The 60,948-nt window shown below is 38.6% G+C and overlaps 1 protein-coding gene across 1 annotated transcript; it reads left to right on the top strand.

Moving 5' to 3' along the window:
• The first annotated feature begins 634 nt into the window (after positions 1 to 634).
• HTR7 (5-hydroxytryptamine receptor 7) lies at positions 635 to 26,758 on the top strand. Its single transcript, XM_059821319.1, has 2 exons — positions 635 to 1,161; positions 25,924 to 26,758. The coding sequence occupies exons 1-2, from the start codon at positions 635 to 637 to the stop codon at positions 26,672 to 26,674; spliced, it is 1,278 nt and encodes a 425-aa protein (XP_059677302.1). The 3' UTR covers positions 26,675 to 26,758.
• Positions 26,759 to 60,948: the final 34,190 nt, after the last annotated feature.

Raw genomic sequence — 60,948 nt, 5'->3', positions numbered from 1 at the left:
CACCGGAGCAAGCACGCCGAGCGGCTGTCACCGACCGGAGCGGCTCAGCCGGCGGTCACTTCTGCTCCAGGCGCGTCCGCCCGCCCGCAGCTTCTCGGGTGCGACCTATATATATATACACATATATGTATATATAGGGGGGTTCCCGAAGCGCCCCCGGCTTGGGGCGGCCGCGGAGGAGAAGCCGGAGGAGAAACCGGCGCCCGAGAGCGCGGCGCGGACGGGCCGTGGTGAAGGGGCGCTCCCCGCCCCGCCGCTCAGAGGGGGAGGAGGGAGCGGGGGGGCGGAGCGGCTGCCACCCCGTCCCCCGCCGCCGCCGGAGCAAAGCAGCCGCGGGTGGGAGCGGGCGGTGGGCGCGGGTGGGCGGGGAGCGGCCGCCACTCCCGCCCCTCTCCCTGCGGGCTGGGGGCGATGGCGCCGTGCCCGCCCGCCCGCCGCCCGGGGAGCGCCGTGGGCGAGCCCGGCTGCTCCGGGGGAATTTGAAGGCTGGGCCCCCCGGCGGGCCGCTCCGCCGGCTGCGAGGGGGCGGGCGGCGCCGGGTGCCCGAGGAGGAGCCCGCGCAGCAGCCGAGCACTCCGGGCAGCGGGAGAGCCGGCGAGCGGGCGGAGGGGCTTCATGGGCAGCTCACGCCAACATGGTCCTCGCCCTCAACGGCACTCACCTCTACGGTAACCTCCGGCCCTTGATCCTGGAGGACCCGCGGGCGCTGAGCGGCGGTGGGATGATCGCCGGCTCCTGGCCCCCGCGCAGCCTGGCGAAGCTGGGCCCGTCGCCCCCTCCGTCGGCGCTGCCCACGGCGAGCCCCCTGCCCGCCAACGACTCCCAGTGCGGGGAGCAGATCCTCAGCTACGGCAACGTGGAGAAAGTTGTCATCGGGGCCGTCCTCTCCCTCATCACCCTGCTGACCATCGCCGGCAACTGCCTGGTGGTCATCTCCGTCTGCTTCGTGAAGAAGCTGCGGCAGCCCTCTAACTATCTCATCGTCTCGCTGGCGCTGGCCGACCTCTCGGTGGCCCTGGCCGTCATGCCCTTCGTCAGCGTGACCGACCTCATCGGCGGTGAGTGGATCTTCGGGCGCCTCTTCTGCAACGTCTTCATCGCCATGGATGTCATGTGCTGCACGGCCTCCATCATGACTCTCTGCGTGATAAGTATCGACAGGTGAGACACCCGGCGAGCCGCGGCCCGCCCTGCCCTCCCGCCGCTCCCCGCGCACCGGGGGGGACCGGCACCGGCACCGCGCCGCTGCCCGCCGCCCCCGGGAGCGAGGATGTCCGGCCGCCGGCGCGGGGGACCCGCCGTGAGCGGTTCCACCGGGCGTCTCTTCTGCCTCCTCCGTGTCCCTTGGAAAGGAGCTGTAGACAAGCTAAGCGCACGGAGGGAGGCGAGAGCAAGCCTCGCAGCCTCTCCTCTTCGAAGGAGCCCGCCGGAGCAGTGCGTGCTGCCTCCCGCGATCCCCGCTCAGGTGCCTGGTTATCCCGCTGGTTAACTTCCCTGCTATCGTTACGGAGTCAAAGTGTCAGAACAAAACTGGCGCTAAACTGTCTACGTTTACTGTGGCTCTTTACAAGTAACGGGGCATTTACAGCTGCTTTAAAATTTGCAATGTGTATCTTTAAACTGCTTTTACCACGGCTGGATTCGACCTGATTCTTCCGAAGCGGGTGACAGTGTAACCTCACTGAGTTCAGTCCAGTTCTACCAGATCAGAAAAGGCTCAGGAATTACAGCTGATGAGGGTTGGATCATTATTCTAGTGCAGTTCCAGAGTAGTTCCATTTCAACTGACAGAACCATTTTTGACAAATCACCTTTTGTTTGAAGGAAAAATTGCTTTCAAATATTTGCCTTTTTTTTTAAATTTCCTCTGCCCTCTTAAAAACCAAGCTATGCTCATTGACATACAGCTTCTTCCAAAAGATACAGGCGCTGGGGCAATAAGAAGGTGTGTAAAGACTGCAGAAGTGGATCTTAGACATTCATTTCTGATGTTAAGGTCTCACATTTGGCCATGTCTAAGCTCTCTTCTGCAGAGGGAGACTAAGAGATTCCTTTATTCCATGCAGTTCCCATTCTAAATTAAGTTGCAGCCTATAACTTCCCTCTTCCACAGCCTAAATCATATGCTGAGAATTTTAGCATCTAGAGGGAGACTGTTTTCATTACAACCCATCACAATTAGCAGAAATTGAAGAACTTCTTAACTAGACCGTAGAATTAGTTTTTCAAGTCCAACATCCAACAGCCTTGAGTGTCTATTTCAGAAAGTTTTGGGAAAGAAATCTGCATTAGGTTTATGTGAAGAAACAGTCTTTCAAAAGAGTTTCCCACGATAACTGGAGGTTGTTTCATGCCAAGGAGTGTCACAGTTTATATTAATTTCAAAACTATAATTTCTGTATAAGCATCCCCTGCTCTAATGCTCTTTATTTCATGAGTTCTGTAGTGGCTAGCAGTTATCTGAATGCTGCAAAGCATCTCGTAGCAATGAAATCCACATACAGACTTTGACTGAGTATCAAAGGGTGGGGTTTTTTTTGCTGTTGTTGCCTTGAAATTTACTGTCTTTTAACTTAATTCCAGTATTGTAAGAAAATACGAATAGGCCTGTCTACCTCCCCAGCATTATTCTGGTTTTCTATCCTATCTATTTTGAAGATAGGTGATTTAATTTTTTCACTCTCTCCACATAAAGTACTTCCATTCTTTGATCATTCTTGATGTCCATGTCTGAGCTCTCCACCTTTATTTCAAATAACCTTTTAAAGACAGGTTAATGTAATTAAGCTTTCTTACCCAAGCAAGTATGTGTGACTGATTCACATAGTAGCACTGGAGTAATCTAGTTTTACTCTTTTTAATTATTTAGGTTAACGTTTGAGGTCACTGCTGTATGCTGAACAGGGGTTTTGACTGAACTGATCACAGTGATGATCGGGTCTCTTGCTGTCTTCTTTCCATTCTTCCTCCACTCCTCTCTTCCCCCAAAATACCAACAAGAGATATAGCTATGTATTTAGAACAGAATATAACCTATTACGAATGACTGATTTTCATTAATAAGTGCTGGTTTAAGCCAGAATTATTCTCCTCTCATCTTTGCATTCCTACTTCTATCACTGAATGTTTATTGAACATGATCTCTTCATAATTCATCATACTGTTGTCTGCTCCTCGTTTGAAATCAAAATTCTGTGAATCGTGATTCTTTAACCTCTGCCACCCAAATCCATTATATGGTTAAGATAGGTGATATCATAAATAAAAGGAGACAAGCCAGCAATTCATTACCAGAATGTCTCTACCACTTAGCAATAAAGAATTAAAAGATCTCCATGATTTATAATCCTATTTAAAAACAAATAATCTTAAATTGTAACACTGCTCAGTCAGGCCAAAGGTTAGCCTGGGATGTTAACTAATCTTTGAATAGTGAATATGTACAAAATATGTAAACCAGGGAGAAATGATGAAAATTAAATGTGAATGATAGAATGTTGCCAATGTAGCATTGATTTTAATGGTGCTATCTTGCCTGCAGTTGTTCTTACACTTACATAGTTAGGAGAGCCTTGAATGATCAGTGAGGGAGACGTATGTCTGAAAAAATGAGTACCTCCAGATAAAGTGTTGTATGTAGTACAGGAGTTTGCAAACCACAATGTGTATAGTGGATTAGAGGGTCAGACCATTTTCACAAGGACATTTTTTCCACGGGTTTGATGGAAACACTTGCATGTTTTACATTATCCAGGAGGAGAAGATCTCAGGTGATACAGCCCTTATTATCTCAGTGCAAAGAATACAAATACAAGATGAACCAGGAAATCCAGAAGCAGGGGAGGAGAGAATGAAATCCACCGTCCTTTAACTTGGCTGCTATCCTTGGTGCCATTTAAATACACTTGAACCTTGTAGCACAATTAAGTGACCTGGGGTCACACAGGAGACATTTTTTTAGGGAGAAGGGTTAAGATAGGGCAAAAAGGAACATTTTTTAAGAATAATTATGAATTGCACTGCCACCTGGCTCTTTAGGACAGTTTAGGAAGTCTCTGTTGTCATCCAGTAAAGTCCCTCCTGAAGGAAAGATGAGGCTGTCGCAGGCAGTGCAGAGACAGCAAATAAGATGGATATTTTAAAATTTTTATTGTTAAACCTCTAGGTTCTTCCTGAAGCAGATATGAGAATCAGCTGAAAAAAGCTACTATCGAATTAATCTTAAAAAACCGAAACAAAACAGTTTGTTACAAACCATTAGGTAAGGTTTATAGGGAGAAGTAATATCTTTTATTAGACAAACAAATATAACTGGTAAAAAAGAGGCTTTGAGGCCTTTCCAAACAGGATAAAATGAGTAAATTGAAGAGGCTTTTTGATTTGTTTCCCTTGGACAAATATGTGCTACTCAGCTCATGCCACTGAGAGCCCTGAAATGCCAGCAGCTGGCAGGTCTATTGCACACAGAGATATTTGCTGCACAGCCCTCAGTGGCAGATGTGTTTTTCAGCTGAATTTATCGGTTGGAAAGCTCTGAAAGATGCAGTTTAGCATGGAGTCTACAAATGGACTGGTTTCATTGTGTTGGAAAAAAAAACCTCTTTTTTTCCCAGTCAGACACATCAAATACTGCTTGGACTTTTTAAGTTGCTTCTACTCTAAATTCTATAAACATTAAGACTGCAAAGTACATATTAGTATGCTATTATAGGGATCTCTGACTTTGTACAGGGTGCACAAGAAAGAAGCTGGTCTGAAAAGGTCATTTCATTATCCACAAAGAACTAAATTTGTGGAGATTGTGAGATAATGTCCATAACGATACCAAGTTTTGCACTATTATGCTTTTTTTCAGATCGTATCTTTCCTTTTATTTCACAATGTGAAAACTTCCACAGCACTTTATCAGGGTGACCTGAGATGAGCATGTTATTTTTGAGGTATCTCTGTCTTATTTAAGCCTCTACTTTGGAAGAAGGCTATCTGCTTACAGGCAGGTTGTCAGAAGTAAACCCAGATGTGACGAAGAGGCAAGCGTGTTTCTTCCTTTCCAAATTTCATAAGGATTAAACAGGCAAGACAGCTTGATACCTGGACAATCAATATTACCTTCACTATACTCTCCATCCATGATATGCAGGATAGCTCTGGAGAAAGGTAGGAGTTACAGAGAGTTTCGCAGAATAATTATGCCTCTTAGTGGGTTTTTTTGTTTGGTTGTTGTTTTTTTCTCTTAAAGCTCCACTTGTCTATCTCTGAATTAAATAAATTATACCACATTTAGATTCCTTCACATTTAAGACTGAGCGAACATCGGTAGTGAATTACAAGGGAAGGTTGCAAACCACATCTTAGTGGGTGAGTGAACATATAAAGGGAATTAATTGAATTTAAACTGGTGGTGTTTGCATGCTGATTCATCATGTTCTTCTGACCCAAGATAGCTACAGAAATCCTGTTTTGGAGAGTATCCACTGGATAACTGAATAGGTAGCAATTTTTAATTCAATTTAAAAATAGCTCTTTGGCTTAGAAAGTGATAAAGTAACATAACTACTCGGAGACAGTTGACAAATTATAACCCTTTCTCCACACCCTCACAAGTAATGAAACACTTTTTGGGGAACTTTTGCAGTCTGTATCTTAGCCAACAATTTGTGTGTATTCCAGACTTCCATTAAATTGATGAGGATTTAGAATCGGTATGCAAATGGTACCAAAGTGGGCCTTTTTGTTGTGTCAGATTTTTATACACAAGGATTGGTTCTCCCTCCCTGTTTGATATCTTTTGCCATACTCCAGGTAACTTATCCTTCACCTTAGAATCTCAATCCCTAAAAGCTCACCCATAGCAAGTGTCCTTGGTGCATATCTGGGAACTGAGGAGCTCAGCGCCTCAAAGGAAGAAATTGGGACTAAATTTAAATAAAGACTTAAGCGCTTTAAATAGAATCCAGGTGTCTAAATTCTGCCTACCTCTAAAACTGATAATGTGACCTGAAAACCCTGTCAGTGATTTCCTAAGCCTAATGGCACCTAAGAGCCCTGTGTGGCTTCCTGCTTGGTATGAAACTCTTCTTTTGCCTTCAAGGCATGAGTGGAAAAAGCTGCAGCCTGTTCAGCCAGCACTGCTCAGTTCATTGAGAAAATACATTGAGATAGGTATCAAAAAATCCTGTATGTAATATATTTTAGATCTAGAATAAATATAGGCACCCACATGCAGTGCCCCCATGAGATTTTGTTCAGTATATAGTATCACAGCCTTGAGAAAAGCAGAAACCTTCTATTTACACAGAAATAACTGAGGGATCAAGAAAAACCTAAAAGGAACTATAGGGAAAGTATGTGATGGAATTGCTACAGTTGAAGTCTATATTGCAGAAAAAAGTTTTGGGATCAATATGGCAGCTAATTCCTAACCACCACCACCATCACAAGAGCCATTCTTTCTGTTGTTCTACATGATAAACAACTGTATTCTTTCTAAGTCTGTAAATGACTTGTCTAGCTTACAAAAGATACAGACAGCATTGATACACTGAAGTGGAAAAAAGCAGGGTTTTTTATTCCTCTCCATGTAGATTTTCTAATTTAGTCAACTTAAAGAATGTTCCTCATTGTTGTTTCTTTTGCCAAACACCACTTCTTCAATCTCAGTTTTATTATTTACATTGAAAAGAGACACAAAATTAATTTTTGCTCCCAAATCCGGAGATGAAGAAGTTGAATTGGAAGTTGGATGCATCAAGTAGTGTAAGGCAGTGCAATGTGTATCTCTCACAGAGAGCCAGCTCCAAAGTAGGAAATGAAGCTGGGCTGTTTTGCTGTATTAACAAGATCGCACTTCTTTAGGTACCTTTCTATGGCATATTCAGGTATCTTTTCTCATGTCATGCAGGCAGCCTACAAGATATGCAGTTACTCAGACTGTAACCTGTTCTTGGCCGTAGCAATTGCTTTGTTATGTCTTTGCAGAGACATTATGTTTTATGACTAGAGTGCCAGATGCACAATAAGTAAGATGGGAGGTAGCAAAATAAAAGATATTTTATCAAGCAGATGGACTATTTTGTGAAGACTTAACAACTCAGGAGTAAAGGGGGTTCTTTTACCACCAAAATGAGTGAAAGTTTTGTCCTTCTGCAGTGGGAACAGGCGTAAGAGCTGAAGTTTGGTAGGTACGTCTCATGGCTGCACAGTAGAGGCTGACAAAGTTTGGGAAGCTAGAAGACGTTACAGAAAAAAATACGTAGATTGATTATTCTATTGCTGTTATATACTGGATGCGTTTAAGTAGTGTTACTGAAAGGGAGTCATGAAGATGCAAGATAATCTAGAGGTGGCAGTGAAAAGGTGACTGCAATTGGTAATGTTCCAAGGTATGTATGAATGAGGAATTATAGTCCAGTCAATATCAGGAAATTTGCAATTACACCACATTTACATGAATTCCTTTTCTTGAAATTGGATGTTGCATTTTCCCCAACAATTGAAACTATCTTGTGTTTGCTCCTACCAGAGTTTAACACTGGATGAGTTTTCAGAAGTGTTTTTGGGGTCTCTAATTCTTGGGGGTTCATCCAGACATTTCAAAGGAGGCTGATAGTCAGAGGTAAGGGAGCATTAATTCACATTTTTGCCAAGCAGGGCATTCTGGAGACATTTAAAAAGTGATTTTTTTCCTGTCAAGGTCACAAAACCAGTTTCCGTAAGTGAAGTTGGATTTGCTTCAAGATTCACAGGAAAAATACAATTCTAGAAACACTCCTCTTAGTTTTTGAAGGGAGCTTTCAGAAATATCTCCTCATACAAATGACAAGAATGCAAATACATACCGTAGTGGCATGATAGTGTAGAGTAACCTGTGTACACTGATATCAAACTACATTTTCCTAGAGTGTTTTTCTTGAACTGAATGAGTACCATAGAATGAAACATCAAAGCATTTGTAGTCATTATACTGTGTCTATAGCAAGATTACTATATCCCTGGTAGCATGTCCCCACAACCTTGTAGAAAAACAGAAATTAATCAAGGAATGTTCTTTGACTTTTCTGGAATAATTTTCTCTAAGACTTATTTATAAAAAATCCCTGTAAATTATATAAGGAGAATATCTTATTTCTTTAAAAGAAATCCAGTATTATTTTTAATATTGATGTTGAGTTTGAAACATTCTATTGGAAACATTTATGGCAACTTTTGAAACAGAACATCGCATTTCATCTGCAGTTGATATTGTACGTATGGCACTGTCTTTCAGCTACAAACACCTCTTTTTTTCCTCTCTCAGTATATCACACAAAGATCTGGTCCTTCCTCTGTGCACCAAGAAATCTGAAGAAAGAGCTGGCCATTGTAGGTATTGCATGAACATAAAAGAGCTTGAGAAACAGTTGAGTCTGCCAAGGTGCAGTTGTCATACAAGAAAGACTGGGGAGCAAAATTTACAATTACATTGTAAAGCAATGCTCACTGCAGTTTTGTCCTAATGGTCACTAATATTTGTAAGGTGAGGATAATTTATTTCAGCTGGAAAGCTTACAAGTTTTAGTTTTTCATCTTGTACTGGATAGCCAACTATTTCTAAAGGATTGATTCGTAATACATCTATCCCTATGTATACTGAAGATAGAAAGATGAAATTTTTTGAGCAAACTCTTACTACAAAGGTTACATTTTCCTTTCCAAAAGACTCCAGTAATTAAATATGTCATATGGAAAATTTGTTTCTATTCTGCTTGAGCTAACATAACAAAATTAAAGAGTGCAGCAGCTTTGATTTTCTTGTACCTTGCTGTTTACTCAGGAGGTTTTATATAGAACATCTAGATTATCTGATACATATGGGTGTTCCGTACATTTTAGCATGTATGCAAATCAGGTAGTGATTCACCTCTAACAGTAAACAAGTTTTTTGGGTAGTGTACAGACAAGAATGAAATTTCTAATAGTGCCAGCTGTTCTAATAACATGCATAGCTGAGATGTGCAGGGTAATCAAGTCAGTACTGAATATATTCCTTCTGTCTTTATCCTGGCCTTCGCTATCAAATTGTGAGCTAGCACAACAGACCTCTGAGGGGGGTTAATATCATCATGGGCAGTTGTTTCACTGCAAAATGCTCATGATTGTTTAAAAAAACCAACCCAAAACACAAAAACAAGGAGGAACATTACAAAAATACCTTTTTTTAAAGTAAGGAGAAACCAGGGTGAAGTCTATTCTTAGAGGTACGTTGTGTCTTGATGAAAAAGCTGGCAGCAAAGTTTTTTTCCTGAGATATATCAAGGAAATGGGTGGGGGTTTGGTACTGTCAAAAACTTGAAACCAAGTTTTTTAGCTTGTGGAAGTGTAAGTTAAAAATATAACCACAAGGAAAGTTGGTTATCCATTTTTGTTTACAGTTTTTTTATGTTCCTTTAAGGAGACTGTAGGAAGTAGAGGTAAAGCCATATGAAAGGTAACACTTTTCTCATGTTGGGAGCTATTTGTCCTTCAGGGTGTAGCAGGTTGAGGAGCAAGCAGCAGCTTTCCACGTATTAACAATGGTGAAAAAACTGCTCAGGGACCAAGGGGGTCTGGGCAGAGTTTGTTGTATCTCAGACACTCACTGAGTTGGGTAAAACCAGAACTGGAAGCAAAGGCTTGCCTGCAAGGGCACCGTTTTTGTCAGAGAATTGTGTCCAAACTTCTAACTCACCATGTGATGAGTTTTCTGTATTTAAACAGATCAATTTTCTAGTTTTCGTTTAAAAAATAATTGACTTTTTTGAGTTCAAAACTCTCCAGTCTTTTGGGGAGAGCTTGTTATTGGACATCTAGGCAGACACATCATGAGGTCTTCTCCCAATAATCTGGCATGCAGCTGTGCCACCTTCAGTCCCGCTGAAGAATACTGATCAGTAACCTTGCTGGCATTGGAATCATCATTTCTCATCAGCTATACAAGTACCTGTAATCAAAAATGTGGCCTATTACTGCTGCAAGTTAAATTGATACAGAGTTTTCTTTAAGTACATTATTTATAAATGGTTCGCTTTTCATGAGAGATGTGTTGGAGACTAGGGAAAATGTATTTTAACATACGGTTTGCAGATCTCCAGAGAGGAACACAAAAGGAAACTGCAAGAAAACCAAGTCTATTGTCTGTAGTGTATGTTTACTAGCTAGAGGACTGTACCCATACTAGAAAACGTAAGGATTTTTGAATCAAAGTGAATAATAGTGGCCTAGAAGATTTACTCTGGTAACAGGTATTTAGAAATTGGCAATAGGCATAGAAATGAGAAGGTGGAAATGGAAGGCATGAGCACAGATAACAGAAGTATATGCTATTATCTAAACTTACTGTGGAATTTGCAACGTAACTGTCATCATGAATACAAACCATGAAAACATGTTATGACTGTCATGAAATATTTCAGATACACAGTACCATTTGCCAGAATAATTTTCTGTAAACAGTTCTCCATGTGGGTTGTTAAATTTTGTTTATTTGCTGTAGAAGTCGACATTTAACAAGTAGTTGAAATACTAAAGCCCTGAACAAAGTCAGAGCGTGCTGTTTGGCCACAAATTACTTGGAAATATTTATACCATGACCCAAAACAGCTGCTGACAAGATGCAAAGCTTTTCTTTAGTAGTCTAATACGATGTTTTGATGCTAAAAATAATACAGCTTTGGCTCTAAAGACTTAATTTTTGCATTGTTATGTAGTAGTTTCCCTTTTACCTTAAGAGTCTGCATCCAGAGACCCAATTCTTGGCACAAGCAGTTTTAGCAACAATACCGATTGTAGTCTCTCAAGAGTCTATTGTCCCATATTAAAAAGCTATTTTTGCTAAATGAGTTTGGTCATTAGCAGAATGCAAGCTTAATTTTTTCAAAAAGAACTGAAATTAAAATAGCACAGTGGACTGTTTTCCTGTGAATTAAACAACACAAGAAGGCGCGTAACATTTCCAAAGCCTGTTACTTAACATGAAGCTTCTGCAGTGCTGCCTAAGTGTTGAAATGAAGGGAGCATCTTATCAAATATCCCAAACACCTGCAGTCTGCAGTGAGCTCCCCGAGATGTCCATAGACTAGCTGTGGTGATTCATCCCACACTGATGCCAAAGTTCTGCTCCTAAATTCAAATGCATGTTTGAAGTTGTTAGCCTGGCGACGAGAACTGATATTATTGGAAGCTGTAGGCACAACAATAAACCTTAGGTATTTCAGTCTTTATCCACACAAAGTTGATGCCACCACATCTCAGAAGAACCTTAGAGTTGCCAACTTGCTGCTGAGAAAAGCGAAGGAAAGACATACTCACTGAGAGATGAGAAGGGCTTCCTTCTGCTGATCCCACTTATTTCACTACTTTCATATGCGGTGTAGCATCTGTAAAATGAACAGAGAAAAGAGGTCTGGGATCCTTGATAATCTCCAAATCCCACTATCATGAAAGACTTTGGAGGAGGAGATGGTCTATCATTAGCTGTACCTATTTCTGTTTTAGCATAAAGGTATAACTCTAAATTCTGGGGATCATGAAAAGACATTGTAAAAGAATTGTGACACCACCCCCCCCACCCCCACCCCCCCCCCGAGCTGGACAAATGATCATTTGTGGATAATCTAGCTGAATCTGGCGTCAAATTTTGTCATTCTGTACAGAAAGCCCAGGAGAAGAGGGTCAGAAACTCCTTTCTTGACAGGAGAAAAGCAAAAGGTTTATTCCGTAGATTGAATGTACTATGATTTCATGCCTGTGAAGTTGATGGTAGAAGTTTGTGTTGTGTTGAAATTTGTTCTATATTTTACATATATTTAGTGTAGCGGATTTTGCATGATTTTAAAAAGGGAAAAAAAAAAAAAAGAAAGATGTTGCTGAAGGAAAAGGATATACTGTAGTGGAAGCCTGTTGTGGGTAGGCCCTTGTTCAACAAGACAAAGAGGACACGTTATCCTGGCTAATCTCCTTTTTTCAGGTTTCCTCTCTAGAGATCTCTAAGCTTACTTGGAACCGCCTTTACAAAAGTAGACCTGGTGATGTCTGAAATGGGGAGTATGAACTTCTGGATTTGGATTAATTTTTACTGAAGCAGCCAGTTGGAAAAAGCCAGCAACGTGGAACCGCAGCCTGGCAGGTCCGAGCAAGACCCAGGAGGTTCAAAGTTCATTAGAGTTCATTAGCTAGAAAGAAGTAGTGTCCGTATGGCCATTAGTTTTTTCATTCCCAAACCTGCTGGTAAAAATGAATAAATATTATGATAAATGAACTATTAAATACTGTGGTTGTGAAGGGCTGAACATACAGTTTTACCCACCACAATTTGGGCTTTGCTGCAGTTTTTTTTCATCACTAGATGTTTCTCCCCTTCAACCTTCTCTTTCAGTTAAAGGGCACCTGGGGCTGTGTGTTTAAGGATTCTGAGTGGTTGCAAGGGGAAGAAATATTTGTAAAGTAATATTGAATTCCTAAAGATTTTCTATTTCCAGTTTATAGAGGAGAGCTTGATCTGACCAATTTATTTATTGAAACTAAATTCCAAAATATCACTGAATGAGACATTTTCTGAGGAAAATGACAGCAGGCAGGAGGATTACATGTGAAGGGCGAACTTGGGATCTGGTGTATAAGCATGCTGTAAATAAATATGTTAGTTAAAATGAGTGCTAAGGAAATAAATGACATATGGTTGGGAGATGTGGTAGCTACAGCAGACCTCACATTCACTGACATGAAAGATGATGAGACATGATAACTTCATTCTGTACCACATACTGAGCAGACAATATACTGCTAAAATATCAAGAAATGGCAAATAAATAGCTGTTGTATAAGTTACAGGGAAGGAATCACCTTATTATCTTCTCATAAGTCCCCGTTCCAGAAGTTTCTGCTGGAAAGGACTGTGAATAGCAGTTTTCTAAAAGGTTCTTGAATTGCAGATACACAATTTGATGTAACCTCCTGCCTGCCTTCCTTGATACCTTCCCCTCATGCTGTGCTCTCTCCAACCCACTGCCACCCATTCCAAAACAGGTTGATTTCTTCCTATGATAGGACCTATTCATTTTAGGAAGTGAGACAGGCTTTTACTACTGTAAATGACAAGCAACCCCAGAGTCTGCATCTTTAAAAAACTACTGGTATTGTAGCGGATCAGCATGGGATGTTCTGTTATCAAAGTATTTTACGAAGTTGAGATGATATTGCTAGAATTTATTTTTTTAAACTAATGCAATTAGAGTTATTTTCTGGTGATGTCCTCTTTTGATATTTCAGAACAAGCTGGTTCAGTTCATTTGCTTGTATGTGAAAAGCAGGGTTCAGTGCACCATTGTGTTTCTAACCAGTCAGTTCAGGATAAAAAAACCTCTGGATTTTTCCTTCATAAAATTCAGAATGAAGGCCAATTTTAAAGCTTTCCTGAAACACAGCACGGATCTTTTCATTCTTCACACAGCACTGCTAGATACCTGTCAGTATGTTGCTTTGAGCAGAGGTAGCTTGTTCTTCTAGTGCTTTGACTAGAGTTGCACTTAGTTGCTTGTACTCTGGAAATTTATTACAAACTCCCTACCTCATGTTTTGGGTAGTTTGGTTGTTTTTGATTTTTTTTTTAATTGACTCAGCCTTACAAAAAGTCTTTGCTTTGTTTGCTTCTATTCTCAGTAAAGCATCACTGATCTAAGTTAGTCAGCCAGAATATATTGGTGTTTGAGGAGATACGGTGTCCTTTTTCATCTCGGACTTTTTTATGAAGCACAATTACTTAGATGCTTTGACTGCTTCAGTACCTCTGTTACAATCCCAAAGTTACCATTTCTCACTTTTGTTCTGTTAGTGGGTTTTCTTCTTGCTTTCAGACCTATTTGCATTGACAGTTCCTTTGTGAGAGGATTACATTACTGAAAAGTGTATTTTATGGTGAACTACAATGACAATTCAAAAAAATATTTTCCAGGAAAGGAGTGAAATTAAAACCCATAGTTCCCACTTTCTAGGAACAGTAGGTACCTCTGGCTGACATTTCCACAGGTAACATCATAGAGAAATCCAGACCCTCTACAGACTCTATGTAAGATGCTTTGCACATTCCAAAGTTTTAGAAGTAAGACTTCTAATTAAATCTGATTTAGACATTCGATTTTCCTGTGTGTCTAACACAGTTTATTGATATACTGCTGAGCTTGGGCAAAAAAGTTGAACTTGAGGTGAACGTTTACAATTTTTACTTACCTGACCCAACGGAACATAGCAAAATGTTTGTGTGATTTTTGACAAATTCAGATCTGCCTTCAGGCCAATTCAGCTATGGACAAAGCCAAAAATGTCCAAGTAGGTTAGTTCTGTATTGAGATTCACCCATAATCACTACATAGGTGTTCGTTAGGGCTCTTGCAAAATTACTGTCATGGAGAAGCAAAGAGGAGAATTTGGACCAGGTCCTCCCAGTATTTTTCCTGTCTCTTCAGGGAGAGGAAGAGAAAGAAGGGGGAGGAGGGAAGAAGTATTCTAGAGGGAGTTGTTCCTTAAGTGCTTTGTCTGGAGATATTATGTTTAAATTTTCAAGGAAGGAAGAGAGGGGACATAAATATCAGCGCATTTAAATAACTATTCCCTGAAGATACTTTGTTTTAATATAGTGGTATTATCAGTTCAATGGGCTGTGATTTTTCATTTCATTCATCACTTATACTGTGGAAGTTTCTGAAATGCTTCATTTAATTGTACTAAAGACATCAGTCATGATTTTCTAGTTAAAGTTGTAGGAGGCTTTCATTTTGAAACACCATTATAACTTTCAAAATAATTCCTTTTAAGCTGATGTTTAGTGTCAATCCAAGCATGACTCACATAGTGAAGCTAGAGAAAATCACCTTAGACATTTCTACTTTATGGAAGTCTGATGAGGATTTTCTTTTTAAAAAAGACAATTTTTCATAGCTCTGAAATCAAGCACCCACACATTTTAGCTGAAGGTATCTGTTAGCTTACCTCAAGCAATAAAAAAAACTGGTTATGCAAGTAAAGCACCAACCTTGGCTTGTGAGGACCCAGTGATCGGAGTCTATAGGCTTATTTTGTGGTTCTGGGCAGGCCACTTAAGCTGCATCTAAAGTGACAGACGGGTATGCTCAGGGCAAACCCTGATATTCAGGTTTCCTGATCACCCAGAGCAGAGCTCTCTGCGGCTCCCTGTATGTTTAGGCTTTCTCCTGCGAAAAGCAAGGGGCACAGGAGGCCTGGGTATTGTGCCGGTATGGTGCCAGGGAACAGCCAGAGCGCCCAGCTGGGTGCAGGGACTTGGGAGTTCTGCCTTTTTGTGTTGTTGAACTGGACATCCCTGGACTGTTTTGGCAACCTCCTCCTCCTGAGAACCATCTAAAGGCCTGGTGTCCCATCCCCAATCTGAGACTCCACCACTCATCCTGAGAAACTCTCCAGGCTGCCTCAGCGGCATCCACATAGGCACCCACCCATGTGCGTCTGCAGGCACGTCAGTACCCTCTCTGAAGGTTCTCCTAGAGTTTGCTCTGGTTTCAACTTGTTTCTAGCACATACATCCTGCGCCCACCTTGCTGCCAGGTACAAAGGGGTCATCTGGGGTGTGTGTGTCTATGTGCCTGCACAGACATGGGAGGAGAAGATGGTACGCTGATTGATACATTGGCCAAAACATAGACACAGATCCTGTGGGCTATCAGCCTGCCTCATTGCTCACCTAAGGGATGTTTGTGCTGGTGTCTGGCAGAGTACAGAACTGAGAGAGAACACACTGCAATTTTTATTACAGCCTACTTGAATGCTTGCAGAGAACAGGATGGTCCCAAGACTGAGGCGTGTCTGGTGGTTGTCTCCTGGCACGTCTCCTCTGGCCGGGCTGAATCCAGCAGGCTGGCCTGGCACCACGAGTGCTCGTCTTTGCCACAGGATAACACCAGTCAGGGTACGGAGGGTGAGAGATCTGAGTTCTGTTAAAAAGTTGTGAGTTTGAGAACAAAAACCCTTTCCGAAGGCAGTAAGGGGGAATAAAATAATTTGTGAGAAGTACCACAGACTCTGGCAAAACCCGAAATCTTTATTGGTTTTGACAATACCCCTGGACATGAAGGACAAGAGGGATAAGATGGGAGGAACCTGAGAGAGGAAAATGAGGATTTTCCAGGCATTCAGCAAAAGATCATGGTTAATGCTTGTCTTCTGACAGACTGTAATTGCCAGAAGGACAGTGAGGTTTATTGTGCAGGAGACAGAAATGCTTGGGAGTAAGGATCAGAACATGAGATTAACTCCTCAGGAACTAAGGCCATCATAAAGATGATTTCCAGTGCTGAAGCATTCCTCCCCAATTTCTTTATTATAAAGAAGAAAGAATAGAGGTATGTCATTTCTTCTCCAGTGCCTTACCAGCATCCAGTGGTCCAGTCCTTCATCCAATTAATTCACTTGCTGTTTCAGATTCTCTAGACTGATAAAAAGAGGACAAACATAAGTAACTCCCAGCACATCTCCATCTTTTCTTCTCTCTTGAGTCCCATGTAACACCATTAAGCAATATTTCAAGTCAAGCGTCATCCCTCCCCAGTGGCTTTTGAACTATATGCATTTATACTCAAGGTCTCCTCTGCTGCTCCTCAAGCTCACTGCCAGCGCCACCTCCCTCCAGTCATGGCAAATCATTTACTTGTCATCCTCAGATTAATTTTCCCTTTTCAGATTTAACCAGTTCTCCTCTACCGTATAAAAGGCCATATGAGATAAAACCTCTTCCCTAGCTTTCTTCCAACCTGAACTACTTTTTTCTGCACATCCAAGCTGAAACGAACATTGCAACACAACGAGAAACAAATGAGAATGTGATTTCTCTTTAATACTTTTCTAGAACAAAGCTTTTCCTATCTTAGTCTTCTCAGATAGTATCAGAAGGCTAAAATATCTTCTTTGCCCTCTCAAAAAGGGGCCAGGCATCTTGTAAGAACTTAATAAAATGAGATACTGCATCATACACATAAACATGAAAAAATAGTCACACGAGACAGTCATCAGTGTACATGTGATTAGATGCTCAGCTAGGTACAACAGTTAACATGATGCAAATGCACTGCATTTGTTTCTATGAGCCTAAAACATTTTTGAATAATAAAAAGGCACTCAATGTGGAATAAACTGAAGTATGAATTTTAAACAAAATAGTGTTTTCTGATATAAATCACCTTATTGAATATAGCAACAAACAGCTATTTTTGCTTTTCTTTTTTCTCCTTGATTGATGAAGTGAGTTAACAACTAGTGTAAATTATACCATAGGGTATGAAACTGTAGCAGGGCGGGAGGGCCTGGCCTTCTGAACTTGTGAAGCAGTTTGCGTGTATACTATGGTGAAGCCCAAGAAGAATTTTTCAGTGAAGTGAGACATTGCCTAAAAAGCCTGAGAAGCACTTCTCTAGGAACTATGCCTGAAATATTAGTAATACCTATTTTAAATTCTACTTTATCCTAGATTTTGATTAATACAATTTTTTACTTTTGAAAAGAAAGAAAAATTTAGGAAGAGCCTTTTGACTCTCTTCTCACTTCTTCCACAAAAAAATTAGGTCAATGTTAAATAAAAGGAACTTGCAAATCTATGGGGGGTGAAAGGGCAGAAGTGGGTAGTGTGTCCCCTGACACAGTTATATATTTTCTTTTAGAAAATAATGAAATTATTTATTTTCCTCAACCTTGCACATTGTTGAACAGTGTAAAGAAAAATTGATTCATCCTATGTGTGACTTGCCCAGATTTAGAGAGCCTTTGAAGTGTTACAGATTATCTATCAAGTGGGGTGAGAAGCACTTTTGAGCTCTGTATATAATGAATCCTATTGCACTCAATAAGCAAACCACACTTATATATGGGAAACCAGAGATGATTAAACCCGCAAAGTTGGAGTTCAAACATTTTGAAAACGTTTGAAAACGTCTTCCATTACAGCGTGCAACTTAATTCTAAATATTTCTTTGCCAAAACCTTTTCAGTTTTCAAATGCATCTGGATTTTACAAGGCAGGTGAAGGATGGAACGGGCTGAAATCCATTTCCCTTCTTATGTCTCCCTACCTTTACATCATTGGTGAAGACAGAAGAAAGGAAAATACACGCGCACTGTTTTCGTGAAAGACAGTTAATAAGGGTATTTAGTCTATAATATAAAATATTTATTTGGGTAATTGCAAAATATTGGCTAGGAAATACATTTTATCTAACATTCAGGCAGTGTTGCAAGATAAATACCAGCAACTACACGTTGGGACCTTTTCTTCCTAACAGCATATCATTTGCAGCAGAAAACCAAAGGCTACTGAACTGTTTTGTCAGGAAGCTAAGAACAAGGTGGTGACCAGTGACAAATATTTCGACAGTCATGCAGGGGGAAACGAAAGGCAAAGGGTGAGGACAGGTAAAAGAAATTTGCCAAGGTCTGAAAGGAAAACGGAATATGTTTTCAGAAATTATGACTAAGGTGAAGGAAGTTGAACGGAAAGTCATGGCACGTCCCTCTGGCAATACGGTTGTTATGTATTTCTTAGAATGAGAGCAGAATACATCCCCCCATCTATGGGATGGATCTTTTAGGTCAGTAGGCAAAAATGAAGAGGGAAAATACAGAGCTAAGAGAGAAATAGAAATAAGACAGGGCAAGAAAGTGAAGTAAAAATAGAATGAGTGAAATAAAAGAATGAAAAATAAGCTAAAATAACTAAGAAAAATATGAAGCTGTAAAGTTATGCAATATGAGAGGAAGAAAGTCCATGAAAGTACAGAGAAACTGAAAGAAATGTAAGACAGGAGAACATAGTCTTCTACTATGCAAATTACATTCCTTTAGAATGAACAGATACTTAATTTTGATTGACTTAGTCCTCCCACACTGCCAGAAAAGCCTACACTTCTTGAGTTCCATCAAAAATAAACCCCTACAATGATTTTTGAGAAAAAGAAAAATCAAGTCAGAACATTTACTATCTACAATAAAAGTATAGTACTATATTCAATATGTACCCACTCTAACAGTGGCAACGAATGTCTTTCTTTTGTAAAGATAATTTAAGACATTTAATTGAGAGCAAGAAGGGGAATAATGGAAAGTGTTAACCCTGCTGAAAGCAAAACAAATATTTCATTCTCATTCTTCCAAGTTTCAAAATTAAAGTGTCACTGTTGCAATAATAAGAATAATGTTGAAATTGTGTGAAACATGAAGCATAAGCACGTAAAATAATAGATACTAAAACATACATTTAAGATCTTTCACGTTACTGCATTCTACATCGACTGAGAAGGACAAAGTAGAGCTTTAATAATTTCTAGCAAATGCAATAAAGATGTGGAAGCTGGCCACTGTGCTAAGACTTTTTATAAACTATGTACTAATTCACTACATAGAAAAGATGCAACATTTAACTAGATGGAGTGTGGAACTAGTTGAACAAAGTCTTTTTTTCTCTAGTGAATAATGGTTTGATTTTGTTATTTTTGCTGTCTCGCTGTAACATTGCACAATGTTTGATGTTTAGGTTTTAAAGTGATCTAATTCATATTCTGAAAGCTGTCATATATGGAATGAAATCAGCAACTTTGTTCACTTCTGGGAAGCAGAAAAGTATTTTACTGCCTCTGAAATATCCTCCTCTTCCCTGACAATAAACTGGCAGTTATCATGATGTGATTATGAGGCCAGGCTGTATTGCAGAAAGACAGGTATCAATACTGTCATACAATAATTTACAAGGTTACTTTTTACATTGTAACACCATAATCGTGCACTGTAACGTTCATGTCTCAGCACTTACGTCTTTTTATGTTTCTGTCCCTTTACTTCCATCTCAACTACTTAAATATGCCACGGGAATAGTATTTCCCTGATCAGTTTCTATACCTTATTCTATTTAAAAGCAGGTCTGTGGGACAGAGCATGTGTCGCTTAGTGTAAACACAATAACTTTGAAAAGAAGAGAACAATTTCTGTTAGGAGGTTTGACATAGCTGTAACAGAAATAATAGATTTGATCATGGGTTCAACTTGTTACATTTACATCTAATTTAGTGTTTAATGTATCAAAGTATAAGAAGAAAAAATCTAGATCAATCACTATACTAGGGAGAATACTTCTGAATGCTGGATAGCTTTTAGGAATGGCTCCTATTCTTGTGAAATGCCTCTTAATGTTGCACTGAATTAAACAGAAAAATTATGAAAGATCATGAGAGAATCACAGCCACCGAAGGAAAATCAGTAGATCAGCATTATTCTTCAGAATAAGTTGTTACTGCAGGTGAATCATTAGATAGGACTCTATAGCTGTGGGTTGGCAAAGAAACTAATACAAGGAGATATGTATTGAAGCCAGAAAGCTGCTGTACTAGAAAAAGAGCACAAAAGCAAAGAAGTAAGCATTTTTGTGTCTCTGAAAAAAAATAGTTCTATGACACTCTTAAAATTCAAAAATAGGAAGATCTGAAAGAACCTCAGGTTAAGAGCAACTCCTAGTCAAATGGTAGAGTGATAACACAACAATATGTTGAGATTCCTGGTAGAAATAGCTGTGATACACATCTAAATAATTTCCAGTATAATGTTTCTAGTTCTGTTCCATAGTAATCCAGTCTGCTTCATAAAAGCAAAGTCAGACAGTGAAAGATGCTAAGCTGATTCTGGAGTAATCATCTGTTAGATCAGGTCAGTGAATTCTGAGAAATGAATGTGGACTAAATAGAACAGAATTCTCTCTGCCTATAAAGTACATGAAGCCTAGAGACAAAGGAATTAGATGTGTGTGCTTCAAAAGCAGCGTAAGTGATCCTGATGTCGTGGTGCATTCAATTTATTATTGGCTTGGGCAGGAGGCTTCAAAACAGTTTTAGTTCTTTTAGCTGTTAGGTTTTCTATTACTCTGTGACTTTGCTCGCAGTAAGAAGCAAGTCCTTTTACTTCTTTTCTGTACCTTTTAGCCATGTAACAGAGGTAACAAAGAAAGATTTTGGCCACAGGATCCCAAATTAGATCATCCTATTTACTATTTTCTATTGTTGAAGTTGATGTAGCTGTTAAGTCTCAGTTTGCTTTCAAAAGGTACGAGGACTAGACCCATCTCAAAGTTTCCAATGTAGCTATGAACAATTCATCATTGTTACAGCTTAAATATTACAGCTATATTTAGCTTTCTCAGGAACAAACACAAAGGAAAAGAAATGAACTTTTCTCCTACTGAAAAAAAATAAGGTACACACCACTAAAAAAAAAAAAGTCATGCCTGGTTAACCTGAAATGCTACCATGCCTGGCACTGCTGCATTTTTTCTTCTTGGAGGAAGAATTGGCATCTTTTTCTATATCTACAGAATTACTGATCAATTCAGCCACAAAAAGATAGCTATTCACATGAAGGTGATCAGAAAGATCTCCCTGAAAAGTTCTAGAGGATGCTGAGTAGATGTCTATGTGAACGTACTTATTGGTAGTGCAAATAAAGAAAATTACTTTTCACAATTTCCTAGATTAGAGAATGAAATAAATATATTTACAAGAAAAGAAATTGTATCAAACCTTTCATATTTTTTAATATACTGGGACACAGTAGTGGTCCAGTTTGATAATCATTGTGCAAGCAGTAATGTATGACAGCCATCACAACAATCAAATAGCTAAGACAAACACAAATGGGAAGAGGAAATACAAAGAGTCACAAAATGGTAAGATGATGAGCCAGAAACAGACACCAGGGGCTGTGGATGCCTGTTCCCTTCCCATATACCATTCTGCTTTCCATGTATGTTACATCCTAACACTTGCTTTAACATTTAATATATTGAGCACACTGTAATAAGAAGTACCTGTGTGGTCTACAGTTCAAATGACAATGGAGACTTTTAGCCCTGTACGATAAAAACTATACTGTGTGGTCGTTGTAGTGCATCAGTATCAAAAAGCCAGAATGAAAAAACCCACAGACTGATTGCTCTCAGGAGCAGTCCTATTCAGTTATAATGGTTTTACATTAAATGGTGTATAACAAGTGCCTGTCATTAAATTGCAATAATTTAGAGGTACTGGGAAAGAATACTGGGTCACAGGGAGCCAGATTTTTATTAAGCAAAAGGAAAGAACGAACTTGTTCATTTACCTTTTCCATTGTTGGTGTTTTGTGGGTAAGCGTGGCAAAAGGCAATAATTCACAATAGCTGACAATAGCACCCCACGAAGGGGGAAGCTCTTTATCCCTCCCCCCCCCCCCTTTGAACAGAGCTCCAGAAAGAGGACGGCAAGGGATAATTTTTCCTCCCTAGAGCTGGGCACCCTGCGTGCGCCTCACACCTGAATGGGACGGCAGCACAGGAGTCAGTTTCTGATCCTCCAACAGGGAAGAGGAGACACTGAAGAAATGATAAGAAACCAACCCAGAATGGAGATGTGCTTGTGCATTTACATGCATTCGTTTAAGACAAAATTTACTCTCTCCCTCACCATGTGTCTTCTGTTTGGTTTATGTTGTCGGCTCTATTTAGAGCTCTTCGAGCAAGGAGCTGTTTTCCAGATTGCAGTGATGAGATACAAAAAAAGTTCCCATAATCTGGGTTTTTTTTATTGTATCCTCTAGATACTAGTGCCAGGTTCTCCCTTCTCATTTTTCTCCACTCACCCAGCAGTCTTTCTTCCTGGAATGGCAGCAGGACCATGACCGGAGTACGTGTCGTGCTGCTTGTAGAGTTGCCTGATAGTCATTTTCTGTAGCATCCTGCACTTTGGTGTCCTGCACATAGCATCAGGCAATGCTGGATGAGTAATGCCATGACCAGAGGCCATGCATCTGCAATACTGTGCTTTTGGGGAGTAACCTAGATAAAGTCCTCATTGTGCTGGGTGTACTATGGATAGATACCCTGTCTGGTAGAACCTTGTATTCAAGAAACTCAGAGGAGAAAGAACAGGAAATAGCATTGCCCTTATTTAACAAGTGAGAACTGAGGCACAGTTTCTTCCCCACCAAGATCTAAATGAAGATCTGTGGTGTGTAAAAGAAACAAATCTCAGAATAACAAGTCTGAGACAATTCTTTCTTGTGGGGCATAGCCGAGATACGTAAAATGGGCTTTTTAGGGAATTTGACTTCATTCTTTCCTAGCAGTAAGGCCTCAAAGTGTTACATATTTTTGGAATGATGTGGTAAGTTCAGTTGATTTACCTTTAGTAATTTTTTTGGAAGGTAGTAATTAAAGATTAAGCATTATGAAGCATACTTTTGCAATGAATTTGACACAGTACTTTTGAAGTTCATGAATCTATGAAGTCTTGGACACTCTCTAGTGTATTAGACAACAGTAGTGATTTACATTATTTTGAAGTTGCAAGTAAGTTTTCAAGACTAATGGATTTCATATATAGAGATAAAAAGATAAAATTCCTTCATTTATGCCTGCTGACTTTTTTTCCCTATCATACTACATTTAGCAAAATGGATAAGGCAGAAAGGATGCTGGTGTATTTTTATGTTAATTAATGTATTTTAATTTCAAATAGCATTTTTGAAGCTCAGATAGCTTCCAAAAAAGCAGTACCAGGGTAAAACTAATGAATTTTAATTCTTTTCAGTATACTTCTGCTTTCATCAATTCTGTTTGTTATATTCTGATGCATGAGAATGCATCAGTGGGCATTCAGAGAGTGCAACCCACAGATCTGATTTTTACAGAAATCCAGTTTAACTTTTTTAGCTACATAATAAAGCTCACCTCATAAGCATGTTAATTTTAATGACCAATTGGGTAATAGCTAGAAAAAATACATACTTCAGGAGGGTGGACCAACTTTTTAAAGATTTTTTTTTTAAAAAGAGCACACTGTAAGTGACAAGAAAGCTTTCTGACAAAAGATGTGTTTAACTCTTTTGTAGCTAAACCCTGCTATTCTCAGGGAAATTTTAAGGGTGTGCCGCTCTTGTCCCAGAAGGGCTGCAGCTAATAAATTACCCTTGCTACAGTTACATTAGTTAGAGCAGAATGATGTATCCCTTAGGTAGTTAAACTCTGGAACTTCACCACATTAACCCTGCTCTTCTACATCTTGGAGCACCTTGGAAAACTCAGCTCCTTGGCTCCTTAGGAGCGCAGTTTTAGCCATGATGCTGTAAAACAGAAATCTGTGGACTCTACAGTATGCCCACAGCCTCAGGAGCTGGTGCGGTGACTATATTCCAATGCTGATTTTGAGGTCCACAGGAAACAGCCTTTTTTAATAGCATGGTCAATGTATCACACTGCTCTAATCCCAGCCAATTTTATAACTGTTCTTAGCTCACGGCCCCACCAGGCACAGCTTCCCTGGCACAGTACTGGCCTGCTGTAATTTACTTGTGCATGCTGCCAAGAATAGGGCACAATAAACCAGTTCTGTCCTTTGCATAACACTTACCATATCGAGTAATATAAAATCAATGATGTTGTTGAGAGGGATTGTTGTTACTCATCAGAACAGATCACGAAATGATGCTTCCTTATCCTTCCAAAACTGTAGCACACCTGAGTGCTTGTATAAAGTAGCAGCACTGGCCATAACTTACTGCATTGCAGTAAAATTAACAATGCAGCATTCCACAGAGCCAGACAAATACTTATATTTGATTTGCTAGTTGAATAGAGAGAGAAAAAATGCTCAGAAAAATATATTTTTAATCACATTACTGTATTTCTTGCTTGTAACCCTCCAAAAACTCCACTGTGTAACTAAACTGGTACCTGTTGACACCGAGATGTTGTATTGAAACCTGATTTGAGACCATTTCTTTTAGAAGTAACAAAGTGAATCACACTGATTTTTCTCAAAATTCTTTCTTTTGGGGGGACGAAAAAAAGAACAATTTGAGAAGTTAACGGTAACTCATAGGTAAGTTCCAGCTGAGCAGAAACCAAATTTCAAAGTAAAAATGTTAGGTGTAAAAGAAAGCATCCAATTCCATCTAAGAGAAGCTTCCCATAACTAAAGAGGAAATAAAGACATTTTCTGTAGTTGAGAGTAAACACAAACTTAGGATGTTGCTGTCCAGCTATATAGGGCCATAGTGATTTTTTTTTTTTTTTAATTAGGAAAAAACCCCATAGTTTTAGCTATCACAGCTTAGGAAATGTAGAAGTTCTCAACAGGCAATTTTTTTTTTCTGTGAAAACTTGACACGCTATAAGCATTCTTCTTGTCTGTTTACAATTTACCACCCTAAACTTAGCTTCTAGTAAAACTGTTTTTTCCCCAGGTCTTCTTGAACTGACACTACGATAAATTGTTATTTTGTTCAGTAAAAGTTTCAACATGGAATAAGTGTAATTTCTTTCTAATTAAATGATGATAAAAAATTATCGTAATATTGAAATAATCTACTCTTAGCATGAGTTTGCAGTTTGTTGGTCCCATCTGAAACATGAAGGTAAGAATGACAACTCATCATCTCAGTTTAGTGGCAAGTGTGAATGCACACTTGTTTTAACTTAACCATGCAGTCAATACAAAAAGTGGTAGGCTTTAAAGAGTGAGCAGTCATCTATACTCCAAGATTTCATACGTTAGCCAAATAAAATTTAGGTTTCAGAATTTCCTTAAAAGCCAAAAAATGAGTCATCTGCATGAAAATTGTACAAATTCATTAAAATCGCAGTCGGTTATGGCCAATGGGAGATTTCCTTCTAGAATAAAAGACCTTTTATACAGAATGTCAGCACTATAAATTTTCAAGTGAAAGACACATGAATTTATGAAATACACGCAAAGAGAGGACTGAAAAACATAAAATAGAAGCCTTAGCCAAAGATGTTTTGGTGTAGGGCAGACTACGTGAAATAACTTTTACCAGTGAACCACTGCACTATGTAGTAACTGTACGTTATCATTCTAGGTACCTGGGAATAACGAGACCTCTTACGTATCCTGTAAGGCAGAATGGGAAGTGCATGGCCAAAATGATCCTGTGTGTATGGCTCTTATCTGCCTCTATCACTATACCCCCACTCTTTGGTTGGGCCCAAAATGTAAATGATGAAAAGGTTTGTTTGATCAGTCAAGACTTCGGCTACACCATTTACTCCACGGCAGTTGCATTTTATATTCCAATGTCAGTGATGCTTTTCATGTACTATCAGATTTACAAAGCTGCCAAGAGGAGTGCTGCTAAACACAAGTTTGCTGGTTTTCCCCGGCCAGAAGAAATGGAAGGGATTTCTATGAATGGAGTTGTAAAACTGCACAAGGAATCTGAAGAATGTACTAATTTTTCACGACTCCTAAAGCATGACAAGAAAAACATTTCCATCTTTAAAAGAGAACAGAAAGCTGCCACGACGCTTGGGATTATTGTTGGGGCTTTCACTGTCTGCTGGCTGCCCTTCTTCCTCCTCTCAACCGCCAGGCCCTTCATCTGCGGTACTGCATGCAGCTGTATCCCACTGTGGGTTGAGAGAACATTTCTATGGTTGGGTTACGCAAACTCTCTCATTAACCCTTTTATATATGCCTTCTTCAATCGGGACCTGAGGACAACTTACCGCAACCTCCTGCAATGCAGATATAGGAATATCAATCGGAAACTCTCAGCTGCAGGGATGCATGAGGCTCTGAAGCTTGCAGAAAAGCCAGAATTTGTTCTGTAAGGTCACTCATCCTTTACCATGAGAATTTATTGTTTTATCACATCAACTTTTTCCCCATGGATTTGAAAGAAGTGTTATGGGAAGAACCAGGCTTCTTGAGCACTGTTAATGCAGTCATCAAGAAACTGGAAGGTAGCAAGGTTAATTCCTGTACAGCCCACCAGTCCTAGTGAGCCTGGAGAAACAAGATAACCACCTAAAGAATTTGGGTGTAAGAGGAATAGCAGAAAGGGGGGAGGTAAAAGGTAGTGCAGGATGTTTGAGTTGCTAGTAAGGAAAGAGCAAAGTTGGCCTAACCCATTGGCCCCAAACAACTTTTGGGTAGTAGGTCTGAATGTTGGATGCATCTTGTATCCTAGAGATTTTTGCTGTAATAAAGACCTGAGAATGGTGAAACGTTCAGTATAATTAATTTCTTTCCACTTTTTTATTATAAAAAATAAACTATTTAAGATGAAGCTGGATCAAAGGACTGATATTGCTAAAAATACTCTTTAATATAAAAAAACACATATGTCCATTGAATGTTAATTTTCTGGATTGCCTGGAAGTAAACTACTTTGTGAAATGTAATGTTGCCTTTGCACAGTAAGTATGGCACTGAAAGTATATGTTACAATTCCAATGTGAATATAAAAGAGGTTGCATAAAGTCACATGGACCAACATCTACTGCTGCATACAGTCATGCAGCACAATTAGCTGCAGTGCTGCTATGCCAGCTACACCAAGTAAAGGTCTTATCCTATAATGATAACAAATATGTCTGATTACAGTTTATTTCAGGAGCTGTCTGGTCTTCCTCTTTTCTTTCTTTAATTCTCTTTGCTTTATCAGTTGAGTCCTTTTCTAATCTAGATGAAGACTTTTGTCTATGCTCAAGTCTTAGTTTCTGTTCATGTATGGCTAGTTCTTGTTCTGCTTCAGTAGTTAATTTATTGTCTATTTGAAAGCTTTTCTAGCTTCTTGGGATTTCTTTCCTTTCTGAAGTCAGTAAGGAAAAAATAAACTGAGGACTCGATGACATTCAGAGACATCTGGACCTTATCCTTACAAACTGATTTTGGTAATCACTTCTGCTTAAAATGATTTATAGCCTTGTTTTGTGTAAGAATCAAGATCATTTACTGTTTCTAGTTCTAGTTGTTTCCCTCCACCACTGCAGCTCATCCAAGTATGTGATTCTACTGTTCCTGGCTTTGGTAACAAATCTCTTCCCTCAGTGGAGCAGGGTCAAATAGTATAACAATATATTTCTTTATCACTAGATAAATGCATTAGTGATATTAATATATTAGTAGTAATGTATTAATATAAAACACACTAATTGTGTAACATAGTACTATAATAACATAAAATAATAATGAACTTATAACAATTCATAGGAAGCAGATGCTTTCTCTGGACTGAGTTTGCGCTGCACACCATGTTCCAGATGAAGCACAGGGTACATTAGTGAACTAAGACTGTTTCAGAGTTCGATCTACTTTTCAGTCATTGGGGCATGGCTGAGGAGACAGTGTGTTTATTATCAAATTGCCTCAGTAGCAAATCACACTTTAGGCTAACTTGTGTCCCCACTTTCTCAAGTATGAAGCCAAAATGGCTTAAACAAATTCAGTGATGTTAATTTGGACTAAGTAGTGAGAAGCTCATGCTAGATCCCTTGTTCAAAGCATACAGAGATCATCGCAAACACTTGAGCTTCTAAGGGGCAGATACAGAAGATCTAGATTGATGTGCTGAGCTATTTGTACTGCAACAAGCTTAACCCATTTTAGATGGATTTATACACTAGGATACATACAGTAGGAAGTACATTTTGGCCTTATTTTTGGAGAAGGATCATAGTCTTGTCATACTAAGAGATAGGCTATATCCCAGCTTCAAAAAAGTTTTCTAAAGAAGTTTCAAATTGATTTGGAACAGTCCAATTTCTTTTAAATATTCTAAAAGTGTTATGTGCAGAAGGACAAGAAGAGATTTTGGCCCAGAATATCCACAAGCTCTGTAGTATGGAGTAGAGTTCATGTTGGTTCAAGCATATTTTCCATATTTGACATGAAATTAATGATGGTTCTGACTTTGTTACCTATCAGAGTAGCATTTTTTGAGTTCTTAGCATAAGTGAGGAGTTTTCACAGGCCTTCTGTAAATTTTTTTTCCCTATGTGAGGATATATAGGGGAATATGCAAATGAAGGCATCTGTGAAGATTCCAAATGGGATTATAAAACTCTGAAGCTGAATTTGGAATTCTGGGCAGAAGTTTCAGCCATTTTTATTCTGCAAGAAATTCTGAGAAGTCGTGTTTCCTCCAAATAAGAATTTATATGTTTTTAAAATTAAATATAGCAGTGTCTTACGAGTCAGAATTTGACATTTGCCCAACTGTCAGTAAAGGCAATTGCTCTCCTCAGGGAAAGCATCCTGCACAACTCCACCTCTCCTCTACCATCTGTTTCAGGTAATGAAAGTCCAGGAAAGAACAAGAGTTGTTATGGGCTTGTGTGTCAATCCTTGAAGTTTTTAGAGATAAACAGCTGCCTTTCATCTCTGGATATGTTTGCAAAGAAAAGGAAAAGAAAAAAAACAAATTTCTTCATACAGCCAAAACAAAACACAGCTACGTGGCAAATGGAAGCTGTTGTTGGATGGAGCTGTATTTGAGGGAAAAAGTAAAGAAGTTGAGAAGATTAGAAGAATGTCCCATTACCCAAGCACACAGGTAACAACGGTGTTGAGAAGAGGAGAAAGCTTTCAGGCAGAATTCTAACTGAAAGAGGCTTAGATAAGAAGCATAAGGAAATAATCGCTTGGGTTCAAGAACAGGACTTTTTACTTTTTTACAAGATAAATAAATAGAACTGCATCAAAACACCTAACTGCATCAGTACTATTTTTTTTAAAATTAGATAATTCACTACTCATCTGACAAAGAGGTAACGTATCAATGGGTGAATGAGAGGTCTACATCATCACATGTGCAGCCTTGTATGTGCTAGTACCAAACCCTAAAAGAGATTGCACCCTTGGTATGTGCATCCTTTCCCGTGTTTCTAGCAGAAAGTGAGGGAGGCGAATCAGATAGATGGGGTTCTAAAAAAAATGGTAATATAAAAATCCCAGAATAAGCCAGAGCATAGGGAGGCCAGCATAGCACTAACTGAATGAAGACAGAGAAAGAGAAAGGTGAGATACGGGAAGGAAGACATGGAAGAAGTTCTAAGTTTCAAACTTGTGATTGGATAATTACTTTTGGGAAAACATACAAAAATGGAGAGGCAACAAGGGTACATATTTAAGATTTTGAGGATAAAGACACAAACCTTTCTAAAATATGCCTCTACAATCCCAGTGAAAAGACTGTTGCTACCTCATTGCTTAAAGGGGAGCTGAGCTCTGCAGGTTAGCACTGCTCTGGATTTAGCAAAACTCTTTTTTTTTTTTTTTTTAAAAATTAATAGCAGCATAAAGTGAATCTTGACTTAGGTAAGATCTGTTGAAATGAAAAAGCAATGAAATCTAAGCCAATCCTTCTTTTTAAGAAATAGCGCACATTGTCTAAATCCACAAAGTCTAGTCACAGAAGGATGTGGATGACGGTGACAGCTAACTCTGTAACCCCACTCCTGGGAAGTTTGGAAGGTTTCAGCTATCTTATCCTTAAGTCACAGTCTGAGATGTGAGAAGTCCCATGTCAACTACAGAGCGTGAAAGACCTAAAATATTGGAGAATCTCAGGTTTTCTATGAAGGTAGCTGTCACTTTGTGTATCGTTCGAGTGTTTGACAGGAAAGGTTGGAGTGGGTCCTTAGGTGAACAGGGCAGCACAGTATGGAAAGCAAGAAAGCCTGGAAAAAGATATCCTAGAGAGTAGGTTTGCACATTAACTATAGTGCAGAACTGGCCTTACCCCAGCTGCATTTTTCATCCGAGGAACTGAGTGCAGCATTTGTTATTAGCTACAGCACCCACATGCAGCATTTCTGATTAGAAAGCTTAGTCTTATTGCTGTACTATCCTAAGACCATCCTTCCACGAGCCGGTAGTTCTGAAATTGGTTTCCAGCCACTATGTGACTTCTGGATGGTGATGGTGGCAGGAAAATGGGACCAAATTTTGCTTCTGTTTCCTAGACTTGACAAGTTTTTTAAACAGTTGTGCTTAGTTCATGCACACGTTGTACTTGTGTTTGCTTTCCAGGATCTCACAAAGTTGTTTAGCCCTTTTGCTTCCTCTATATCTCTTGAGTGGGAATTTGCCTCTCCTTATTCAGGGAGGGAAGGAGTCACCATGATGCATTTTTAGGTTAGGGCTTTTTTTGCTTTTTTGGTTGGTGTTTCTGGGGAAATGTGGCCAGCTATGCTGGTTCAGGGGATGATCACTCAGCTATACCATGCCTAAATACTGGGAAAAACAAGGTGATGCTGGGAAATGCTCAGGTTGCGATTTCAGAGTGATTACCATAGCCTGTGCTAGGAGCCGAGGAAGTCAGGAAGCAGCTGTGCAGTTGCTGACAGCATCTAGACTGCCTCTTCATCTGGCACAAGCAGCCTTCAGCTGCAGCCTGAGATCTTCAGTTGCTACCAGAATTATCTAGACATCAACACAGGGAGATGCCAGTCAGACCTTCTTTATTTTATGTATCTCTTTGTTCACCTCTAAAGTGTATGTACAGATCCTTGAGAGCAGCCACTGAGTGAGTCAGTTCTCCAAAAGGAGTTTTAGTCACAGCTCTGCCAGAGATCCTTCCCTGAGCCCACCTTTCGGTATCACAAACACATTTTACCCAAGATAAACATCAGCTGCGGCCAAAATAAAAGCCAAAGAGCAAAGCTCTGAAAGGGGCATAAAAAAAAAAAAAATAACCCTTACACAGCTCATTATATGCTATTAACAATACCCTATCTATAATTTATCCATGAAGGTAACACCAGCTCTCAATGGATCCCAGGTGAAGGGGTCCTGGATGAGCCTCCTTTACTTGAAACAGTCTTCCCATAGCATTCCTCGTGCCAGTAACATAGCAACCAACGTACCGGTTGTCCTTTACCTGGAAGTCCCTTGGATTCTTCTAGTCTCATCCTGCTCAGATGCACCAATTTATGTCATTTTTCCTCAATAAACAAGGCACATAGCAGCTTACAGTAGTGCTTTAGATGAATAGACTTAGACTGAACAATTGTCCTCAGTGTAAGCAACGTCCTTAGAGCAGAATTTGAGATAATGTTTTTGTGAAGAGTTTGGTTTGGCTAGTTTTGCAGCCTTCCCTGCCCACCCTGTACCCTCCCATCTCTGTTTCTTTCTGTTGAGTTAATTACCTAGTGTCAAATCAGTAACTATTGCTCAGAGGTTCTCAAGAGTCACATATGGCCCTATTTCTTCATTGCCATTCCTGCTGACAACTGCCTTTGTAAATGTACTTCTAGCCTACTGTAAACCACTCTCCCATTTCGCAATAGCAGTTAAAACTCAGCAGAACTAGGCAGTAACAACATACAACATTCCCCATGGTATTTTTCCTCCTTGTTCAAATAAAACTCAACGTTTTGTTGCAATATCAATACATCGTGAAAACTGTACTCCCCTTGCTCACTTGGTACTGCTTTTTGGAGGGAGACCATCTGTGGTAGAAGCCTCATCCCTAACATTTTCTCCCAGCTCCCACAGTCTCCAGCCTGTAGGTTTAATAGTGTAGCACAGTATTGGCGCTTACCAAACTCCTCTGTTTAGCAAGAGTCTTACTGGGTAATAACAGAAATAGCAGAGTAGTAAAATATGTGTATTTATGATAATATCTCATTATTACATGTCTATTGCTTCACACTTCAGTTTCATGAAAAGAAAAGCAGTGTTTTTCATCCTCTGTTCAGGTGATTTACTAGCTCGCACCACCTGCAGAAAGATATGTCAAACAATGGGAAATAAATCTACTACAATGAGACATAGAGAAGGGAATTATTTATCAAATTAATACTAGAAATAATGCAGATAGAGTCTATTCACTCCATCCCCCCTGCTTTACGGCAGGAAAATGAATTTCCAGGCAGCTCCTGCTCCAAACACTGGGGTCAGTGCAGCATCATTAGAAGAACATTATTGAGGTAAGTTTTGGGATCACTGACCAAGATGCTGTAGGTATAGTACTGGAAGGTCTTTTGAAGCAATGCCATTTGTTCTGTTGCTTTTCTCTAGCTATCAACTTAGCTTTCCATATTCTTTTTGTTATCTTTCAGGAAAAACTGTTCAAAATGTAGTATTCTCAGAAAATGTGCAAGATCAATGTATCATCAAATCCTGTTCACAGTTTGCTTAAGAATCAGTTCTTGTCTTTTAAAACAATGTTTCTCAGGAAGACATGGGAAGAGAGAAGGGAGAAAATTCAGAGACATGGGGAATAGTCTTAATGTGCAAAATTATTAATATCCTGGAATAGAAGACATTAGAAGAGCAATCTTTGCAACGTGCAAGAAGTAAAAACTTATATCCATCTTCACTGATTTTAAGCTCTTAAGTAGTTATTGCCACTAAAGAGTGGGTTCAGCATGAATTTGAAGTGAATTAATACTGTTTTCGATACCTGCTTTCTAAACATTTTGCCAAATAAGCCTGTCATTCCCCACGGTCTCTATGCTGGCACTCCCTTTAGCTGCCTGGCTGCACTGCCAAACCCCTTCTCGTAATAGGGCAGAATGGCTTTTACTCACTGAAACTGAAAGATGCTTATGGTTCCCAGATTAAGTTCTCTCTGCTGCAAGCAAAAAAACCCCACTGAGATATGGTGTTTTCTTAAAGATATTAATTTACAGTTACTGTAGGGGATAATATTTTGATGATTTGTAACTTCATGACTTTACTGACTGAAATTATTATTTCTGTCATTCATGATCTTTCACAGAGAACTAGTCAAGTCACTTCAGCGAAAAAATGCATACAGATGTATCGAAGCTTCCAGAAGAGACCAATGCACTTTTATAAACCAACATACCAGACTGAATAAATATTTTCCTTTTAGTTTTCTATCTACTCAGTTAAAAACAACAATATTTCATTATTTCTGTAGTTGTGTCGTCTTTGCTCTTTCCAGAAAATTGTGTTTACAGTATACTTATTTTTATTTTCTGTGATAGAAGAGAAAGAAAGCCACTGTAGTATACTTGTTCAGCCCTTCTGGAGGATCTGTGTTTTAAAGCATGGTAAAATCTAGCAGAATGCATCTGGATAAACTCTCTAACGTCTCAGAAAACTTTGGATCGTTGGCTAATTTAGCCAGGATTTCTGCAGGTCTCTGATAAAACAGCAGAGATTCATCAGTCAAATCTACTATCCTAAAGATGGTTGCACGGAAAAGATAAAATTAGACAAATAAAATGAACATTTACTTCCCAACAATGGTTGCAAAAGCAAAACAACCCCACCCAATAAGTAAAAACAATGATGATATTTTTGTAATCTCAACACTTGAACAGCACAATGACAAAATATTACAGCTGTTTCATAGAAATACAGAAATTAATACCTTAATAGTATGTGTTTCCAAACTGAGTAAGAGCTACTTACCCAAAGTTTTAGAAACTCTCTTCCTTGCATATTTAATTGATGGAGGCTTTCACTAAGGAATGCTGGAGCAAGTTGCTGTGGTTTTGCGGTCTAGTAAAATGATTTTACCTTAGCATGTGTTTGCTGTAAGGAGGATGTACAACTCCTGTATACTGATATACTATTGATGACCTATTCAAGGTATCTACCGCCTCTCCAAGCTAAGGCATTAAAGAAGCCCAACTATTTATCCTGATAGAGAAGAAATAACAGAAATAATTGAAAAGTAACATGGGAACCAAACAAGCATAGAGAGCTTGAAACCTTTTGGATATTTGATTGCGAACATGCAGAGATCCTATCTGTTCCTTACAGACTACTTGTAGTTTTTCTTAGCTTGTATACAGTAAGTATTTTTGACAAATCCATAAATCATGTCTCACTCTTCAAACCAGGCAGTAAATACAGCAAGTACTGTAAAAATCATGCTAAGGACCTCTCACTTGTGATTACAAAAAAAATAAAATCAAGTGTTCAGTTAGACAGATAAAGTTAATGCTGTAAAATAATAATTTTTTAGTCTTCTCTTTGCAAAATAACCCCCTGTCATCCCAGAAAACAACAAAGATCGTCAGCACCAAAATGATTTGAATTTACAAAGATTTATAACAGCAAACTTTTAGCCACAATAATGAAATAACTCATCTTCTTTTGTCCATATTTTTTTTTAAAGTTGTTTCTCCAATGAATGCAATGCATGAACAGAAAATAACATTTCCTAAGGCAAATTATATAAAGTCCAGAATTTTATTTTGGCTTTAAAAACCACCTACAATTAGCTAAAACATAGCATTTAAAAAAATCCTTGCTTTTCTTTACATCTAGTTTTGAGCTTGGATATAATTACCTGGTCAGTTCTCAAAAGTTCCTACCTGTCTTCCTTTAATTTGGATACATTTTTGCCAAGGCGTGTTTTCATGTAATAAAATATTTGAAATGAGTGAGAACGCAGGTTTGTCTGTAAAAATGCCTGCTCCTGATACATTTACTGACGTGAATAATTCAATTATTTAGATAGGGAGGCTATAATGAGACAAAAGAGTACCTTGCTGCATGCTATAGCCAGAAAGAACTGCAGCTGGGATGTCCTGAAATCCTGTTTTGTAATCTCACAGATGTTTCTGTTACAACATTTCAGCTTGGTTACTGTAGAGAATTGGTTCTTCCCTTCACCAAACTTGAGAAGAGAGGCAGGAATTGGCCCTAATTATAATTAGAGTGATGGTGTTATAGGTAGGATAAAATACAGCGTCATTGCAGCGAAGATGCATATTCCATGCAAAGCTTTTGCAGTAATTATTCGTCTATAGACTATTTTATGAAATTGAGGGAGAAGTCTTCATTATTGCTCTGGCTCCTTTCTCCCTCTCTTGCACGCGTGAGGTCTCCATGCACAGTGACACATAGGCTTGTGCTGCCATCAGAGTCTGGAAGGCTGAGCCGCGTGAGGGGCTCTCAGTAAAACCAGCTACACTTTCTGAAGTAATTTTGGGCCTCTGCCACTGAATTGTACAAAATGGACCGGGAACTTTCTCAATTCTCACAGCAACCCAAAAGGTGATGAGTACAAAGGACTTGAAAACCACCACAATTCCCCGCTTTCCTCTAGCTTCCTCCTTTGTACGGGACCTCTGAGAATGATCTCATTAGCCATGATCTAATTGCCTCTTAGGAAACGTTTCCATTTATTTCAGTAGTATGTGGATCAGGACTTTTAGTTGCTCCAGGACATTTCTCATCTAATTCATCCACTTTTTTAAAAACAGGAGAAGTTCTGATTTCTCCAGGGAAAGAGAGTCATGACCAAATGTGCATCAATGCAGCCAGAAAAAGGCAAGCCAGAACTGGAAGAAGAAAAATGAAGATTTGGCTTCTGAAGAGCTGGATACATTTATGAAATGTACTTCACCTTCTTTTGATGGGAATGTGCTAAAAATACTCAGTGAGCTCAACACATTACATTAAATACATTTCTATTGGAAGTAGTCACATCTTGTTTGTTATGGATAAAAGTGCTGCTATATACAAATGAAAATAGTTTTGTGCCTGAGAAAGCCAAATCATTTCAGCAATAAGAGTTTGGCACATGGGGTGGGGAAAAAAAATGCAAATAAAACTCAAAGATAAAGCACTGTACGGCTTTCCACCACATTAAACAATGTAGAAGAGCATTCATTTATGTTTACCATGCTCGTGGATCATAACATTGGTATTAATATTCAGGGATCGTCAGTGATACTGAATGTATTTTGTTGTACTACAAAAAAAGGTTTTCAAGCAAATGGTGGCTCTGTGGATGCTTTCAGGGCTCATGTTAAAGAAATGCTATGTACCTGGAATGGGATCGAGAAAGGCAACAATAAAAGACCGATTTTCATAAGAGCATTCTGTTGTACTAAGTAAATGTCTGTTTACTTGTTAGCATACACATGGTTTGTTCTCCCTAACCTTTTAAAAAGCTGCTCTCAGTTACGCTCTGACAGAAGTTAAGGGACAGAATTAGAATGCACACATATTACACCAGTTAATTTACAAATGATTGCTTTGCTTTAATGTAATTGTCGTGATCTGCCAATTTATGAAAAATTCTCTCCTTTTAACTCAAATAAGTATAAACGTTTGGAGAACTTCCATAGCACTTTTTTTTTTGTCTTACTGGCTAGCTAGACTAGACTTAGAATTACAACATTTGTTATTTTTTTAAATGTGTTTAAGAAGTGTTATTTCCACCAATGTTTGGTTATAATTAAAATAAACCCCCTTGACTTGACAAAAATTAAATAGGCAAATGTTAATGACCATTTGTCCCAGGGAAAATTGATTCAAGGGATCATTCCTTAAATATGCCTTTAAACTTTTTGTTTCTTTTGAGCTTCTCATATTCATTTCCCCTCAGAGTTTCTAAACTACGTGAGGTTATACAATCCACTATGCAGCGGGATATACCATTCCTAAAGGCTATCTTCTTTAAAGGTACATCTTGATGAGCACTTGCCTTATTTCCATAGCTGTATGATTTGTGGTAACTTAGTCTCCTACTTGCAGTATAACCAAAACACTGCTGGTAAATCATCCACTGACTACACAAGCCATTACAGCTTTGATTTCCATTGTTTAAATTAATATACAAGTTCATAATAGTTATTTAAAGAAGGACCCAGGCATACCAGCACAGGCCAATTCATTACTTACCAGTAAGAGATAAATATGGAATGCAAATCAATCCATCTTAAGCCTATGGAAAACCTAGGACAGAGAGCCTAACCCATCTTCTGCTCACTATCCTGACACCCTAAGCTAACTCCTGTATTTACACAAGAGAGCACCAGAGTAGCATATTTCCTTTGTACTGGGTCAGCAAGACTCTTTTCAGTACTTCACTGATAAAACTAATCACTGTGAACTCTGCATTTGAAACAAAACAAGTCTTACAATTTGCTGTATTTCCCAAAGGGTATGACACAGCAATGCTTTTTACTTGGTTAGCCTTAAGTATTTAACAGGAAATGGGACAGTTATTGTCAGTGTCCAATGGACCAGTTCTGATTAAATTACATGAGAATACATTCAGAGAAACTCAGCTGAAGTCAAGATTACACTTGCAAATAAGATTATAACTGGACCTAATGAGAAAGGGAGATGATAGATTCATAAATATAACAGTAAAAAAAGTCTGTTTCTTCTTTTAAAAAACCCAAACCTTAAAATAAAGGGCAACAGTCATACTCTGAAACTCTTTTTTTAAGCTTTATGGTCTCACTTGCATGTCCATTTCACAAAGGCAATGAAAAAATTTTACTTGGATGAATTAGACTGTCACTTTCCGTGTTCATGATGTTGTGTCAAAACCTTAACTTCGAGTGAAATGAAAAAATTCTGTGTCATATGAACATTTTAAATGATTAAAAAAAAATCTAAATAAATAAACCCTAGCAGTGACACCTTTCTGTGAAAACCCATGGGTGTTTTTAATGTTGTCATTTTACACTTAAGTGAAAATTTGTGTTTTAGGAGAAATATAATGGAGGGCAAAAGAGTCAGAAAAAGCTTTTAGGTGTTAGGAATCTACAATTCTAGATAGATATATGTATACATCTATATAACACACACGTCCACCCCTTATATTTTAGAATGGTACTGCCTCATGAAAAGAAGGCAACAAATATACTATTACCTAATAAACATTTGTTTCTTTTAGTACCTATTAAATTCCCAGAATCTTGCAGAAATTATGAGAATATTTTCGAATAAGTTGTGGCATCATGGACCTGTAAAGTTGCAGTTCTGCCTGATTTTTTCATCCAGGAGTTTTCAGACACATACACAAGACAAAGAACATCTGGAACTATACAATACTGACACTTTGTGATACATTCCTGCTGTAACTGTCAGGTCTATCAACTCTCTAAAACCAACGCACAGACCCACGCAGTAACTAGAAGAGTCACTCAAGGCTAAGTATGTATTCAAGACTAGCAAATAATGCATACAATATTTTAGAGGATTAGAAAAAAAGTAGAGCTGATCAAAAGAAGTCAAGAGATTAGACAGCCTTCTGGGAGAACGAGTTGAGCTTTCAATAGTTTCTGCAGCCAGTAGTACAGAAGCAGCGCACGGACCTGCCTCACACTGAGATAATCCAAGTCCCTGGGCTGTACACGCAAGTCTAGCAGAGTAAATAAAGCCAGAAACAAGGCTCAGACTCACAGTTCTGGATCTATAGAAGATGCCTTTCTAGTTCTGTCACCAAACCTGTTCTGGGATGTGACAGCAAGCAGTTTGCATTTTCACAGGGCTGCCCCTTATGGTAGTTATCACTGCATTTGCCAATTTTAATAAATAAAATGAATTTCCCAAAAGTATTGCAAAACCCCTGATCTTTCATTATGTGCCCCAGTCTGCCTTGTTCTCCATATGTATTCTTGGGGTCAACAGGCAGCTGAGGTAGCTGGTGGACCAGCCGACTACACCCTTATTATACCTCTCCTGTCCTTCCCTCATCATCTGTATTTTGTCCAGGTTGATCTGTTCTTTACAAACTTAAAGCCTTTTCCTAGCTGCCCCCTTGATTCTAGTGTAAAGTTCTTGCTAAATTAGCTGGTTTTATTCATATGACAAAGCAATTCATTTGCTTCAGACATGAGCAAAAAATAAATACAATAATAAAAGAAGAAATTTTTTCTTATTATAGCAAGATGCACTGTTGAAAAAGTTTTGGGAAAGAACAAAAACACATATCTATGTATAATATGAAAACAGACAGATGTTCTTGATAATTTTATGTGAATTTTATATATTATTTCAGTCAGCCAGGACTTCTAATATGCAAAAGTCACCAGAAGATTGAGTTGGAAGTCTATATATTTTAAGTCATATATTTTTGCTTGATGAGATCTAATAAAACATAAAGACAGTTAACATAAAAGACTATTTGCCACAAATAGCTTACCGAGAAATACAAATACAAGGAAATAAGGCTCTTCAAGTTGTAAGTGGCCTGTGCTGAAAATTTTGAGTCTTTGGTTGTAATATGAGTCTTATTTGTAAAAAAAAGGATTGCTGCCACTTGCATTGCAAATGATTAAAATTTATACAGCAGACTAATTTAGTAGAAATGGAAATAGGGTTCTTCTGTATTAGGTACTGAGTTATATTATGCTTTTAAAATGTATAAGCCCAGAGGGATATTAAAATGTTAATTTGGATAGTATTTAAAAGGTAATTACTTTTATACAATAAAATAAGAAGTCTACTGAATACAAATCCCTGTGTCATGTGCTGTCTTTGAACTAATGCTACAGAAAATAGAGAATCCATTTGTAAGTGATTTTAATTTAGATTCATGGAAGACATTCTCATCTACAAAAGAATCTGAGTTTTTTTCAGCTTGACTAATTTGAAATCCTTACTGTATCAAAATTAACATTAAAGAAAGGTACCTACACTTGTTGGATAGCTCTGAACAGCTTTCCTGATGAAAGTGGTTTGGTTTGTTCAGCACAAGCACTGCTATAAAGAGCACTGGCTCAGGCCCTACTGAGCAGGTCGAGACTGATCGGTCCTAAGAAAAAGCAGATTTAATCCATTTAAGCCTTTTAAGAGAAGGGCAAATGCTCAAAAATTTTGTTTGCGTTTCAGTCCAGAGAAGATTACTCAGACCAAAAAGGATATTTTGTCCAATTTCTTGAATAACATAATCTAAATATGGATTTGGATTTGCTTCTAGTTCTATTTAAAGAAGTCATATAGCATATTGTCTAGGAAATCCTCTGACATTAGTCTTGTTTATTAAAAATGGATGACCTAACATTTCTTTTAAAAAAATCCAAAGACTTTGGCAAGTGTAGTCAAAATCATTTTCATTTATAAACAAATAATTTTAAATGTTTGTATCATACTTTCATTCACACCCATTTTATTTGTTTCCTTGCAGGGGTGCATATATGAATACTAGATAGTTTTGTTCTTTTCCTTCAAAGATTTTTTTCCATAATTTGCAGACCTCTTTCAGAGTTTTTACTGATAGTGATAGTTTGAAGGCCACAGGCTAGGAAACACTGATCCACAACCTCTCAACTCAAACATGCTTTACATAAACCCGACCTTTAGAGTACACACTTGACATCTATATTATGCCTCTGATGACCTATTCAATGCCCAGAGGGCATCCATCATGGGACAGCCACAGAAAACAATATTCAGACATTTTATAATACGTTTTGTTTATGCAAGTGTTTTCTTCCTTTTTCCTCTCTTGTATCAATGCTTATTTTTTTAGCCAACATCTTCTCCTATAGTTGAATACCTATCTGAATTCTTTTGTTCAAATGACCATGTATCTACGTTGGGTATTTACTCAAATGAGCAGAGATTATTTCCGTCTGAACCAAAATAAACCAATAAATGAGGCAGCCACATATAATTATTTGATTACTTTTTTTCAGCATGTCATGAAAGAGATTTTTAGAAGACAGAGTATTTTGAAATTGCTCTCAAAAAATCAGTTTTACGTATAACCATTTAAGTTTTACTGAGCAAACCTCATCCCTTATGGTTTCAATTACCAGGTTCAGAAAAGATGAGAGACAAACAGCAACACAAACCATGATGGGAAATCAAATCAGAGAAAAGCTGGTGAAAGAAGTATTTGAGACGCTAAACGTATATACGCAGTTCTCCAGAACAAACGGAAAACAAACAAGCACGTTATACCTGCATTGTCAGTCTAGGGTTACTTGCCAGTGCCTGAATCCAGATGTACATCCAGGGTATGTAGCACAGGACTTGAGTGCATGTTTCCTCCCCAACACTGTTCCCCCTGCTGTGTCCATGGGGAGGGGAGCAGGGTGCACGGGCACTAAGAGAGTTGGGGCATATGCCAACATGCCTCCTGCTCTGCTTAGCTCTGGAGCACGTCACAGGGCACGTCTGCCCCCCCAAAGCACAAATTGCCAAGGCACAAGAGCTCAGTGAGGCATACAGACCCACACCCAAAGTCAGGTCACCAAACTTTTTGCCAGGGCACACCAGGTCACAATTAACCCTCTCTTCTTGGAGGAGTGTCTCCTGTGAAAGTCTCATCCAGCTCCCTCTGAAGAGGTAGCCAAAAAGCCTCACCCTTCCAGTTCCCATCTTTCTGAGTCTAGCTGTCATTTCACTGAATGGAAAGGAGTCTTTGTGCTATCCCAGTTCTTAATTTATTCTTGCAAGTTAGACATCTGTTAACGATTACTTAATTATTAGCAAGAATATGAAGCCCTTAAACAATTTCTGATGAAGTTACAGCCAAGGCAAGTGAACTATGTAAGCTTCTTTCACGTGGTGAAACTTAGGTTGATCTATGCTTAAAATGAGAAATGCCAAGAACCTCTCTGCTTTCCTAGGCCATTTACATATGCCCACTCTATATTCATTAGTTTGACATCTACTGCTTTTATTCTGTCAGCAGAATGTTGATTTGATTTTCACTCTTGCTATTACAATATCATAAGTATAATAGCACTATGAATGGTGCACTAGATTTACAGATTGAATAAAATATGATTTCTGAGGAGTAATTACTGGTAGGAAACTAAATTTTAATAACAACTTACAACTGGATAGCAATTAGCTAAATAAAATTATTTTATTCATTATCATGATTTATAGATGAATCATTGGAGAAAAATGCCCAACTAAAAGCTTATCTCTCATGTAAAATGTTGTGAAGATTAAGATATGGAGAGTGATCCATTTCTTGAAAAGGGCAGCAAAGGCAAGAAGAAAGCAAAGAGAAAAACAGTAGAAAAGCTGCTGCCTGTTGCAAATCACTAAGACCTCCCACGCCGGAAAAGCTTACTTTCAAATTTGAGTGTGATAACAAAGTGAAACCAAGCTCTGGTTTTGCTGCACATATGACCAACAAATAGTAATTTTTGAACAGGAATATGGTATATCTAATAAAAACTTACCCTAAAGGAAAAGTGTTGTCCGATTTAATGAAATATTTCTAGAACTGCGATCCAAAAAAATCCCACCTAGCTGCCACTGCAGCATGGACGTCTCTAAACAGCCACTTCTCTGTTTGACTGTAAGCTCCTGCAAGGCACAGAGGTCTGCTCCTGAGCCAGAGGACTGCAGAGCCAGAGCCACCCCATACAAACAGGAGATCCTCTGCCCAAGTTGCCAATCCAGTGAGCACAGACTGAGAACGTGGACTGTGCACCCACCAAAACCAGAGCTCTACATGTCACGGATCCGGTCACCTCCTTTTAGAGATGGTTGTTGCAGTGGTAGTATCTATGTTTCTTATAAAATGGTCAGAGCGCTTATTCAGCACATGGAAAATCTGGCATCAAGGCTCACATCAAATCCACAACCTCCTTACTCCCAGAGTGCTCCAGCCAGCACGCTATTCAGAGCAACAGAAGCATTGTCTGTCCCTTCTGGTGAAGACCCTTTGCAGAAAGCAATTCCATGTTAATTGGACCAAAACGGAACTGAAGAGGTGCATGACTCCATAGCCTAGTACTTAAGATGTTAATTTACATTGAAGGATTTTTTTATCCAGTGAATGTATTGTAAAAGTACAGTCAAAGTTGTGGATAAAATTCTGGGAGCAGAAACTGGGACTCAAATTTCCTGTTTCCAGATGAGCTTCATCACCCCATCCTACAGAATCAAGCCTCTAGAGACTCTGTTTGGCCTACAGATACCCATTTTTTCCCCCATAAAAGAGCATTCCTTCAACAGCAGAAAGGGAAACCATTTCACCACCAAGTCAGAAGACCTTGGTAGTTCGGTGCTTTATCGAGAGACAGCTGCGGATCAGCTCTCATAAGGTAAGGATCACTATCCGTAGCGAGTGTAATAAACACTAACTTTTTTCTATAAAATGCCCACAACATAATTGCCCTTTCAATGAAAACAGAGAGCTCCACTGAGATCTTTGAAAGAAAAGAGCATGAGATGCCCATCTCTAAGAAAGAACCCAAAAAATAATAGGCATATCCCAGTTCCAGAAAGTAGTTTCAGGTATAACACAGAGTATTATACTGGCTAGTTGAAGGAAGCTTTATTGGCCTCAGATCCCATCCTGAGGCTCCCAGCCCCTCCTCAGACACTGCAGAAGAAGCCTATATACTTAGCATTGGCATTTCATTTGGGGCATCAGGCACTTCAGAATTTAGCCCTACATTGGATTTGATACAATTATTTTCAAAGTATGCTGGCACAAACATATGGATGAAGTCATGGATATTATATTACCAGCTTTAATTAACTAAAAGAAAACTTACTGTTCTCTCTGAGGAGCAGCTAAGATGTAATGAATATTATTAAGTCCGTAGAGCCACTGTGCAGCTAGCACAGGGGTAAAAATGTTATTTTTACAGTGAATGATTATATAGCATTAATATAGCTTACCAGAGAGCGACTTAAAACTTCATTTGCAACATTATGGTTTTGTGTATTTGAAGATGTGTTTCTATTAGCAACAGTAGTAATTCCTTTGTTATGGCGCATTTTGGAGTTATGGTAAATAAGAAAAATCCTCAGTGTTACTGGTAATTTGCATATAGATAGTGAACTTCCGTAAAATGAAGACCAAAATCAACCAATATGTATATTTAAGTCATTTATCTAAAGCCTTTAATTCTATGTTCACCTTACTGCTTGAATTACTCGTTCATATTTACTTTTCAAAGGCTTTAATGCTATATATCCACTGGCTCTTCATATAAAGTATCCACTGAACACTAAAGTTTTGATCCACTGTGGATATTTTGATCCATTATTGATTATTCACTTAAAAACTGAGAAAACTGATTTATTCAAAATCATGCTGAGATAATCAGCAGCTATTTGATGCTACACACATTACTCTGCATCTCAGAGCATGCCAACAGATGATAATAAATGCCTTTCCTTATATAATTTCATCCTATGCGGATGCATATATTCCACTCAGAAAATTAACTGACTTAACAGGTCATTTCTTCACAACGTTTCTCAATGTGTTTTTGCAAGGTTGTTTTCTAACCCTATAAAATATTGATGTTTCTTATCAAAGTCTCCTATCTTTTAGGACTCTCCTGGAAAGCCTTTATCTAAATTTATTGCTGTACTTTACTTCTAAGTTCTCCTTGCACCCCCAAGGCCCTCTTTTCCAGACCAACCCAAATACCCAGTCCAACCTTGCCACTATAGAGCCAAAGCCTATAAACTGGGACATCTTCCCTTATGCTGCAGTTCAATCACTGTGTCTTTGACCTCGATCAACAGTTGACGTTTGCCATGCAAAAGTAACAACACATTTATTTTCAAGATGATCTTTCTTAAGATTATTTATTAGTTCAATTTCACCTCAGCAAGACCAGGATCTCTTTGTCCTATACGCTTTATGAAAATGCAGGACAGCTAATTTCCCGCTGAAAAAAGGCAGGGCGGGAAGTGAATTTGCTGTAGCAAGGTCTGCAAGGAGGAAGGCCAGCCAGAAAAACCCAAAGGGGGATCCCAGAGAGGAAGCCCAGTTTAGAGAGGGCTGAGACATGATGAGTGTGCTCTGACTGTCTAGTACAGAAGTCTGTGCTTCTATTTACAAATATACACTCAAAATGCAAAAGTGAAGTTCCCTCACATCTAAGTGATGGCTGAAACTTCAAGAGACTTTAATAAAGAATGCACTGACATTTTGCCCATTAATCAAAAACTGAGCAAGTGCTGTAAGTATGCATTAAGTACATCCTCAAAGATATAACTTAAAGGGCGGGCTTTGGATCAGAAAAACTTACTCAGCCATTACATTAATACTGATGTGATATTACTTGCTTCAGTGAGGCCTGATGAAGATCTCTCAGCATTTGGAACTCATAACAGAAATTGGGGAAGCTCTGTTATTTGGATTTGTCCTAGTGAATTTATCCCCGATTCCTAGCTAACCACAAAAGTTTAGGTGGCAAAAATACTTTCACAGAGCATAACTGAAGCTAACAAAGTACCTGCTGCATATCATATATTAGTATTTTACACAGTATAAGCTTGGATTTGGCAGGGTAAGCCTAGGTAACAGCTCCAAAAATATCAAAATACAATACTGAAAACTTGAGAATTGACAGCAGCTTTTACAATATGTGGCCTCTTATTCTTCTGCTCTAATATGACTTTTCTGGGATCTTCACACTGTTAAGCATAAAAGCTTTTATATCAAAGTGAGTTTTAAAATGTTATTCAAAATCATTCTGTTGCCGCAAAGGAACACGATAGCCTTTAAAATGCTCCCTTTAGAGCTGTCCCAGGTAATTGAGGGGGTGAAAGAACATTGTTTAGTTTGTTAAATTATCGCATAGAAGAGGCTGGAAAGAGATCGAATTTTCTCCATTTCCATGAATTGGCCTACCTAATTAGCTGGTTAAACAGCGCAGCAGGTTGTAAAATGCATACCTAGAAGAAAAATAACCTGAATGAGTTCCAAAAACGTATTTCTCTTTATCTGCTATAACTCCATAAACTGCAACTCACACAGATATACCTTTTTCCATTTAAACTTCTAACTCTTATTTGCAAGTTACAGTCTGTAGAGCCTAAACTGTGGTTTAGTGAACGAAGTAGTAAAGACTGACTAGTTCTGACAAAGCACAGAGAAAGATTAAGCCTTTATTTGAGAAAATGGTCCTGAGATTACTTGGGATACAAACTCATATGGATATCTCTGGCCTCCAAGGGACATTTGATGAATATTTCAATCTTTTTAGTTTGTAGGACAGAATTTTACTTCTTGGCTAGCAAAGGCTGGAGCATGTCAACCCTTTGTGGATTATCAAGGAAACAAACAGCTTTGTCTTTTTCTGGTGCCATACAAATACATCTGCTGGCTGGCTAATTTGACCCATGAAGCAAACTTGTTCCAGTCATTGTTTACTAGAAGATGTAGGATTCATTTCCTTCCTCTCATATGAAGAGAAAACCAGAGCACACATTTTTTTTTTTGTTATGGATTTTTTTTCAGCACATAAGTAGCTCAACACGATGGGCCAATGATTGATAAAATATGCTATGGGTTGCATACTTGAGTCTGGGTGCACACTCTCTGCATCCCTATATCCTGTACACCATGTTAGCAGCCATTAGAAAGTTCTAATTTATGCTGGCTATGAAAGGTCACTAAGAACCAAACTACAAAAAAATTTCTCCTCCTACACTTCCTTTGAACTGATGTGATGATGATTCAGCATGAAAAACTTATACTTTCAGAAGTTCACCTTCTTTTAAAATTATTCTAAAAATCGCCAGTTAAAGCAACTTTTAGTGATTGTGCAATACTGTTAAACCAAAATTCTTAAATCATTTAAGATTTAAAGTAGCAAGCTGAAAATCTTTGTTTGAAAGATCAGTTTTAGTCTTTGCATTTGTACTTTCTGCTATCTTTCTAAAGGAGTAATTCAGTCTCATGAATTACAAGTTATTGATATGTACTGATTTGCAGATCAATATAGCCTTTACTTTGAACTTGATACTTGCCTTTGCTGACCAAAAGGATATGATGTAGATGTTCAAGAAGTTATATAGTTTAATAAACACGTATTCAGAATCTTAAAATGTAAGTTTTATAATAGGTGATTGACATTTCTAAATAAAGATTAACAGATCTGAGCTACAGATTAAAGCTGTTTTAACTGATGTTATATGTCAAACTGTTTTAGAATGGAAATTAAAATTTAATGAATTTGAACACAAACACCATTTTATAATTGATTCATTACATAACACAAAGGGGAAAGGGTTGTAAGTGTTTTGCACTTCAAAATCTAACTGATTTATTAACCTGTGGTAATAGGATCTGTATTTAATGAGCTGAATTAATGGTTTCCTGGTCCCTCTGTCCTCCAGTGTTTCAGAACGCTCTGGTAACAATTAATTGCACACTTTATCCATGGATTCAAAGAGGAAAATAAACTTTCCTGGCTTTACAGTGAATTGAGACTGAGAAAACTCAAACCAGGACATTTTGTCTGAGACCGTATTTACCAAAAGCTGGCCTGGCAGTTAAAAACACTGTAGTTTGAGACTTCATTTAACTCAGTAATTCGACCCTCTGTAATGCAGAGTGGCAGTAAACACACGCCATGGGCTGTCACCGATAAAATTGCCATTTCTTGAATTTTAAAGGAATGTTCTTACCTAATCTTACAGATTTCAGGAAAAGGATTTGCTCCATCATAATTCTTTTGTTTCAAGCATTGTTTAGGATACAGTAACTATCAGAACAAGTTCTTCATAGCCTGTTGAAGCTGACAGATAGATTACCTTACTTTTTTTTTCCATACAACTACCATAAATGAACCCTTCACTGATGTTACCTATTTAACAGAGTAATGTTATATATTGCAATGGAAGCAGCAGTTTGTGAATGAGGACTATGTTAAATCTAAACTCAGTTGTCTGCATGAAACATCCCCTGGGGGCAAAAAACACATTCACAATAGCAGGGAAAATACTGAATTTGTACATAAATCAGTAGAACTCAGAAAATTCAGAGATAAATCAAAACCTGCCTCTGTACTCTCCAGCCTTATTGAAAGTAAAATACAGAGCCATATAGACTGATAAGACTATGTTCCAGATGTTTCTGCACTACTGGAACAAAAGAAGGGTCCTGTGGCCTTATGCTTAAGCTTTCTAACATATGTCAGCAGTAAAGCAGGATCTTCAGTGTAGGTATGCAATAATAGCAAAAGCTACTGTGAAGGATGACACCAAATTGAATTTTCTACAAGCTACTTAATTATTCCCTTTGGGAATGAATGGCATTCTGGAAAAACAAATTTTGAATAGGTTAGTTTGTTAACACATGCATTTGTTTTCTTAACTCCACTGTGTTTTGTATCACCTTATGAAACTATTTTTCAATAAAGGGTAATTAATTGTGATTTGTTATTGAAAACACAGGAAGTAATATTAATAACTGATACTTAAATTTCCAGTCAGCATAGATAATTTAACATCTACAGGTTAATTATCAACCCCCTTGTGTCTCCAAGCATAATTATTAAGCCTTCTTTCTTACAGTCATAAAGAGCTTTCTTGCATTCAAAACTATGATTACATCAAATGCTTTTCTAGCACAGTATCACAAAACAAAATCCTTGTTCACCTTCTCTTGTATTGAGCTTGCTATGTCTTTGGCTCTCAGTACTTCAGCTTAGCACGTATTCTTGGGCTTTTTGTGCTGACAATCCCAGATTCAAACTTCACTGTCAGCCCAAGTGCAATGCGTCTTGGACGGCTAGATGTGCAGAATGGATCAGAATGGGAAAAGCAGGTAAAGATAGAGGTTGCAAACACTAAATACAGCAAGTAATTTGTTAAAAAGCTTTTCTTTATGAGAGTTGGGGTGAAATCGAACAAATTCATTGTGAAGATGCTCGCAACACACAATGCTGAGCAATTAAAACTCAAACATGACGCTCCTGCACGGCAAGGCATGTGATAAAGCCGCGCCAGCGCGCTCACCCACCGCAGTAGCGCAGGTCAGCGCTCCTCCGGACAGCTTCAGCCTCCTCCTCAGCTAGGCTGAGCAGCGTTTCGGTGCTTCTGCCGAGTTAGTGCATGTAGCTGCTCGGGGGTTATACGTGCACGGAGCTGTGTCCACACGGACATAATCTGAGCAAAAAGATCCATTGGATTGCCTAACTCTGGATGACTGTTGAAAAATAAGCAACACCTGGAGTAAAATGGAACAAGAGAATGTGACATAAGCTGAATATCAAATTCACCTCCTTCATTCAGTTAATAGCATAGACTACAAGGTGTAATACATCCTAGAATACAAATGCTATAGGGCCCTACAGATGGCTATACATATGCCACAGCTTGTACCTTAAGCACCATATATGATTGATCAATGGGATAAAGTAAGCGAGGCTTGAAATTAAAGAATGTGCACATAAGAATATAACTCATGATGGAAGCAAGGAAACAGATGCAGGCTGAACTACAAAGAGACCACGCACTAAAAGATTAACATGGCTGAAAAATAGGAGCATACGGTGAAAACAGAACGGCAAAATTAATGATGCAAAAAGTATGAAGATGGATGCAGGTTATCAGGAACCTGGAGATTTAGAGATGAGAGAAGAACTAAAATAAAATTGCAGCCCTTCCCAAAATGGAGACAGCAGGCTTGCCAGGGAGCTCTCCCACATTTTTTCAGGACTATTGAATACCTTTAGGTGTTGGGCATCAGATAAACCTACCTGAAGATGAGATAAGATCTGATTACCATGTCAAACATGGTAAAGTTTGACACCATTATTATAGTCCCTTCCACCTGCCACAAAATCTAGGCAACAACAGAACTCACTCTATATTGAATTTTTATCCAATATTGCTGTTATGCTTGACTGAGAGAGGAAGTCTTATGAAATTGTCCTCTCCAGAGGGTCTGGCATGCAGCACTTCTACACAGTGCAATGGTCCGTGCTGCAAAGGTCTGGTGAGATAGAACTCCAATGCTGAGACAACTTAGCTCTGAAAAATTTTTGAATGGATTTATTGCTCTACTTACTGGCTAGTCATCCGAGCAGTACTGCTCATGTGTGTATTTATATATCTATGTATGTATAGATATGAATATATATATATACACACTCTCATATTTAAAAGGCAGGCAAAGAACATTGTTCTGCTTCAGTAAACTCTTTAAGCATATGTTTAATTCCCTCATTAGTGAGCAAAGCATATAAGCACGTATTTAATCATGTGTCAGTCTCATTGAAATCAATAAGACCAAGTGGAGCTCAAGTGGTCTGATGAAACAGAGCCACAATTAGGCAAAAATAAGGGAAGAGAGGAGAATTAATATGGCTGTATCGTAGAACATTTCTGTTTGTTTGATATTTTCTTTGAGCATCTTATTTCAAAGGCATGAATAAATATAAAAACATTTGTGTGAGACCATAACTATGCGGTTCTCTCTGCATTAACACAGCAAAAAACAACTCAGCAGCTGTTTCTGATCCAAGAAGCACTTCTGGTATCTAGACTCTCTGTAATGGCAGTATTGATAGGAGATGGGGAAAGAGGGTGACCTCCAGTTTAGTGATACACCTCAAGCTTTGGTCCTAGACCAATGGATTTTTAGGAAGCAACTTTGAAAAAAGATTTTTATCCATTTTTGTAATTTTAGGGGGGTCATTTTTATAATTTTTAATAATTCTTTCTCTGTTATCTTTTTGCATATGTCAATTAAATCTAGAAAAGCTTCCTGTTGTGGTTTAAACTGTTAAGTTATTCAGGTTTTTCATTCAACCTGTGGTGTAACATTCCTGTACATAGTTTAACCGCCAGTTAAATTATTTTTGAAATTAACTTAAATAAAATACTATATTAAAAAAAGTGAACTTAATCGTATACATGAATCCTAACAGCATGACTATAATAAAGGTGATAGTCTTAAATATTTTGTGAATATTTGAGAATAATGGACATACAAATAAGAAGATGAAAAGGAAATCATAAAAGCAAAGAAGGCTACATGTCATTTAGCCACTTAGGCAGGAGTGACCATCAAGTGGCATAACTTACTTTGCACCAATTGTGCTAGCTGTCAGGATGAGATAACCATGACTGGGAAACTGATTTTTGCATTTCTCCTAGGAAACCTTTTCTGTAGAGAAATAATTTCTAACCAAGGTGATGCACTACTATTGTCACATTCCTGAAAACTTTTCACAATTAGATACATTTGAAGTCAGCTTGCATGTGCTGAAATTAAATAGCCTCAGATAAAGAATTTCAGATAAACTACTTTTTGTTCTTGTAAACTACAGCTACAGTCTGCTCCTCTCATAGCAGTCTTAATGATATTTCACTGGTAGGCAATTAGTTCAGTCAAACAGCCTTTAGGTCTTTGAAATAAACAAATTTATACATGTCACAAGTGCAGAGTTAGACAAAATTCTTCTGATAATGAGACTACATTTAATGAATGATCAACTCTGGGCATTTTGTGACCCAACTGCACCATTTCAGATGAGGAAAAAGTCTCATTATTGTGACAAATATCTTATAATAATAGTCCTGGAATTTCTAAATTGCTCTCCACTTAATTCATAACTTCAACCATCCCTCCGGATCTACCCTTTCAGGCTTTTTCCAGATTTTGCTCTTTACTTAGGTATCTTGAAAAACTGCACAACTTTTCTGTCATTCCACCCACATCTGCAAGATGTCAACATAATATGCTTAAGCTTACCTTTTTTAAACCTTGACTCTAGCAACTTTTTTCTCTCTATTCAAAAAAATGCCACTGAAACAATTTTTGTAGATCTTCTACACTCCTTCATTTAATCCCTGTCCTGATTGTCCTTTTATCCCTGCAAGTATTCTCCTTGCCCATTAAGTCCTTTTATCATTTAATCCATCTAAGTAGTAATTGGGTATCCCATTGTGATGTTAATCTCTGACATCACCATGCCAGCATCCTTCATCTTTATTGAACACCCATCAGCTTCACCCCTTGGCTTCTCTCATAGGAGAAACTTTATTATTTTTCTCCCAATATGTTTTCTGCCTTAGAAGAGCTCCCTCAAAAACATCCTTGACAGTCTCTTATACTTAGTTCGCCTACACACATTGTAGAGATGAAACCTAGTCATTTACTACTTAACAGGAAGATGGAGTTGTTACATTGATCTCCTGCGGGAATGTAAGGAGCAGCTTAGAGCACAACCATGAAAAATGCTAGGTGAAAACTGTAACTCATTTTCTTCCCCAGGGACTGTGTGTCTACTTATGAAGAAATAGCTCTGATGCGCCTTCAAAGGTTAGAAGTCTAGTGCTAAAACACTCATCGTGCTGCCCCAGTGCAGAGGATGAACTGGTGGCCTTTAAACTGAAGCGAGTTTATCTTATGTCCTAAGCAACAATATCATAGAATCACAGAACAACCGAGGTTGCATCCTAGAAAGGAGAGTAGAGCACCAGCAAGGAGGTGGGAAAGCAATTTTAGTGTGACAGAAGAAAATAATTGGAGGAAGAACAAAGCTGTTAATCTTCATTAGCTCACTTTTCATCAATTTGTACCTCTGATTTTCTACCTGAATGAGTCTAATTATATAAGATAACAGTTTCTATTTTCCGTAAGTCAGAGTCTTCAGCATACTAAGCAGACAGCTGAGGGCATGCTCTCCTACATAATCAACACTCTTTCTCAAACTGTACTTCTGGGCATAATGTTTTACCCACTCTAGATTCATCCTATTGATAAAATCTGACTTATCCAGGAAACTGTGGGTGTTCCCTAAAATATACTAATATTCCTTATGTGACCAACTGGTAATCAGCATTTGTAGGGAAATAAGACACAATATATGGGATTCTTGTTATGGAGAATGCAACCTATAAAACTATAGCATTTGCAATGTAATATAGCAAGTATATTCGGTGTTATAATATAAACACACATTTAATCTTGTAAACATGAGTAATGAGGATTTCTAGCCAGTCATTTGGCTATTCCCAATATTTGTAAGAGTGGTACCACATTGTTCATACATTAAAAAATTTTCTCAACCTGCATAACCCGAAATCTGTGGGGTGTGGATTTGCAACAGCCTTACACACACGGCCCTCGTAATAAAGTGGCCAGGGAGCACAAGAGGAAAAGCTGCATTCTGTGTTGTATACAAGCAGCAGTGGAGGATTCATTATGAGGACACAGGCCTTACTTTACAATCTGCATAAAAAAAAGCTTAATTTTCTTTAAAAAAACTGTATAGAAAGCAAATTATAAATATACATTACTATTCCACCTGCCATTTGATATATAACTATCGCTTTGATGTGTACTTCTCCCCCAAAAGGCATATAAATGCAACTGTAGATGCTACAGTGTCTGAAAATACACATTAGCATTCATTAGTAGGAAACACTGAGGAAAGGCTACTTTAATATTTATCTCCTCTCATTGTTATTCAGCTCAGCGCATAGTTACCTTGCAAAGCAGGCTTTAAGTTCCTTTTTACAATGATTAATTAGAATTTAGAATTGAAATAAGAAATTTAGATACAGAGAAAAAGTTGCACAGAATTTTATCAGGTGTGCCAAAACTTAACTCTTGCTTGTGATTCTTCTGTGCTATGCTGAAGATTTATGCTGAAATGCCAATATTAATTAATGGCACCAGAATACTGACAAGCATAAGTAGAAAAATGAAGTGTGCCTGCAATGGATGTGATGCTGAATGGACACAAAGGTCTGGAAGAGGACCCAAAAATATACATAGCTAAATCAAAGGGGGAGAAATAAGAAAGATCTGTAGTCACAGGCTATCAATTAAGGAAAAATGTATACATTATCTTTCAAGCCTTTGTGGTTTTTTTCCCTTTGTTTTCCCACAAGATTTCCTTATTAGAGAAATTTGCATTGCTCAGTGCAAAAATGGAGCCAGTTAATAACCTCTTCCTCTTAACTTGATCCTTCTATATGTGGATAGCAGCAATATCCATTGAATCAACCACCCCTCAAACTCTGCACAGCAATTACTTGTCTAAAAGCAATTATATAATTTCTCTATTTTAAGAGGCTCAGGGAACCTTAGAAAGAAGTTACAAGAGATGGCTGAGCTGATCCAAGAGCTTGTTACTGCCCGCGTGGGAGGTTTCCCTCCTGCCTCTCTTGGCTGGAACCCATCCTGCACCACGGCCACGCTCCAGCGCTTGCTGAGGCTTGCTGCAAGCAGCAGCAACAGCCGGCCGAGAGCCAGCCTGGCCCGAAGGAAAAGCTTGCCTCTCTCTGTGGCTGGCTGGGGGAAGGCGATGGCTCACAGCTGGGTCAGTCATTGCACTGCTTCAGTGCAGGATCCAGCAAGGTCGAGACCCTCTCTTCTGCCAACAGATTCAACCCAACTCTAAAGCAAACATTTGTACATGGCATTCATTCTCATGTTTTTTGAGCTGCTCTCTCAACTTTATAAAGTGTTAACTATTGCTGATGAAATGCCTCAGATACCCTCCTCCCAAAGTGCTGTAGATGCACACCTCCATCGCACATATCTTGTCCTGGCATTGACAGTCAAACACCTATGTCCCTCTTCCACCAGGAAAAGTCAGTGATAACTTCATTTGTGGGTCTGCTCTCCATTCCAGTTGTTTTGCTGCAGTTCTGCTATGGCATACACAGAAAACATCATTTAATCTTTTAGAAAGTAGTCCTGGAATAAGCCATCACTTTTTCCACCTTGGAGTAAAAAAGGGGGAAAAGAAACTCGACCCTAAACCCATTGCCTTTGAGTTCCATCAGTTGGAGCAAAAGATACTGTAATTTTTCAAGGACAAACTCCATTCTGTGTGCTTTATCTCTATTTTTGTGTTCAGAAACACAGGAATAGTACAAAACCCATACTGGTGCCTAACAGAAGGACACAGCACACTATCGGCATTAGGAGAAGAATCTCACCCTGCAGCTTCAACTCCAAGAGATCTTTAACACTAATGTTAGTCCACTGATCAACAACCACTTTAAATTGTTCTTTCCTGTTACATTCAGTAAAGGCTCATTTTAAAAATAAAAAGGGCCACACATGAAAAAGTTTAATTCAGTGCCTTAAAAAAATCAGTAGTATTTATTCTTCACGGGTACATATTTTACAAGAATGGTGCAGCTCTAAAAAAGGTTCCAAGTTTAAACAGGCTACATTGCTTTCTTTGGCTTCATTTATGCAACTTTCTGTGAACATTAAGACCAAAGGGTGTTTTTCTTTCTAAAGTAAGATTTCAACTTTTTCAATTAAAAGAAAACAAAAGTCCTATTTCCCTGTGTTAGCTGTATCTTCAGTGACAAAGGAATTACTGACTAATGTAAATGGCAATAGACCCAGCATTACTATTTAAACAACCAGCAGCTGTAAAATAGAGGAAATCTATACAGAAAACACTAGGCCACAGTTACCAGAGGATACATTTTTGTCATGTAACATTAGTTTCTGTTTCTATTATTATTACAAAAGTCACTAAAAAATATTTGAGGGGTAAAGTATAACAAATTAAACTAGATTTGCTGTTTGTATCTTAATTGAGTTCCAGAGTATGATAATTTCACGAGCTCCCCAGCTGAAGGAAGGGATGTCTAGCACATCACTAACAACACCCAGCTCTGGACAAAGAACAGCGGCTGACTTGACCACGACTGATGGAGTCTGTGCTGGTGGCTGCCTCTCTTGTTCCCAGCCACAGGTTGCTTTAGAACCACGAATGTCTTTTTTTGATGCACATATAGTTATTTTTTAGGTTTCAGTATGTGTCTTCCTTTCCTATTCCCAGGGCTAACAGCCCTGTCAGGGCAGGCTTGCGCGCTGGACAATGAAATTCCCAGAAGAGTTACTTACTGTGGAGCTAATTGCAGCAACAACAAAACCAGGAACAACAGCAACAAAAACAATGTTTTATGCATAATCCATATGCAGCACATCTAAAATTAATCTAGCAACAAAAAGTACAGATGGAAAGAGTCCAACGGTTGCTATTCTGATGCTGACACAGCTTTCACAAGAGTATGAGGTTTTATTTAAAATCATCCTGGCTCTTTTGATTGGAAAGCACTTTCAGGCACAATCTAGCCCTGCTGCAATGCGATTAAAGCGGGTAAACCATGGTATTTCAGTGCAGAACACGCTGCTGACTTCCATCTGATGAAGGTACACTATTAAGACTGCAAGTGTGTAGCATGCTACAGCTTTGATTTTGAAAGTTGAAGTGCACTTCTGTTCCCAACTCATCAATTTTTCCAGTATAGATAAAACAGTTGTGAAATTTGAGACATACCAAACACTAGTTCTGTCCTGTGCTAGTCAGCCAACTTTACTAACCCCTCCTTTGGGACGTAAAAATTGTGAGTAATTGGGAAAGCCAGTGGCTGTGGGAATTATGTGGCTGTCCCTCTGTCTTAGATCAATGTAAGATGTAACTAAATGTTGATTCTTTGTCAGGTGCTCACATCAAGCGCACTTAGAGCATACATTTGTTTAATATATTGGAGCTACACTGCAAAGCTAGGATGGAACATGCAAAGAAATACAACTGGAAAAGAAACCCAGTTGCAAAATAATTATACTCTTGGAAAAGAAAGGCAAAAATAGAGAGAATGACTCATGGGAGAAAGTTACAAAGGCAAGAGTAATTAATGCTGTACTTACTGCTTATTCCATATGAGGAAAAAGTAGAGAATACACATAAAACAAAATTTAAAAAAAAAAAAAAAATCACACACTTTAGAACTGTCCACAAATACAAAGATTTCCCCTTTATACCCTTTTCTCAGCAGCTCATTCTGAAACCAATGTTCCAATGCTCAAAGCTTGTCTCAGAATCACTAAGGCTGGAAAAGACCTGTAAGATCATCAAGACCAACCATCAACCCAACACCACCATGCCCACTAAATCATGTCCCGCAATGCCACATCCGCATGTTCCTTGAACACCTCCAGTGATGGTGACTCCACCATCTCCCTGGACAGCCTGTTCCAGTGTTTCACCACTCTCTCAGTAAAGAAATTTTTCCTAACATCCAGTCTGAATCTCCCCTGGCGCAACTTGAGGCCATTTCCTCTTGTCCTGTCGCTAGTCACTTGGGAGAAGAGACCAACACCCACCTCTCACAGCACGCACCTCAGCACAGCAGAGGACAGATAGCAAACCATACACTTCTTTCTGTCTAACACAACTCCAGATTAGGTTAGTGCAAACCAGCAGCCTCTCCATCACCCATCAACCACAGAAGCACAAACAAGCTCTGCTCCATACATCCCTCCAACTCCTTTCCATGATCTAAATGCAAGGAGAACACATGACATGTGCTAAGCCTGACAGGAAGGAATAAGAGCTGTCTTCTGCACTTCTCCTTGATTCCCTAAGATAATTTCTGCTTCTTCAAAAATTTGAATTCAGAAATGTTGCTGTCATACCTCCTGAGTAACAAAGCTAGGTGCCTTCTGCTTTTATCCTGGGGGTGCCAAGTCTTTGTGCAGGTTATGTTTCCATGCGCGTGGTGAGGGAAGCAAGACACATCTGGGAATGCCTGTCTAAGCATGTCAACTACATGGGCCATAAAAACTGCTTAAAAACCACTGAGGCACAAGGAAAGTAAAATACAACTCCTATGAGGCGTTACCTCAGCACACTTCACTTAGAGAATCAGAGGAGCCTTTTGCATATACAATAAGTAGCACTTATTGTGAAAGAAAAATAGCTAGAAAAATACAGTTAAAGGTATGTTCGACCAGCACTACACAGAAAGAGCTCTCCACTCACTGGAGGTCCCCTGCATGCTACACAGGAATCCACAGCAAGGGAGCTGCAACTGGTTTCTCTTTTCCTTTCATAGTGCAGAGGAGTACGAAACTGGGCTGTTTAAGGGGGGCTACCATCAGTTCTTGTATTGCTGTGTGTTCAACCAGGAAATGCTGAACCTGAGAAGAGCCAAGTCATTTGGACATTACTTCATCTCCTTCATACTTGGGAAACTCAGATGAAGCCTCATCACTTAAGCAAGCATAGTGTTTCTGAGTACGTGTAATTCTAAATCCCACCTCTATTTGCATACATATCACCAGACTGAATGAATGATTTGTTAATAGCAATCAAAGTTAATATGAAAAGGTTGCAGTGGAATAATTTGTTTTTCTTTTGTGCTTCTTTATTATGACTAGTACTCATGTATAAAATGTCATCCACTATATGGCCTATGGGTATTGTACACACCTATAGTGAGCCATATATAGTTTGAACATGCTTTTTACACCCAGCAGACTGCTAATCTTGGAGACCTCTGGTCTTTGCAGAAAGACTGACTTCAAATGTTGCCTGTAAATCACTGAAATTTCAAAACAAAGCTCATTTACAGGATTCACAGCGACCTACACTATTATGTCAGAGATATTCCAGCAGTAAGCAGATACAGTCGGTTTTTTATGCTCAGCAAACGAAAATTATTCTAGCAAAATGGCCCAGTTTACTATATTTTATTATCTGGGAGTTATTCCAAGTGAATAAATGTTGAGGAGCTTCATTAATTTATCATTCTGCAATTAGTATGATTTTGTAAAGATTTCTAAATCATCCCTAGAGTGGTTCGCCCAGGTGATAGTACTTCAACTTTAGCCTCAGGACAAACCAAAATAACATCCATTATCAAGACAAAATATTAATGGAACAAAATGAGAGCTGGAAGCTTCAGGAATGTCTGGACAAAAAGAAAAAGCCTATTTAAGAAACCGTCTTCCTAGTTTTGCAGATGTGCTCATCATCTTTTTGCCTCCAAACAGGCTATGGAATGCATCCTGCCAAATGATCCTATTTCTAAATGGTTGGAAAAAAAGTTTGTCAAGCAGCCTTGTTTATATGAAAATGGCTTCATTTAAGCAAATAATAAAAAAAGAAAAAGAAATCAGATATTCTGTTCAAAACATGTGACCACTTATATCAACATTAAAAAGATACATTTCTTTAGTAGAGAATGTCTAGCAATTCTACAACTCTAACCTAAAATTACAGCATCTCAAAATGCCTTTAAAAGCTTCTTGCCTGTACAATAATATAGGAGCAATGTCTATGAATGAGTATCAGCCCTCAAAACACACAAATTCCCATGCAAGACAATTAAAGAAGCTTTTTATCTAAATCCTGATCTGTGGAATTTAAGAATCTGGCATTAAAAATAACTTGCTTTCAAAAGAAATGCTTTCAGAAATAATCAACGACCAATCTGCAATAAAGTAACTTCCTTGTCTGCAAAAGAGCAAAATGAAGTCACAAGTTAAAAAAAGTTAAAATATCGGATACAGAAGCACCTTTCTTTATTTTTTTTGTAATTTGTCAGAGTGGTATTTCCAGCTTAAGCTTGTCTCCATAGAAGACAAGCATCATAACTATTCTTGAGAAGAATTTAAATTACCTTAATACAAAACCACATGCACTACATAAATAGAGTTTTAACCTGTTCATCTTCCTCCATTTAACTGTTTTCCAGTTATGGAAATGTAGATATGCTTTGCTGTGTGCCTGTGTGGAACCAGAGGCAAGCATGAGCATGGCTCTGAAGCTCACTAGTTAGGGCACTCTTCTAGAAGAAGAGTACAATTTTATGGTTTCCGTTCCAGGAATGTTTCATTTAATTTCTAAAAAAAGTACTCAAGGAACTGAACCATGGACTCTTCTCTCCAAGGTAGATGCCTTAACTGCTGGTCTATAATGTTCTGATCTGACTTGACTGCACTTTCAGTCCATTGAATCATTTTCTGCACAAGAAAACAGATGGAAGTGGAGAAGGGAGGTGCTCCCACCCTTACTATGGTATGTGACCTGGTGCATTAGCACAGTCTTCTCGTAGGTTGGAAGAAAGGAGTTTAATTCTCTCGGATTTAATTAAGAACTGAACTTCTCTTTCCTACATTTAAGTTCTCTAAATTTCACATTAATGGATTTTGCAATAAGGAGGCAAGAAGGGAGAAGCTAGTGCCATATTATTTTGAGAAAAGCCCAATTCTGTCAGTGAACATTAAGGCATTTTCTGAGAATGGTGCATAGTGAGATTTGCAATAGCTGAAGACCACACTGCCCACTTAAAACATTTTAAAAATCAAGTAAAAATGCTAATGACCTGCAAGGCAATTTGATTTGGAAAGGGGAGGGAGGGACAGTTAGATGAGACTTGGCTGGAATTGCTGTTGATGAATCAAAACCCCGCACTGGAAAGGTTTCACTTACAGAGAAGCTCAGAAGCGTTAAATTGGCACTCAGATGCACTCACTGACATCTCCTGGTCAGCTTTCCATGAAATGCAATGTCCTTTGCAATATACTAAACTGCCAAATAAAGGCCAACGTATCAGTTTCCCCTAACATTCAGAGCTTCTCTTTCTAAATTATTAAGTAAATAAATGTGATTAAGCTGCATTTGAGAGACAGCACAGAGGCACAGGATGCTTTAACAAACAATTCTTGCTAATGTGAGCTCTGCTAAGTGGGAAGGTTTATAGCTCAGATCTCAAAGATGAGGTATTATTTTTCTCATTTCATCAGTTGTACTGAGTATTTCTGTCAATCCTGCGGTCCTCAGGAGGGACTGGTGGATCTGGCCCTGACATTTTTCTCATTTTTGTATGGCTTTATTGTTACAAGCTCATTTGCAATCAGGAGTCAAAG

Source organism: Gavia stellata, chromosome 9 (assembly GCF_030936135.1).
Source record: "Gavia stellata isolate bGavSte3 chromosome 9, bGavSte3.hap2, whole genome shotgun sequence".
Lineage (NCBI taxonomy): Eukaryota > Metazoa > Chordata > Aves > Gaviiformes > Gaviidae > Gavia > Gavia stellata.
This window is presented reverse-complemented; position numbering and strand designations above follow the sequence as displayed.

Bases quoted from the DNA above. Each gene is read 5' to 3' on its own strand.
- HTR7 (XM_059821319.1), top strand. From the start codon at position 635: ATGGTCCTCGCCCTCAACGGCACTCACCTCTACGGTAACCTCCGGCCC. The intron at 1,162-25,923 runs GTGAGACACCCG...TTATCATTCTAG, and splicing joins TGCGTGATAAGTATCGACAG to GTACCTGGGAATAACGAGAC.